The sequence below is a fragment of the Mauremys reevesii genome, linkage group 9, assembly GCF_016161935.1.
Source record: "Mauremys reevesii isolate NIE-2019 linkage group 9, ASM1616193v1, whole genome shotgun sequence".
In the NCBI taxonomy this organism is placed as follows: Eukaryota; Metazoa; Chordata; order Testudines; family Geoemydidae; genus Mauremys; species Mauremys reevesii.
The window spans coordinates 96,557,335-96,629,423 of record NC_052631.1 but is presented as its reverse complement, the minus strand read 5'-3'; the positions used below and the strand labels follow the sequence as shown (position 1 = coordinate 96,629,423).

The following is a 72,089-nucleotide window of genomic DNA, read 5'->3' as shown; positions in this document are numbered from 1 at the left end:
GGTCTGACCCAGTATGGCCATTCTTATTATTTATCTCTTTCCTAATGGTGGCTAACATGCTGTTCGCTTTTTTGACTGCCACTGCACATTGATCAGATGTTTTCAGATCCACAATGACGCCAAGGTCTCTTTCTTGAGTGGTAACAGTTAATTTAGACCCCATCATTTTGTGGGATGTGCATTACTTTGCTTTTATCAACATTGAATTTCATCTGCTGTTTTGTTGCCCAGTCACCCAGTTTTGTGAGATCCCTTTGTAATTCTTCACAGTCAGCTTTGGACTTAACTATTTTGAGTAATTTTATATCATTTTCAAACTTTGCCACCCCACTGTTTCCACTATTTTCCAGATCATTTATCCATATGTTGAACGACACTTGTCCCAGTACAGATCCTTGGGGGACCCTGCTATTTACCTCTCTCCACTGTGAAACTGACCATTTATTCCTATCCCTTGTTTCCTATCTTTTGACCATCCCTCTTATCCAATGACTGCTTACTTTGCTTAAGAGCCTTTAGTTAAGGGACCTTGTCAAAAGCTTTCTGAAAGTCAAAATTGCTATATCCACTGGATCACACTTGTCCACATGCTTGTTGACACCATCAAAGAATTCTAATGGATTGGTGAGGCATGATTTTCCTTTACAAAAGCTGTGCTGACTCTTCTCCAGCATACTGCGTTTATCTATGTGTCTAATAATTCTGTTCTTTACTATAGACTCGATCATTTGTCTGGTACTGAAGTTAGACTTACTGGTCTGTGAGATGTTCAGATACGATGGTAATGGGTGCCAGGTAATTATCTACAATAGATAGATGAGTGTTGTGTAAAGAGCAAAAGAAACCGTAGCAACCATAGCTTGCAAGCTGCTGAGGCACTGAAGTCAAAGATAGCTGTGGATGGTCAGCAATTCTCAAGGATCCCAATTCAATGCAGCAGTTAAACTGGTGCTTAAGTCCCATTACCAGACTTAAGCATGTGCCTAAAGTTAAGCATATGCTTAAGTCATTTGGTCTAGAGGGATGGACTGCTGAATCTAAGGCAGGTTCAGGCCATGTATTACCAACCCAAAGAGCTAATAAATGTAATTACTATCTAAATATTAGGCCTGAGTCTGATCTCAGTGGTGTAAGTTAGGAGTAACTCCAGTGAAATCAATAGAGCTACACAGGTATAATGGAGAGAGGAATCAAGACCTATATTTCACTTGAGTTCCTCCGAACTTACACCACTGAGATCAGAATCAGGCCACTATTTATATAGTAATTACATTTATTCTCAGTCCATTTAACTGAGGTTCCTGTAATGTTTTAAAAATTATATATATATAATATAATTATATATAAATATATAATATATTTAATATATATAATAAATATAATATATATATATATTTCAGTGAACATGCATCAGAAGTAGTTGCACAAACTTCGCTTAGCATTTTTTAAAATTTCTGATCTGCTGTTCTTTGTTGATTAATAGTGCAAGAGTTAAAAAAAAATCTACTGGAAAAGGCATTGGCCTATATGAAACAAGAAAAATATACATAAAATAAAGGCATTTCTGCAGGTTGGAAATCATGTTTATAAAAACATTGCAAATACGTTTCAATTGATAATAGGCGGCAAATGCTGACAATGCGTGGCTAAATACTTCCTGCTCACAGATAGACACACATTTTTCCAGTACAATTGTGGAGTATGAGATGTGGGGGTAGGATTGGGGGAAGGCATGCAATAAACAGTAGATTTTGTTTTTTTAAATAAATTTTAGGAAAATATCTCTAAAAAGGCCAGATTACCAATGTTGGATATTACAATGTATATGATTTTTTTTTTGAAGTACGAAATTGTCAGATAATCTTGTCCTGTTAAAATACTACATTTTAAAATTCACCGTGGAGCTGTCAGGCACCCACAGCCTCTTAGAGCTAGAGCTGGTACTGAGCTTGTGCTCCTTGTCAAAATTTAATGAGAGGACCAGTTCTAAAATAATTGAATTTTCATATCAGAGCGAACCAGGATTACTCAGACAATAAAAATGCTGAGTCCTGTACTGTTACCGGCAAATACCTTTTGCTTTGCTCATGAAATCAGTATGTAAATGTTCAGGGTTTGTATTTAAGGCATCTTATGCATTTAGAGTTGTAGTACTAGCAATAATTTCAAATGGTGCCCTTGATAAGTAGCTAGGGTTTTTTTTTTTTTTGTAATTTGTTTGGCGAATCAGGATAAGCGTTTGGTTGATATTTTATATAAATGTTAATGCAATTGCAGTTAAATTATGTTTCTTAACTTTTGGCTTTTCAAAAGTAGAATTTGAAGGAGGCCACTCCATCAGATTGTCTCGCTTTCATGAAATACTTAAATGTGCACAACCTCAACTGTGTTACAACTTGAAAAAGTAGAACAGTTCAGAAAGTTAGTGCCTGCTATAGGAGACGAAGCTGTGTGGATTGGTAAGGCATGCAGAATACAATGCTGTATGTGTTCCTGGACTTGCTGGCTGAGAAGTCAGAGACAAAGGCTTTCCCCTGGACTCACAACAAGATTTAAAAATAAAACACAAATTAAAAATCAGGAATATTTAAATTAATGCTGTTAATATAAATATATAATGCCGAGATAATACAATGATTGGCGCTTTAGAAATGCCTCTTAGAACATGTTAAACGGGTTTTGGGAAAGCAGTTAGACTGAACACTAATGTGGTGGTTTTTATGTTTTTCCAATCAGTATTAAGTAATGTTGGGGATGAAATTAAAGGACTGGGGGGTATCAAAGGTGAAAAGCCATGTCACTACAGCCTTTGTGGCTGCGCGATACATAAGAATTTTGCATGGTCTTTTGCAAAGTTCTGCTGCATTTTAGTCATGTGGCAAATGTGCACTTGATTAACTCTATAATTCACAAGGGAGAGCCACTTAGCAAATCCGGGTGTGTAAACTGTCTCTTTAATCCATTATCCTTCCAGAATGTATGGTAGCACTCTTTCCTCTGAGCCAGAAGGTCATGGCTTCACGTTCCTCATTAAGACGCTGGCTCGTGCCCTGTGCTGATACTGTGGTATTATATTAGAATGTACTGTATTGTGCTGCTAGGGAAACTGACCTTTAAATATATATCTATATATTTACCTATATCTAGTGATTTACGGTGAACATTAAATTTACTAACTCACAGCACTGGAGAACGAAGACCTCCATTTATCCACAGAGGAGGGAGTCTCACAAACCTGTTTGGGAAGAACCTCCTCTGTTAGAAAGAGGATAATTTAGACTCCATGCCCATTCTGTTCTTCTCCCTTGGTGGAAATAGTTAACAAGAATCTCTGTTGGTACTAACGGTAGTGGTAGATTTCATGGTGTAGGGTCGAACTCGGAAAATGTACTTCTTTCACTCAAAAAGAACGAGGAGTCCTTGTGGCACCTTAGAGACTAACAAATTTATTTGAGCATAAGCTTTCGTGGGCTAAAACCCACTTCATCGAATGCATGCAGTGGAAAATACAGTAGGAAGATATATATACACAGAGGACATGAAAAAATGGGTGTTGCCATACTAACATACTAACCTACCTTAACTGATTACTCTTGTTATAGTTACTATGGCAACACCCATTTTTTTCATGTCCTCTATGTATATATATCTTCCTACTGTATTTTCCACTGCATGCATCTGATGAAGTGTGTTTTAGCCCACGAAAGCTTATGCTCAAATAAATTTGTTAGTCTCTAAGGTGCCACAAGCACTCCTCGTTCTTTTTGCTGTTACAGAATAACACGGCTACCACTCTGAAATCTTTCACTCAGGGTTTGATCCAAACACCACTGAGGTAAACGTGAGTGTTTCTATTGATTTGAATGGACATTGGATAAAGGGCCGTAGATTGTAAAAACTTTTAGTCACTATCAACACTTAGGCCAGATGTGAACTAATCCACTGATCACCATGTACTTCAATAGATACTACCCTTTGATGTTCTCTTGTGTGGTTGTCCAGAAGTTAAATATACCATGAAATTTTCCAAAAAAGGATATTGGATTAACATCATGGAATCATGGCCAAAGTTTTTCTCTCAGTATAACATGTTCTAATGATCTAGACAATGTGAACTGTTGTTTATTGCACTACGTAGTCCATGCCTGCCAACACAATGTTACCATTATCCACATATTGTTTTGTAAAATGCTTTGGGATAATAGAAGTGTCGCAGAAGCTACAAAAAACCTACTAGACATGAGAAAACTTAGAAAATGTATTAAGACCAGCAGACCTTGGCTTTGAGTTCAGTTTTAGAGCCAGATTCCAACTTCTAATGCATGTTGAGCTGGAAAAAAAAATGTTGTTGAGTATAAAATGTAAAGCTACAATGAAACAAAAGTAGTACATAGCTGTCACTCATGAAGAGTAGTGCAACATCCTTCCTCACATGAGTCTTTCCATTAATTACAGGGTAAGCAGGCCTGGGTCAGCTTGCTCAGGTTTACAGACCCTCTAAACACAATTTTTCTACTGCCTGTACTCATGGCTTAAGTTGTCATTTTAGTTATGGATTTGAAGCAGGTTTATCAGGTTTGTGTCTGATAGTTTAAGGCTGGTAGCAGTACTGGAAGAGAAGAAAGGGATGTGAATAGGTGATGGAATTTTCAGTATCATAAAATCTGTTGCAGATCCTCTGTCCTTATCTTTAAGTCTGCAAACTCACCTTCTCCATATTGTGTTTAAAATGGGGATTAGATGTTTTTATTTAAATGCATCACTAAAAACTGGGTAGGAAAGAAGCTGCACAATATGAATTTTACCTTGATACATCGCAGAATGAAAGGTCGGCAATGAGACTATGATGGCTCCACCTGTTTAGTTTCTTGCTGGAAGGACAGTTGATGCATTGTGGCTTTTCTTGCAGGGATCCCATTGGTTCTGGTCTGTGTTTGTTTTCTGGTCTATGTCCGAAGCCTTTTCAAAACCCATACCTCTGATAAAATATGTTTTAAATAATTTAAAAAGAGAAGAGGCAGAGGACAGAGAGGTGATTGAGATTGATTAGAATGTCTTTGTTGTGAGTTTGTTGTTTTTACTTTCTTTTACTTTTTCAAAGCAGCTTCAAAATCAGAGATAATTATAAATTATAAATCCTGAGAATGACTGATAAATTTAATTTATTTTTTTTTTCATTTGTTGTGTGGTAATTGTTTGCTTGCTTTGCATGACCCATGAAAAAAAAAAAAACCTCTTGCCTCCTATGGGTGCTTGTACTCAAAGGATAGATAGCTTATTCCATGCTAAGGTATTTATGAATAGATCATTTTATTTTTGATGTGCACCATGATACAACAATCATTTTACTTTTTTCCAATTAGCTGCTTAGTTTCAGGCAGTGCAGTCTTGTGCTTAGAAAAGAGGCCTAGGAATCAGAAGCAAAAGCTAAAAAGAAACAATAGTAGCAAATCTAAGCTTGGTTAGTGGTGTTCGGGGACAGCTAACGAAGAAAATAAAATGAGCCAGTTATTTAGCTGGTGTAAAAGTCACTACAGCTCCGTGGACATTTTATTTTAGATTAAACAAAATGTTCACCTGGACCCCAAATTAATTTTTTTCAACTTTTCAAATCACCAGACATTTAAAAAAAGAATTGTTTTCAGATCGAACCGAATCACATTTTTTTTGGGTGATGTTTCAGAATTACCAGCAAACTGGACAAATCAATTATTTGTACAACTCCAGTTATTACTAATAAAGTACTTACCTCTGTGTAACCACATGCACTGTCTATGCTCATTATTCTTGCCAGCATCACAACATGAGACTATTTGACCATATTTCTTCATACCAGGTCTGTCATTACAGTAATTCTCCTCATTTAGGAAAGAATTTCCCTACTATATATATATTAGCAAAATAGCTACAGTTTTCCATTTGGTTTCTCCTAAAATCTCCCCATGTCTAATGTACATTAATACATTTTAAAAGTGTGTCCCTTTTTTCCTTCTCATATACTTATGGCTAGATTTCACATATTGACAGGTGCTGTAGCAGAGAGCTGAATGATGACTGAGGATAGCATGTGCACCCCAGAGAGCAATGGGTAGTGGACAGGACACCTGGAATTGGAAGACAATAGCTGGGTGCCAAGCACTGCCCTGACAAAAGGCTTTGGAGGTAATATACCGCACATACACCACGTTACATTAAAATCCTGCCCCAATTTTAAAAGTCTGTGCAAAAGGGGAATTGTATAAAATGTGTGCAAGGGCCTTGTACTTGCAAGCTGGCATTTCTCCCCACAAATGGGCATTGGCACATGAAAATCAGGTAACTTCCCATTCAAACAGGTAGCTGCATGTCGTGTGACCAGACAGCAATTGTGAAAAATCGGGACAGAGGGTGGGGGATAATAGGAGCCTAAATAAGAAAAAGCCCCAAATATCGGGTCCGTCCCTATAAAATCGGGACATCTGGTCACCCTAGCTGCATGTGCAGTTGTATTGAATCTGGGCGCTTTAGACTACATATACAATCACTTGGTAAGTCACAAACACAGAGGCCTTGGGGATCCAGGACTGGAAATGCTGGTTCCTTCAGCTTCAATACCAAAAGGTATCTATAACTTGAGCTAAAGGAGGAGAGTTTTTTTAGCCATAAGTATCAGGTCTCTCAGCATCTCTGCAGGTCAGTCAATAGAGAAGTCAATGATCACATACTAAACTTGTACATTACAGTTTCCCCATCAACATATGCAAATGATCATTTATTTGTGAAAATATAGGGTTTTGCTGGTGCAGTGATCATGGGCATGCATTTTGCAAAACCTGTTTGTGGTCTGGGTTTTTGTGAGTGTGGCCATACTGTGGTCAAGTGCCTTTGTTTACTAAGAAAAAAGATCAACTTATTTCAAAGAAGTTAGATTCTTTTGCGATGGTTCCGAGAAACTGTTTGTTTCAGCCACAATCTATGGCTCAGTACTACTGATTTTGATTACTAATGATTTGTCATTTTGCCTCCCATCCTCATTTTGCATTTACATTGGATTACTAAATTTACCTTCCTTTAAAAGCAATTCTGTAATGTATCATTTATATGTAAACTTACGACCTTTCCTTGTTTGCAATAAAGGGGTGCCCATTTGTATGTATCAGCTGAAATATGCTTTTTTGTCCCATTACTAAAAAAGGTAAAGAGTCACTAATATCGTCTTTTAGCCTTAAAAGACTTTAATACCCCGTTCCTTATCTTAGATCAACTTTATTATAAAACTATAATTATATAAAAAATGTAATGATCATAATGTCAGCCACATTTAACCTTCTTTGATCTCCCATGATTCTTTGCACTACGGGCTCAAGGAAAGGCCCGAGCTGACTGCTTGATAACTGAATGAGTGATTATCCTCCTTGTTAATGGACAATGATATAGAAAACTCTTCCATATGTACGGAATATTAATGAGGAGCTGCACAAGCTGAGATAAGACTATAAGATGCTGCAAGCAATCACCTATAAGAACACTATGAAAAATATTCATCATCAGGGACATTGCTAGAGTCAGGGTCTGTGTGTGAGAGAGGTGAGAAGGGGGGCAGCCCTCTAGCCAGCTAATTGACAGTATAATTTAGACAGGAATGTTTTCCACTAGCGTTCCTAAGATTGAGTTTTATTGGTTCTGCGCGTACAGCAGCAACATTTGGGCACATGACAGTGTGAACAACCTAAATCACAAGGAGTTTGCCCTCACCTGCTAACGCCGTCACTGCCAAGACAGAATCCAATCCATTTTGTAAAGAACAGTTATTGAGCATGGGTTGGGTTCCATCAGCTTGGGAGGCTGCTTGTGTTATCAGGGCACCTGAGATGCTCCTATTATGAACTGTGGCTGGAGGCAGGGCATTCTCAGCACGGAGATTTTGCCTGTGGGACTTGCTTTCCTCCTTCCCTTTTAGTGGCAGATTCTGGTCCCACACCCCTGCAAGCCTGGTAATAAATCCATGTACTGAGGGTAAGATTACAGTTCCTTGATACCTCACATGCAAAGCCGCAGCTAGAACCCTGGTTCTGTAGCTTCAAAACCCCAGGCCTCTACCTCTCCTTTTACAGATCAGCTCCTTTAGCTGAAGTTCTCTTCTCCCCTCTTTTGACCAGCAAAAGTCCCTCCTGCAAGGGGAGTGCTTGGCAACTCAGGAACCCTCGTAAACCAAACACATGCCCATAGCAACAGATTTATACAGCTCTCCTTCAGCTACAGCATGGTGTTAGAAACACTAGCCACAAGCCCAGCTCTGTAAAACCACCTCTCCTCTACTACGACCCGCAGATACGAACTGCAGATCGGCTTTTCTGCAAACCGTAACTTCACATGCCTCCTGTATTAACCAGGAAGCTGCTAATTTACAGTGAACCTGGTGCATTTGCAAAGCACCAGTTAATGGTACAATGGGATTTTCCCACCCCCTGCCAGCCCAAGCACCAACACCTAATAATTGACGACATGCATTAAGAGCTTCAGCCGTCACACTTGTCAAGCGAGAGGTCACACAACTTACCACTACAAAAATTAATGGGGACAGCTTGTGAGTTGTCAGTAGACATCAGGCACAATGATTTTTTTCTTCACTTTTTGCTATTTACTCATTTAGGCAGTTGTAATAGATTTACAAATCCTTGCCAGGTAAATATCAGAAACCAAACAATAATCATGACAACAGGGAGCTTTTGATTGAAAAGACATTATATAGGATGGAATATAATCATCAGCTCTCTCTGTTTGTCAGAGTGTTACCAGACCACTGAGCGAGCATCCTTTATGACATGCCATTTCTAGTGATTGTATTACACTGAGTGAAATCTCTGATTACTCATGATTAACAGACCAGTCATGTCTATAAAATGTTAATATTCCAAAAAATTGTACAGGTGTGTTTGTTTTCTTGCAGATGGATGTACTTTGTCTGTGTATGGAATAAATGGTAACCAAATATCTAAGTATCTATTTGGACGCTGTTTCTTTTCTGGGTTTGTAATGTGGGGTGTGTTAATTTTTCCATAAACACCTCCTCTTTGTGGACTGCCCCCCACTCTTTTTTTGAACCATTCCTCTGCAGCTGGACTATTTTGCTTTTTCCAAGGGAGGCTATCAGAAGCCCAGCAGGTACTAGCAGATGAGAGATTAATTCTTCATTTCCTTTATCTAGGAAGCTCCCAAAGGATCATTTGGTAATAAATACCCAATTTATGATATTTGATTAAGAATTTCATCCCAATACGCTCTAATGACTGGACACATCCCCTATATTTGCATAAAATCTCCTCTTTCGCCACAGTTTCTCCAGCATTCATCCCCCTTTAGACCCTATATACATTTCAAACCTGATTGGTGTATGGTACCATTGAAAGATCAAGGCACCCTGCTGGTTAACATCACAAAAGGAGGAGTCCATTTGGGACAGCTGTGCATATGTTGCCGTAGCTTATTCATGAACAAGTTGCCCTTGCAATGAGTTTTTTCCCCACCCAACCGCTGCCTTGGAGAATCACATGATGGTGATCTTGAGCAAGAGGTATAAAAGGCAGAACCGCACACAGAGGTATCGAAACCCAGTTTTGAGTCCCTAAGACTCCTTGCGGTGACAGATGACTCCACAGGCCAATGTGGCCTGTCTGCAGAGGCCCCTGCCAATTTGGGGCCCCCAGAAAAATCTCCCCCTGCCATGGTGCTGGGGCTGGAAGAGCTCTTGCTTCTTGCCATGGGAACAGAGCTTCTCCGGTCTCAGGGCCGCAGTGGTAAGGGGGAAAGGGGAGTTGGAAAGGAGCTAGTGGGGGGCGTGGCCACGGGAAAGGGGTGGAATGGAACGGGGCCATGGATGGGGCAATGGCGAAGGGGCAGAACAGAGTGGGGCTGTGGGTGGGGTTGCAGCGGAAGGGGCGGAATAGGGGTGGGATCGCCAGTGGAAGGAGTGGGGTGGGGCCACAGTTCTGGCACTGGGAGCCCCTCACTTGCTCCAGACCAGGGCCCCAGGAGACCATAATCCGTAGCTGCTTCTTGGAGCTGTTAAAATCTTCAAAACTGATGAACTACGGTGAAGTGAGATCTACCAGCCTGTATTTTAACTCTGTCATGGGCACTTGACTTACTGCTATAATCCAATTTACTAGCAAAGCTGCTTCAGTCACAGAACCACTGCATCTAGCAGGAGCTCAGCAAACATATGGCATGACTGGGTGGGTCAACCAGGACCAACTGTGACCTACGTTAATTTGACTTAGAATAAGGGGGAGAGGGTTGGTTGGAAATTTTCCATGGAATCTGCTTTGCAGTGTCTAATTCCCATGGAAAATTTTTCATTTTTCATTGAAAAAAACCCCTACACCTGTCAACTGTTTTTCAGACAAAATCCAAACTATTTTGGTGGAAAACCATTTGTTTCATTTTTGATGAAATTTTCCAGGCCCCCTCCTCCCATTTTCTAACCAGCTTCAGTACGAAGGCAGCATGGCAGTGGGTGGCTTATCAGTTTCTCTTGTAACAGTGACTGAGGCCTCTGGCACACACAAAAGCAATGACTGAGCGAATACAGAAGCTGGGACTGGGCGAGAGGGGCTGGATCACTCAAAATTGCCCTGTTCTGTTCTCTCCCTCTGAAGCACCTGGCACTGGCCACTGTTGGAAGACAGGATATTGGGCTAGATGGACCACTGGTCTGACCCAGCAGTGTGAAAGCAAATTAGATTCCAGATGGGTGCAGCAGTCCACCCCTGCAGATCACAATGCAGGATCAGAGTCCCAGGTAGACTATAGAGAGACAAAGGCTCCTGGCCCTGGACCTCCAAGCCACCAGAGAACATTGGTCCCCATTAATGAAGTCACTGCGGCTTGCATGGGCACAGCAATTCATTATTAGGTGTAGGTTTTTAATAAGCTTGCCCGTCTTGTGGTCCATGAAAAGTAAACACATATAAATTTTTCTCTTCCGGCACTGCCAGCAGGAACAACCTTGAAGTAATTGTTGGGATTGTATATCTATCTCTATTGCATAGAGCTGTATAAATCTTGATTACAGCATGATCTGCATTTTGGATGCAGGAAGGGTGGAGATGGGGTGCAGATCCCTCAGCATAGTGCCTGTGAGCTGTGCAGTTGGAGAGGATCTTGCTGGAGCATTCTCTTAAGCAGCTTTGCACAAGTTCCAAATCCCAGCAGTGCAATCATAGCCACTTCTAGTAGTTTTATGCTACCCTGCACCAGTTTTGTGTGTCTAATGCAGAGAGCATGGCTTTTATTGCCCATCCAAACAATATTTAGCTTTCCTTAAACATGTGAAATCCACTTTATTCTTCCTCCTAGATCTATAGAAATGTAATTTTTGTAAGTTCTAGAAAATTTAGTAGATTTGAAAACTATTTCTGTAAAAATCCTTTATCTGCCTCCCTTCAGAAGTGCAGCAAATCCTAATATGATTTATCAAATGTCCTTGCATCTGAAAGGCATTGTGGCTACTGAAATAATGAACTACTTGAAAGTCACATTTAATTTACTTCCAAAGAAACAAGCTAGCATTGCTCAAGGTTGCTGGGGAAACAGGAAAGCTTCTTTAGATCAGTTTGCGGCAGAGAGGACTTGCTGATATTTTGCAATTTGCACATGCTCCTCATAACTTTAACAATCTCTTATTTTCAGGAGCCTATTCCTGGCTTTGTATTAAATATTCATCCTCACCTCCGCAATATGGCCTTGTTTTCAGCTGAGCATTCAGATTAATAAATCTGGATTTTAAAAAAAATAAGCTTCTTTATCAGATCATGTACATTTTTAATTTATTTCGTGGGGCCCATTTAATCAAGGAATGCATCCAATTTCAGCCCCTGAGAAGCCCATGCTAGGCAATAATAGCTCATTTCTTGGGTGTCCTTGGTACCAAAGCTAGGTATGATTTTTGGTTGAATGAGGCCCTTTTTAATATCTCTTATTAGTCACTTTTAGACTTTCCTGACTTGAAGGAAAGTTTCCATATTTTTCTAAGCTGTAAAATTCAGTCGCCTGCTGCACTTGCTGCTGGGACTAAAAAGAAAAACAATCACATTTGAAAACAACGTGCAAGTTTGGTTGATTCTGTTAACACCTGTATTGGAGGTGAATTGGAAGCCATGTTCCTAGGAATTGCAATATACAAATACAATTTAACATATACCTATTCAGTGCCATCATCACTGCATTCCAAAGTTACTTTGGGGTCACAATGCTGAAAGGGATGTGTGAAAGCTTATACTCTCACTCCCCAGGCTGTGGATACACAGAGGAATTCATCAGTTTCTAGTGTTGGTGATCTGGCATAGTTCATTTGGATTTTAAAATATGTCCTGCTCTGTAGGGCTGGGTTAAGTACGGTACACGGAGCTCAGATTTTACACTGACTCAGAGGTGAAGCTAAGATTTGCTCATGGTGTTTTCTTAATTCGCAGACCTTGGCTCTAACTATTAGCCAAAACAGCCTTCTCTCATAGGACCCGGCTTTAAACAAGGGAGCTATCTGATGAAATCCCATCAGTAATATGAATTGTAGGAGTGGGAGTCTGAAATTATCTATGTAATACTATTATTACTGTATATCACCCACTCATTTGACTGTCAAAATCCTGTTAATCAAGAATTTAATTTTTTTTAAAACCCACAGACTATATGAAGGCATCGGTAGTGTCCAGCTCCACACCGCTACCAATTACTCTCATAGGAATGGAGAGGGATTTACATAGTTCAATGTAGAACATTCACTGTAGTCTCAAGATGTACCCCAGTGATAGCCACAGGACCTTAATAGAGTTACCCTGTCAGCATCAGATGACACAATCAAAGAGCTTATTACTTATAGCGCTAAGCAATACATTGTGGGTCACCCATCAGATAAGAAGATGGCGTGGTTTCTTCCTAGTTCTCCCTATTTTGGCTTCAGATATCATCCCAGTCTCATTGAGTTTTCACAGGGCTGTGTTCACCTCACTGCCCAGCAAACCACGTTGTCTCTCCTTTCATACAATCATGTATTTTAAAGTCTTTCTGTTACTCTCCATCAAGCCTCCAGCGAAACTGTCTTCATATCATTTCATTTGGGATCAGCTGCATTTTTCACATTATGGCTGTAGTCAGGCTTTTGGATTATTTAACTTCACTGGGGCGTTGTGTCTTATCTTGCTCCTCCCTTAGTGCGACCTTCAAGTGAGGTGAACTGGAGATGGAGGAGGAGGAGGGGAACTGGGAAAGGTAATGTAGCAGGGCAAGACTCACCGCCGCGGCACCTCCTGTTGGTCATCCTGGGAATTAGCTCTTCAACCCAGGAGTGCCCTCTGCAGGCCGGTGTCTCACCTTGCCACTGCCTCTGTGTCCCTCCCAGACCCTAGTGCCCATTCTGCCAGGGTTCTGCCCCCTGCAGTACCTCACAGTCCCTCTGGATCTCCCCTCCTCAAGGAACCCCCAACCCCCTATCCCCACCTCACCTTAGAATATGGGCTGTTTTTAACCCCTCCGGGCAGAAGTGGGGTGACCACCCCACTACAGGTAAGGAAACAAAGGAGGAGCCACGGAAAAGAGATAAATATGCAAGGACAAGGGACCCTCTTTGTTATGTGTTTGTACAGCACCTAGCGCTCTGAGGTCCTGGTCCTTGAGTGGGGCACCTAAGTCCTAACATACTACAGATAGTAAATAATAACAAAGGGGAAAAGATGGACATGAGTACACAAAGACAAGGTAACAGACACACCTTGGATAGGAGAAAGGGTTTGTGACGAAATTCATGAACCAGCAGGGGCAGCTGAGCCGCCCACAGGAGCCCTGCATGTGGCCTCTCTGTAGGAAGGGAAGAGGCTTCTGTCTCAGCAGGAAATCTGGTATTGCTGCAGGGCATGTGTGACTCCTCTGCTACTGCTGAAGAAAGATCAAGTTGCAGACAGGCTGCCTCTCCTCCAAAGGCTCTGGTACTCAGGGGTCCTGGAGCATATCACATGCGATGCAGTGATTTTCTGATCACTGTCTTGTAAGTTGAAATGTTTCTGTCCGCCAGCCCAGTGGCAAGAGTGACCCCATGCGACTGAGGGTGATCAGCCACCTAGCATGAACGACTAGTCTCCGTGAGACTTCACGAAGAACCCATGATGTGACTGAATCTCATTTGCCCACACGATATGACAAGCCTGAATATCAATGGCAGCTGAAGGGAACCAAAATCAGTTCAGGAATGATTCACTCACCATAGAAGAAGCTAAATTCATACTATAATTCAGCCAGCTCTGCTCTTTGCATTGTAGCATCCCCATTGTTAAAATCCCAGGAAGAAGGCAGGGGGGTTTGTCAGGCATAAAATTCCTGTATTCTGATGCCTCTTTATTTGGGTTTTGTCTTCACTGCTAAAAAAGGTGTCATTTTTACCTCAGGGTAACTAATGCACGTGAGCTATCCTGAAGTAAAAACAGGGTGGAGGCAAAGCACTTCGGTTTTATCATGAGGTAAACTTGGTGAGGTCAATCCAGGTGGAAGTATGCTACTGGCCTCCTGTACCTCATAGTAAGCTAAAATGCCTTGTCTGAACTGTGTTTTTATCTCAGCATAGCTCATGCTCAGTAGTTACCCAGCCGTAAAAATACATCTTTATTAGCAGTGAAGACAAGGCCTTGGAGTGGAGTGGCTGCCCACGCCTCTGAGACCATTGCTGTCCACATCTGCTTCTCACCTGTTTAATGGCAGCCTAAACAATTTTCTTTCACGCTGGGGAAGAGTGTGGTAGAATAGCTGAGGGTGAGACAGACTCTTGGAGGATGAATGTTAGACTGACTAGTGCAAGCGCTGCAGCATCAGGCATGAGAGATTATTGCCACTGGACATTTCCCCTCTGAACAGCAACTCTAGGGCTGTTATGCAAGTATCTAATTGATGCTTACTTGCTGATAAATACAAAAGAACACACTTGTGTGACACTGCTGTGCTGATCCATCCATTTTAAGTAACAGGGGCCAGCTGCTATACCTGCAATGGATTAGGAAGGGGTGCTTCACAATGACACCACAAAACACTAACGACACATCACATGCAGTCTAATCATGCCAGGTGCTGAGCTCCCTCTCAGAAGGGCTCCCTAGCTCACATTTTGTTCTCTCTCCTGTTTCTATTATTTCCCCTTATTTGTCAGTGCGGCTGAAAGGGGACCGTATTTGCTTCAGTTTCAATGAGTGATTAAACGTGATGCAAATCTTTCAAGTAACCTGATCACATCCTAAAATATCTGCATATAATCTAAGTGGTTCATCTGCCAGAAGCAAGTAATACAGAAACAGTATTGCTTTAGTATGCCTCAGCAAACCGTTTCCTAGAGAAAGTTGTCCTTTCTCATGACTAGAATAACGTCTCCCAAATATCTTTGATGGCTTGCCATCTAGGCTTTGTTTTGGGCAAAGCCTGCAAATGCCTGCTGACGGCTCTTTCTCCCTCAGTGATCTGGACGAAGGAGTTGCTTGATGGTGTGTGGCAGATCATTGTGCATCTGAGATGGAAACTAGGCTGGTGATGGTTTTTGCTGTGCTGTACAACCAGAAGAGAACTGACTGTTAAATAGCATACCTTACACCCATGCCACCTTGACCAGCCATGACAATGCAGCTACACAAACAAGGATAGTCAAGAAGCCGTGCTGGCTTGTGCAAAGGAAAGAAGAAAAATAAAGGAGGAAAAGAAGAAAATAAATTTCATTTTTTTCTTGATTAAAAAGGAAATGACATTTAAACTGCATGAAAAAGGGAAATATTAGTAGGGGAAGAAATGCATTTTTGAAGGAGCTAAGCAAGGATAAGAGATAGTGGAGAATGAAAAAAAAAGCCACAGAAAGTACTTGACAAAGTTTGTTTAATTTAAAATATTGCTAAATCTGTCAATATACAGTGGTGTAGACATTCAGATTAGTGTGTACTTGGGCACTCGAACACAAACATACAATGAAACACTAACAGGGTTAGGGGCTCAGCATCTAAATGCACAAGTGCCATTTGACGCAGGAGTTGCTAGGGAAGGGTCTCTCTCTCTCCCCCTCCCCAATTAATTAAGTGAATTTAGTGCTTGTGAAAAGGTGCCAGATTGACAGCCCTGAGACTCAAGTCCTCTATTCACAGAGCAGCTTCCTCACGCTGCCTCTCAACCCTGACCTGGAGGGATCACCTCTAGTGGTGAGATGGCACTTTGGTTTCCATGCCCATTCATTCTTTGGCCTCTCCGGGGAGGCTGCCAATAAAGGTGCTAATTAGGCTCCATTGTAATGGAGGTTTTTGTGTCGTGAGCACCTGTCCATTAAGGATTGAACTGGGGACACCAACTCGGTTCATGCAGGCCAGGAACAGTCATTGACTGGTAATGATTTTCAGACACTGCTGACCGGAGGCAGTGCTGTTCAGAGGGGGTGTATGTGTGGGTGTTGAAGGGAGACTTGAGATCCCATCAAATTTCAGTCTTACGGAAAATATGAGGCTTGTCCTACTACCATGCTAGGACACTCGGATCTTTGTGGTCTTCTAAGCAGCTGACTCCCATTTTGTGCACTCCTAGCTCCTCTACCCTTGACTTCTGTATGAGGGTAATCAAGCTATACAGAAAGCGGGAACAGAGGACCCCAAGGGAGAACACAAGAAGCACATTAGCCTCCTCAGGAAAGTGACCTCCAATCCCTAGCACCCCACCAAATTAATAGGATGAACTTTTGCCACTGCAGCCAGTGGCCCTGGTTCCCCCTCCAGTGAGAGGGAGTGATGGGAGTGACGTTCCCACTGCAGAGAAGCTTATACTGATCTCTGCAGAAGAGGATTTCACTAGTGAACGAGGAAGCCCAAGTGGCCAGCCAGACTCTTCACTGGTTTTAATGGCCTGCAAGGTTAGTTGGGAGTGGGATGCCAAGACTAAGTACTTAAAAGGTTCTAGGACATGTAGGTACATTTTGAGAGAAGGTACCCTTTCTCCTCCCCATTTAAAATTCCCCATTACTGTCTGTGACTGATGACCTAGAAGTGAAAGTCCGCTAATCTCTGAGCCATCCAGCCCCCTCAAAAGTTCCCCCTTTGATTGACTAAGCATAGGAAAGTGTCAAATAAAAATCCCACCAGAAGTAACTCGAGAGCTAGTTCAAGGTGTCTGTGGTAACTGGTGGTATGTAGAGAGTGCACTTGCTTTTACAATAAAAGGATTTCTAAATGTATGTTTTGTTCCTCAGAAGAGTCTGATTCCATCCCTTTATTGTCTTTTACCATTTTCAAGGTGCAATGGAGAGATATAGCAGTTTAGAGTTTTTGACATCTGTAAAGAGGCTGAAAAACATTATCAAGAAAGAGCCAGTCTCCCCGAACAGTTGAATAGTGCTTGCACTGCTGATAAAGGGTTGGGTGAAAGATGAAATGAAAAAGGTGACTATAGCTGCCTGTAGCAAAACATGCTTTTCTATAGCACTTTTGCCCCTGTCTTATGTGTTTATTCTGAATGCATATTTGGTGCTTTATGCAACTTTACTGCTGAATGGAGCGTTCTACTTAGCATGAACTTTGTGACCGCCTCGTTTTCTGAAAGGATTTCACGGGTTATGCATTAGTCCCATTAACTTTCCACTTAAAAATAATGTAGGAAGTGGCAAGGCTGATAAGGATTGAACAGAGTGAGGCTGAGTTGATAAGATCAGTGTTGGGAATCCCAAATTTTTGCTCAAAGCATGGTACAGAAACAGCTTCATCTAAGTGTCACCTAGGGTCATTGCCTCATCTCAGTGTCACACACCGCACAGGAAAATTTTTAATTTTTTACACAGCTTTCCAAATTGTGCATCTCTTTCTTTTTTCTTTACTCTATTTCCTGTGGTTTTGATACATAATGGTTACATATTCTTTGGAAAGAGATGGCCAAGGTTCCCAAAAGTGACTGATAGTTTGGCATGCCTCAAAATTTGGGGTGCTCACCTTGGCACAGCTTAAAGGGCCCTAATTTTCAAAGGTCAGGTGTTGGCACTTTCTCAAACTCATTTGGGCATGGTTTTGATGTACAGACGCTCCCGGACTTATGCAAGCATTCAGTTCCAGAATGCCTGCGTAACTCAAATTTTGCGTAAGTCGGAAACGTATACCCAACCATTACGCAAAAAAACCAAACCAAACCAAACCAAAAAAGCACTTATTTCTAGCTTACAGAACTTTTTCTGTAAGTGCGGATTTGTGTAAATCGGGTTTGCGTAACCCAGAGGGCGTCCGTATTGGGCTGAGCTGGGCACAGCATTGGGACTCAAGAAACAGTACACGGTTAACTTAGCATGTTCCAGTCTGATGATCATAAACCATCACTGCTGTTGTATACCAGTTGTTCATCCCATTTTCATTGTCTCTTCTAACCCAGTCCCTACGAACCAGCTCTCAGTGGTATTGGAACTTCTAGAAAGTGTACAATTAGCCAAGGGGTGCTTAGTGCGGGGGAAGTCTTTGTTAAGGAGAGGTGGATGCTGAAATATTGCTAAAGCAATCAGTTAAAAAAATATGTAAGGGTGGGATTCTTCAGACGTGCTGCTCAGTGTCAACCTATGTCTGAAGTAATGAGAGTTTTACCACTCACTTCACTGGGAGCAGAGTTGCTTTGAAAAATGCCATGTTAACAGCATAATCAACCTGACTGTCTATCACAAATCCACGCGAACTCTCTGCTCTTGCATATGCTTCTAAGAAGCATTTTGAATACTGGGGTTCTTCAACACCCTAAAACATCCATAATGACTTTGAAGACTAGGACGTGGGTTTTGATCGCCTTCACGCTGGTGCAGGTTGGGCAGAACTGTCATTGAAGTCAGTGAAGCTGCACAGTTGGTGCGAGGGTAGACGCAGTCCCGCAAACCCACTTTTAACTGCCAGTCCCTGAAATCCAGCAGCTCAGACCTTCAAACTAGCATCTGACAGTCAGAGCCAGAAATCCCAGCCTACCAAGAGAAAAACCCAGCTCTCACACTGCTTCAGTGGCAGAGAGGGGCCTTAAAGCAGGTCCAAATATCCCTGGAGAATACTCCCCATGTGACTCTGACTCTCATAGATTCAGGACTGGGTCTATTCCAGCCCCTTTCTCCATCTCCAGGGTAGGGAGTATGCAGGGCAGGGGTCAAGGAGGGGTGTGGTCAGATGCCCCAATTCTCCCATTGAACTCAACAGCAAAGCTCCCATTGCCTTCAATGGTGCAGAACCACACACAAGGAAGCCATTGTAGCCAGCCAGGATGTAAGCGAGAGCACTGGGGCCTTAGTGTCTTTCTGGGATTAAAACTAGATTAGAAGCAGGTCATAGAGTTGGAAGAGCATCCCTCATGCTCTGTCAATGAGTTTGTAGATGGATACATTTGAACACAAAAAGGCACCAAATCCCAGTCCTCTCCTCAGTACCAGTGCACACCCCTAGCAAACACTTAGAAATTGGGCAAGTTTTTCATGCTCAGAATGGCTATGTGCACTAGGTGTTTCATTAAACTGGCATCAACAGGCTTAGGTGCTAAATCTTATTACCAGTACTTTTAAAAATCCTGATCCCTTATCAAGTGAAGAGAAAACAAACGCACTGCTTAGGATCATGGCAGGAGATAATGAGGTGTACATCATTGTAAACGGTCTTCCTACAAAAAGTTGAGTAGTCTGGTGACAATTAACAGCTATAGTGACAATTAAGGGAGGCATTAAAGGATATCAAGCCTGTGAATGCTGACATTGATGTTACTGCGTCAGTTGGAAAAGAAAAACAAACAAACCTTGTAATTAATTGTAATATATAGACAAGGTGATGAGGGCATACACAGAGAGAGAAACCCACAGGCACCCTGGAATGAAAAGCAACATGCAGGACAAATCGGCACTTAAAGAAGTAATTTTCACCACTAAAACTTCTGGGGTGAGGACAAAGAGTATAGCACGAAGCAAGGTCAACAAGGTGAGTAAAAATAAGACTGTTATGTCGCTCCTGAAAGCAGAACAGATCAAAAAATAGGTTAGAGTGGTGGAAAAATGTTATTTGGGTTCTGCAAATTTGTGGGATACACGTATGTCTGAAAGTAATGAGGTGGCAGTTCCACTTTTATGCTAATACCACAGAAAGATGCATTCCATATTATTATTATTATTATTATATTTTAAATGCAGTAGCATCTATATTTCCCAGTCGAGATCAGGATCCTGTTATGCGAGGTGCTATCCAAACAGTAAGAGGTAGCAGTAAGAGGTTGTTCTGAAGCGCTTACAATCGAAATAGACAAAACAGTCAGAAGGCTGGAGGGCACGTGGAGGTGAAATTATTTGCTTAAGGTCACTGGTAGAACTGGGAATAGAACATAGGTTGCCATAGTCCTAGGCTGCTGCCCTATTCACGGAACCAGATTGTCTCTTTATAAAGAAAGCACGGGGGATTTGGACACTGCTTGTTATTTTGAAGTATCAGAGCGTTTGCTGTAATGGAGACCTGAACACTGACTGGGAAATTAATCTTCTAAAGTTCATGGATTCAAGTGCAGTTGGGATCTCGTTTCTTCATCAGTGGTGAAACGGTACAGGAAGAATGATTTGTAAACCCAATCAGTCTGTTTGGACCATCACTGCCTGGTATACAAAAAAAAATGGCCAAGATTTTCAGAAGTGACTAGTGACTTCTGGTGTCCACATAGAGACACCAGTGAGGGGTCTGGTTTAGAAAAAACTGTTGAGGTTGTCTTCTGAAAATCCGCTTGGTGTCTCACATTGGACATCCAAAAATAGAGGAACCTTAAATCACCGCATACTTTTTTTCCAGTGAAAAATAACTTTAATAAAAACATTTTATGAAAAAAATCAGTTTGAATTTAAAAGTTTTGGTTATTTAAAAAAAAAAAAAATCAATGTTAGGTTTTTCCTCTACTCATTTTATTTTCCTTAAAAGGGAGAAAAAATAGGAAGGAAGGGGACCAAAAGTTGTGCCATTTAGTCAAAACCTGAAACAATAAAGAAAAATTTTAAAAAAAATATCATTTTTTCCCCAAAGAAAGCACTGTTTTTATGACTAGCCCCAGAAATCTGCTAGCTGATAGTAGAAAGAAAGAGGTTTTTTTAAATAAAATATTTGTAATTAGGATGACAGAAAGGGCCTCAACTGAGATCTTCTGGGGACAGTGAAAAATTTATGGAAATGAGGCGGCTCTTTACACATATAAATACAACTAATTTACTAAAAATCTTATTAGTGTCATCAAATGGGTTTAAAGTAAATTTTCCTGTTAAAAATCCATCTGACTTTCCTACAGATTCTCCCCAGAATTTGGGAGAAAATATTCCATAGAATGTATCAAAAATTAATGGCGGATGAATCACTTTTCCTTCATCAGTGTTACGGCCAAATCCCAATGCCACAGAAATCAATGACATTGGTACCATTGTTCCCAAAAGGAATTGGGCTGAAATAGAAAATCTTTCTTTTACTTTAAGCACATTACTAAAGTCATGGCTAAAACACAGTCCAGTGTTCTAAGAATGGAAGGTGTCCCATGACTTGGGAAAGTTTGTTGCCACATAAAATATCATTTATAATTCCAATTCCTCTACAAACCTGTACTGGAAACTAAAACTTGTAAGACAAAGTTTCTAAATTAGTGGTGGTGGGGGGGTTAAATTGTTTTTAGTGTCAGCTGAAACGTTACTAAGGGGTACATGCCATGGAAACACACATGGGAAGGTCAAAAGAGACACAGAGAACTCCATCCATTTCAACTTAGCTAGGTCTGACTGCATTTTCCAGATCCACTATCCACACTCTGAAGTCATTTCAAGGCACTGAGAAGGAACACAGGGAAGCAGATGTTTGCAGGGCCAGCATCTTTATTTTCAATAAAATAAATCTTCAATCTACCTGATTTGTAATCAAATATGATCTTGTTGCATTCCAGCACAAATATGACACTTTGACTAATTCGTATTTACAGCCTACAATCTTTGAGCTTCAGCTCTTTATGGTTTGGGGTTTTTCCCCCCGTTTTTTATTGCTCTCCTTGGTTTCTAAACCCTGTGCTGGGATTACCAAAGGAGATAATCAGAGAGGTACAAAACTAATCAGGATAGCAGCAGAACATGCCGGATGAGAAGTATAGCAGGCAGTCGTCTTTAGAATTTAACAAGCTCATGTGATTAGAAGTTATTGTCACACCATGATCTGTTTCTCCGGGAGATCAATACAATGTAGCACTCAGGCTGATTTCTTAACTCAATAATGTATATGCTTAATATTTAGTCTTGAAATTAATTTTGTTCTCCTCAATGCTTGTCGGTGTTTAATTTTCATATGACTGTTTTATTGACCTGAGATATAACAATAAGACTTTAGAAATTTTCAGGTGGCTGTCTTTCATTCCGCTGGTTTACCCATAAATACTGCAGCAAAATGGAAATAAAGAGTCCTCTGAAATATAAACAGCTCCTGTACAATTATTAAAATTTCCGATACACAGTCATCAGGTTAAGCTGCTCCATAATAACTACCACTGTATTCAGCAACTACAAAGGGATGGTATAATTTCTTCTCTGAGGCAAAGACATTCCTGGGTGGAAGTAAATGCAGAAAATTCTCCGCTATAACACTGGGCAAGCATACGAAGAGAATCCTAGCCGAACATTCATTTGAATAGGAAAATTAGTTTCAATAGTTGAAGATATTTATTATTGTTCTCTGCTCGCTCATTTTAGTTGGGAATAGCATTTCGGAGAGGACAATAGGTTCTGAATAATTTATAGGCAACCAGTGTTGAATGGCCAATCCATAGAATAAGTCAGAATGGATAGAGCTGTGAAAAACTTGGGCTGACTAACAAATACCCTTCCCCAGTAGCTTTCTAGAGACTTCATTCTGTACTGCCAGGTGAGTGCAGGGGCCTTCTGACATGGCCTAAACTGAAATCTTTTGGTCATGGCATGTTTGCTTTTCCTAAGAAAATAACATGACCAAGAGCAAGGGAGGTAAGGTGATCTAATGGCTAAGGCACCAGGCTGGCTTCATGATGATGAGGATTCAAACCCTGAGTCTACTACTAGCTCTCTGAATAAGGCAGAAATTTTAACACTGAAGTAATTAACTATCAGAACAATTTACTAAGGGATGTGGTGGATTCTGCATTACTCAAAGTCATTAAATCAAGATCCGACCTTTATGAACATCTAGCCAATATGCTAGAGATCAAGTTCTGGCCTTGACGCAGAAGTGAATGGGCAAAATTCTGTGGTCTGTGTTGTGCGTTAGGTCAGACTAAGGGATCGGAAAGGCCCCTTCTGGCCTTAACATATATGAGTCTATTAAACAGGTCCAGCCAGTCACTTCACTTCTGTGCCCCAGTTCTCCATCAATGGGGGTTGTACTTCCCCACCACACAGGAATGGTGCAAGGATAAATTCATTCATTGGGTAAAGCGCTAGATTCCATGGTCATGAGGCTATCTGAGAAGATGACAGAGCAGAGCTGTGAGACTCTCTGGTGCAACTTTCTGATGAACAGCCATCATAATACTTAAAAAAAAAACCCACAAAGGACATTACCTGCTACTGCAAAAGTCCAACCACACTATGTCCAGTCTCGCTGCTAGCAGGGAATTCTGTCAGCATTTTTAGACACTTTGGCCATTTAAGCAACAAGAAAGGAATGTCTTTTTATTCTGATACAGCAGGTTATTGTACTAAGGCAAAGAGTATGCAAAGTAGGCCTTTGCATCCTGGGAAGCTGGTACTTACAGGGTAATCCAGGGGTCAGCCACAATGCTTCAGCCCCCACCCCTCCAATCATCATAATGGATCTAGATCACCCTTCCCACTGGGAAAAAGAAAAAAAAAGATGGAACCGGGGCAGTAGGAGGAAAATGGAAGTTTCCCTTGTAGGAGTGGCCTCAGGTTGTTTTTTTTTAGTGGACAGGTTTCCTTCTGGGCAAAACAGCTAGAGATCTGATCCTCAAAATCCAGGGTGGTTTGAGCACCAGGTCCTTGAGATCCACACTGATATTGGCTAAGTGGCTGGAGGGCAGGAGAGTGAGCATCAGGCCCTATGTAATGGATACTGCCATTTCTACTGAGTAGGAGCTGGTTTCTGCATAGTAGGCTCCGGACATGGTTAATACACGGTTCTGTCTTGCAGCACAGACAGAAGCAGAATTTTTCAAAGGAGCAAATAAAAGTTTTGGGGAGTTGGGAGCACGTGTCAATACGGGGGGGTGGGGGGAGAGGAGGGATTTTGAAAGGCACAAACAGTAGCCAGGTGCCTGATGTTTGTGCCTTTGAAAATCTCCCTCACACACTCCCAAGCAAAGTCCTGCAAAGTCCAGTTTGAGAACAGAATTAAAACCCGGTTCACTTCTGTGCACAGCAAGACCAACCTTTGCATTGTAATCAGGTTCCTCAATGTGAACGATTTTACCCTGTTATCAGAACTTTAGAGGGAGAAGATTCCCTCTGAGAAGTAAAGATCGAAACCAAAGCAGGACTTGGACAGAAATGGAGACTCTGGTTTACAATGATAAGATTGCACCTTAAGGATAGCAGAAAGAGGAAGGAGAGTTAAATGCTGCTGTTAAATATTTGCTATTCAAGCCCAAAGCCAAAGTGGTTGTCTAGGCTGGAACTATGTAAGAATGCTCTTCGTTTGACTTAATTGCTCAGCTGATTGACAGAAGCAGCCCTGTATTTTTCTGGAGGGAGTGAAGGTAAATGTCAAAGATTGCCTGGTGCTTTGTGAAAAGAGCAGAGCAGAGCGGAGGATCATCCTAAGGTCTTCCTCTCCCAGAAAGTACAGTATGTGATACCTCTCTCAGTGAAACTACTGCATCCAAGTTCAGTGAAATCTTTGCAGCAGACGAACTGGATTCTGGTTTTCTTACAAATCTGAGCCAAGATAATCAACAGCCCTCATGGTCATTTCAGGGAACCCAGCTTCTGCAAGCACTGATTAGCTAATGTTTGTAAAGCACATAGTAAAACCTGTATAAGTGGTTATTAACATCTTCCAGTTATGGGGTTTGCAGTGTACAAAATATAACAGTTTCAGGTGAGTTTCACAGTCAGGCCTTGGGCTTGTTCAAACCAACATGTCAGGCACAGTGAACCCCCAGGGGCATGGAAACCCACATGAACAGAAAACCACAAAAGATTAATGCAAATGTGAAACCTCACAGCTTCACTCAGCTCTCCTTCCAATACCCAGCACTGTGTGGGTGCTAATGATGAGCTGGGTACCTGCTCCACTGGCCCTGGCAAGTACTGTGCTCCTCTTTCCCTCCATCTAAAAGATTTTTTTTTAGCGTTTAACTATTGGAAAGTGGTTTGAGGTCCACTGAGCAAGCAGAGAACCACTAACTCAGTCAAATGCACCAGTATCTAGTTTGCATTGCTCTCCTTTGGCCATTTTCTCAGCCTAAATATAGGAAGCGGTTTATGCAAACCTGGCTCATACCTGAGCTATTTCTTTTGTTGCCAAACTAGAGAACACTCTGTGCTCCTGATTTAAAATGCATGGCTAAAGTTTAAAAACTTGAGTAAGGGGCAATCTTTTGAATAATCCTCCAGGGATTATTGTAATTAAGGGAGTAATCTTTAGCTGCTTCTTAATTTGTCTCCATTTTAAAATGAAGTGCTCTTTCTTGCATGACAAAAGAGAGAAAAAGAGGTGAAAATGACAAAGGCTTAACATTAACTGTTCTTCCTGTCACCTCATGCATCTGAGAAGTACAACAGGTGGAACACTTAAAACCAAAGAGGCCATTAAAAAAAAAAAAGTAAACATTTCAGAAAATCCAATAGGAGAAAACAGTTAATGACAAAAAACATTCGCTGTACATATTGTGCAACAGAGAACTGTAATTGAAAACATACTTGATGTCTCTGATTTTGCAAACCCTGCCCACAGGCCGAATCTACACCAGCCCTTTCCCCCGTGGGTGATTATGGTAAAGATTTTACTACTGTAAAGGTATCAGTGACTACTGACTTTTTAACCTCTGTGTCTAGTGGTGCCTTTTTTTCACTATTACCAGGAAACCCATGGTGAATGAGTGAATTGGAAAAATTAGTGAATACTCGCCTGATAATGCCAAGTGTTTAAATCAGGTGTCAAACAATTAAAAACTATAGAGTAATGGATCACATAATGCACTTTGCTCATTAATGTTACCACTCGGTGTTTAGATTTAATTATTCAGGAGATTTCCTCCTATGCCAGTAACTATCCTGCAGTATATTATGTGAAGAAAATGATGCTTCAGTAAAATGAGATTTTTTGCTCTATTAAAGCTTTGCTGAGAAGTGGGGACAGACCTTGTGTGAATGACAAGGTATGCGGATTAGTGATGTTTTGCTGGAATCTTGTGGGAGTTCCACGGGAATTTCTTGCAGGTAAAGTGGGTATTACTTGATGTCTAGCTTGCCTTTTACCCACTAATACCCCACAAATTAGAGCTGAATCTTCTGCAGGCTCAATGAAGATGATTAATGTTACAAAAAAAACCCTTGGAAAATATGCTAGTTCTCAGAGTGCTTTTCTGCTAAGATAAGTCCTGAGCAGTGGGACAGTTTTTGAATTTCATGACCAATGTGCCATTTTTGGGTGATATCAATCATTGTCTACAACAATGCAAAATCAGAGGGTTGATTGCATCAGAGTAGCTGGGTTCTGTTCGTTAAGACCACCTACAGCACTTATGACTTGTTTTCCAGCTAGCCCTAGATACAAAAATTCTGTTTCATGAAAAATTGTGACGTTTCTGACATTGTTTTCGGTCTGATGCAGAACAAAACTGAGGTGAAAAAAATAAACGAGAAAGAGAAAGAGAGAGCAATATACATGCCCACACCCCAACCCCAGAAAGCTAATAACCCAGTGATTAGGATGCTCACATGGGCTTCGGAAGACCTAGATTCAAGTCCCCTCTCTGAATCGGTGCTAGCCACTGGGGTCTTGACTATTCTGGGATGAGTCTCCCTGCCCCAGGAATTCCAGCACTTGAAAAACCTTCCCAACGAAAGCTTTGTTGAGACAGACCCTTTTCCACAAAAGGTTTAGTTTGACAAATTGGCATTTCCAGTCGTTTAATTGAAAAACTCCTGACCACTTCTGACCAGCAGCCATTTTTTATCAGTCATAGCTATTAATGAAGAGCCATCATTTCCTTGAAACCCCTGAGTAGAAAAATAGGCCCAGGGCAGATAATTAGATGTCAATTTTATACTAAATCAGGGCAGAAGCCTGCCTTTAATCAAACTAGCCTCACAGGGTACGCCTACATTGCAAAAAAACAAATATACAAAAACTCTGGGGCAGTGAGTTTCAGAGCCTGGATCAACTGACTCAGGCTTGCAGGGCTCACGCTATGAGGCTAAATATAGCCATGTAGACATTCCCGGTTGGGCTGAAGCTCAAGCTCTGAGACATCCCCACCAACCAACAGCTGTCGCCCTTAGGAAGTTTTTCCCTTTTCTTAAAATGGGACATTCTGAAGGTGAAAGTATTTGTAAACAAACGCTTCTTTTTACTATGTCAGCAAATGTATTTTGAGTTGGATTAAACAAGACTTGCAAGATTCTTGAGTTAAATTAAGATCCCTGGGCCACAGCTTGAAACATGTGATATGAATTCAGGTTTGGAGCCCCCTGTTGCTCCCAGAAATCCTGCCCTTGGCTGCTCAAGAAGGGAAATGATGCAGGACGCCCTAGAGAGTGTGGACAAGTGAATAGGGCACTGGATTAGGACTCCGAAAACATGGATTCTATTCTTGGCTCTGCCACTGGCCTGCTGGGTGACCTTGGACAACGCACGGCACCTCTCTATGCCTCAGTCCCTATCTCTCAAATGGGGATAATGATACTGACCTCCTTCCATAAAGCGTTTTGAGATCTACTGATGAAAAGAGCTACATGAGAGCAAGGATTACTGTTAAACATTGGAAGAGCGGTGGTGGGTTATCTATCATGGAACTTGAGTTTCTAGTAGCTGTGCCAGGGAAATATTTCAGGGAACACACACAGCCTATCAGAGTGTGATTAGTTGTAAAAGGGGCACAGCTTATGAACAAACGTGTCCTGCTATCACGACAACCCTACGAAGCACTCTACAGCATGATACAAAGGGCCTCTGATAGCTGACTCATCATTTCTTTCTTGTGTCAGAGCCACCAGTAGCTCCCTCCCTGTCCTTACACATGCTGCACGGTAAAGTGTTGGTCAAGATAGGATTTAGCCCATACTGTGTATTGATTTACCTTTAGTAAGACAAGAGAGGATAACAAAGGATGGATCTGCTTGTAATTTCCTCACCAAAGTTCCAATGAAAAGTGAGTGAACAAATGAAAATGTATGTTGATGTTCTCCCTCAATGTTCTTTAAAACAAAGAACAATGGAAGTGTGATAGTTTGTGATTCTATATCCTCATTCTTCCCAGTTGGAATAATGTATACCTTTTTTTTTTTTGAAACATACAAGCATTAAAAAGGATGCAGCCCTGGATTACTTGGCAAGCCTTCAGAGGCAGGTGTTCAACATGCAATTATCTTAAGGACTCCATAAGAATGATTGCTGCACGATACACATTTATCTTTAATCTAATATAGTTTACAGAGTTTTTTCTGACAAATTACACTACGCTTTATGGAAATGTAACATTTTGTATGAATGGCTGGGTGCAGCCATGTTGCATGCTAATGAGCGAAACAAAGTAGCTCCACTCTTATTTGCAACTGGCTCAGACCTTTCCATTAGCAAATTAAAATCTGTTCAAATTTATTTACTAATATATTAGAAGAAGCTTCAGGCTAACCTCCCTGACCTGTATTATATAGCAAACAACTGTAGCAGTGAAAATAATTAATAGAATGTATTGCACCTCCTGTTCGTTTCTCGATTACACCCTGAGGTCAGCTGTATGGTGGGTTTACCATCTGCATTCTGTTACAAGGCCACATTTACTTAAAAATTATCAATTATATTTCAAAATGACTTTCCTTAATTGAACTCTCTTTATTCAAGTGAGCTCTATTTTTAAAAGATTCTGGAAAGCACCTTTGCTCAAAATCCTTTCCTATTTCAACACCCTAAAGTAACTTTCTATATTACTTAGTCGTGACAACTGAGCAAACCCACCAAAGTAACAACATTCTATTTACTTACTGCATATCAAGTGCATGCCTCAGTATTGGGGCCAAATTCTCGCAAAGTTACTCCTGGTGTAACTCCATTGAAATCAAGTCAAGGATAAGTTGAGCCCTTAGAGTTTTCTTTAGCTTCCTTCCAACTTTCAAGAAAGATGGGCCCTGGCCCAGCGAACTTTGAATTTAAGGCCTTGAACTAGCAAATCATTTAAAGATGGGCTTAGACTTCAATCCCTGAGTAGTCCCATTGAAGTCAAGAAGACTCCTCAGGTACTTTAGTGCTTTGCAGGGATTGGGCCCCCAGGCGCCCATCTCTCTGATACACTGTTCCATTCGGGCAGTAAGAAACGTTAGCATAATCATACCATATCTTAGTCACAGTTCCAATGGAGTAATTCTGAAGCAACTCCAGTCAACCAATGCATTTACTCTGGGGCTACAGAGGTGACACTGATCAGAAGCTGGAGTTATGCCAGCACAGACACTTGGCCCATTGCCTTTGTTTGAAAAAAAATCTCGGCTACTAAGGAGGATGAACGCTGCAATAGTTAAGAGTTTGTGTCAGTAGAATAGACAAGACTATACTTTACTGACCCCTACCTTCTGCTTTCAATAATGTCTATGGTTGGGCTTTTCCACCTTTGAGAACAGTTGGTTTTGAGGCCTTAATCTGATGAATTTTTAAAAGGAGAAACTGATTACAATGCATAGTACAACTTAAATAACAGCTGTTGTGATGCGAAACGTGCTCTCCAGCACATGGCTAGTGACAGGCTGGGGTTTGAGCTGTGCTCACAGCTCATTTCAATAACCACCTTTACACAATAAACAAAGATTTATTTCCTTGACTTGCAGATGCGTGCATATGAATCCTTTATGTTTGTCCACTGGTTCCCCCACATTGGTCAGGTGACGTGCTTCAGCTCTGACCTGGAGGGATCACCTTTAAGATAAGATGTGGCTCAGTCATCATCTCTATTCAACCCCTGGCCTTGTAAAACATCAGAAGCTAAAGGGCTCTGCTCAAGAAGCTCTCAGTAGGTGCTGTGCTGGATGTTTTATGTGGTGGACTCCCATCTACCAACAAGGTGCCTGGGACCAGAATCTTTTCAGGTAGGCCACCAGAGAGCTATGAGAGGGTCCTGACTAATGGGTCATTCCCTGCCACAGCAGGATTGATTATTTAATTTAACATATGTTTTTTATGGACTCATCACTCTAATATCTCCCTCTGTGGACACCAATTAAAAGTAATTTAAAAGCAATCATTCTGTCCCTTAAGGACCATGAATACTTCCTAGTTATGAAAGACTCTTATCCCAGCCATTGCCAATCCCCATGAACATCCAGAAAAGGCACTCATCCTATGGGACTGTATGTATTTGGCAGGTAGTTCTGCAGTGAAGTGATTCAAACTATTCCCATCACCCTTACAGGAACCATGATTGTGACTAAAGGTGAAAACCTGGCCCCATTGAAGTCCATGCAGTTTTGTCCTTGACTTCACTGGGGGGCCAGGCTTTCACCCTAACATTTACATTTTCTTTTTCGTGGAGTTGCATTTTTTCCTCATCTATAAAGACAATTTGAACAGGTTTCAGCATTAGCTGAAAGGGGATCAGAGGAAATCTGTGGCTGACAATTATTATCAGCAACAGGTTATTCTCAGCAACTTTTTCCAGGTAGAGCATTAACAAACAAACTATATTCTGTACACTGCAAATTGCCCAACTAAATTGCAACAGGAAAGAAATATTTCATCATATAAACAAAAAGCCAAACAATAAGAAATGTGTTTCTGGTCTAAATCTGCATCCAAATGATATTTTCCACTATTAACAGCAGGAACGATTATAGTGGAAGCTTACATACACACATTGATAGATGAGCTTACATCCCCAACAATGGAAAAATATTGGCTATTTTAAAATGTGTCAAAAAACTTGAAAACAATTATGCCAAAAATTCAAAATTAATTCAATTTTACAGTGTTTGATATGGACCCATTTTCTCTGTGTGTGTGTGTGTGTGTGAGAGAGAGAGAAAGGAAGAGAGAGAGAGAGAGAGAGAGAGAGAGAAATTTGTCATGACATTTTCTAATTGATATTTTATAGCCATTTCATTGAAATACTTTTGAAAGTATTATCAAAATTTTTGTTTACTGAAAATGGTGCTGTATTACTGAAAAACAGACAGTTCAGTAGGTTGAGGTAATGACAATATTTCAATAAAAAAATTGAACTATCAAGAAAATGTGGGAAATTTCACAAAAAAAGGAAAATTCAGTATCACTGACATTTTTGCATGAAAAGTTTCATTTTCAATTATTGTTTTTAACAAAAAAATTGTGTAAAAATTATCAATCTGCTCAAATATTGGGTCAAATTAGTCAATTAGGCTAGCTTTTCGGAGGTGAGTTGGTACATTTAAGCTATATATTCAGATGTGGGGGTATTCTGATTTTGGATGAATCACTGGCATCCTCGTGTGGCCATTTCGTGCTATTGCCTCTAAAAAATAATAATTTGCTGAGATTCATTCAATTGTCAAACAACCATTCCAGGAAGTTTTAGAAAGAAGCTAAAAATGAAACTCAATTTTGATTGATATTTTAATATTATAATTTTCCCCACATTACAAATACTAGCAATCTGACTTTAAAACTATAAAGCACTTCAACTTTAGAGAAAATAGACTTCACTAATCTTTAGAGATTTCACTAATTTAGAGACTTCACTAATCTTCTATTGTAAAATTGTTTGGGTTAGGGGGAATCTTTAGTGACTCCTGAAGTCCAACGGCTCGACTGTCATGAGCTGAGTTGGTCCATGAGTCAGGAAATGGAATGGGGCTACTGAGAAGGTTTGTTTCTATTAAGAAGGTACCTGAAAGTTAGGTAAGTACAGAAGTGAGAAGAAAAGGAGCCGGAAGATGTTGGAGGAAGAGAGAGAAAAGGTGGAAAAAAGGAAAGTGGATAAGTAGAAATGTGTAGAGAGGAGTGTATCGTATGGTATCTTAGTGAAGCTAACAGGAGAAGAATTCACTTTCTTCACAGTAAGTGACCTCCTGTTTCCATAGGATTAGGCCCTGATCCAACAAAATACTTAAGCATGTGGATTCACGTGTTTAAGTGCTTGTCTGGATCAGAGCCTTAGGGCTTGTGTACACTACAAGTGCTCTGCCGGAATATCTATCCCAGTATAGCTATGTTGGCAGCGTAAGCTGATAGAAGTTCTTCTGTTGGTATAGCTAAACCACTTCCCTGAAGGACATGAGCTATATTTACAGAGACACTCTTGTCAGTGTAGCTATGTCGGCTAGGTCTATGTGGGTTTTTTCCATATTCCTAGCTGACGTAGCTATGCGGGCAAAGCTTTGTAGCATTGACTAAGCCTTAGACAGGGAAGGTCTTAAGGCCTTGGCTACACTTGCAAATTTGCAGCGCTGCAGCAGGGTGTGAAAACACACCCTCTCCAGCACTGCAAATTGTGGTGCTGCAAAGCGCCAGTGTGGTCAAAGCCCCAGCGCTGGGAGCGCTCCCAGCGCTGTATGTTATTCCCCACAGGGAGGTGGAGTACGGACAGCGCTGGGAGAGCTCTCTCCCAGCGCTGGCGCTTTGACTACACTTAGCGCTTCAAAGCTCCCTAATGGAGCAGGAGAGTTTAAAGAGGGACATCATTGCTAAGGCCATCTTACTAAAACACAGTGCATCAGGGTTATCACGTACTTAACCTTCAGGTACTCAAGTATGCTGGTAATAATGAACAAACAACAAACAACAACAACAACAACAACGAGCCAAGAATGTGGTCCATAATTATCTCATCTAAGGTTTTGATCCAAAGTCCAATGAATTAATTAGGAGGTCTTTCCATTGACTTCAATGGGCTAGGGATCAGACTGCTATTGCATAAATGTCAGTTACCATTTGCTTATTTATGTGACAACCCTTATCCTTCCAGCATGGTAAAATTGAAGATTTATTTGGTTGCTGTCAATTATTATGACAGAATCTGGACTCATTCAGTTCCAGAAATGAAGTTGTTTGGTTGGGTGGGCTCTCTTAAGAGGGAAGGAAAGGCGGCCTGGTTTGGTGTTGCTGATTTCAGCTTTTGTGCTCCTCTTAGTGGATCTCAGCCCTTGTTTCCCAGAGGACAATAAAAGGCCATTAAGCCACCTTCTTTTCTGGCCTTGATAAATACCACTTTGCGCCACTCACATCCATTCAGAGCTTCTGCAAAGATAGTTTTTCTGGCTCATTGATTTGATCATATGAACCCCCAAATAGACACACTCTGCTTCCATCCATTGGCTCCCCCTGCCAAATACAAATGTCACTTGCAAAGCCCTTCACAACCTAGCCCCACCGCCTAGCCATCATCTCTTATACGTCACTGAACTCTCAAACCACCCCTTTCCCGCCTCACCGGTGCTAATGACGGCAGTGTTCTTTGGCCCCTTGTGGCAATTTTCTAACAAACACAGTTGTATTTTCTCACAGCCTGCCTGTTAGTGTGGGAAGTGTTCCCAGTAACCATCTGCAAAGATAACACATCATTCTAGTGCCAATACATTCTGAAAACTCACCTCTGCCATGACCCCTTGGCTGGGCAGCTGGCTTGCTTTGCAACTGTTTATCATGTTGACCACAGCCATCTCATCTCACTGTTCATCTGTGCCCCCTTCTCTAGCTTAGGGTGACCAGATGTCCCAATTTTATAGGGACTGTCCTGATTTTTGGGTCTTTTTCTTATATAGGCTCCTATTACCCCCACCTCCCGTCCCAACTTTTCACACTTGCTGTCTGGTCACCCTGCTCTAACTGGGGTACTTATATGGCACCCACCTCATTGCCGTATTTAAGAGCCTCACAGTGTTTAATATATTTATCCTTGCAACAACTTGTGGCATTATCCTTGTTTTACAGATGAGAAACTGAGGCACAGAGAGGCTAAGTGACTTGTTCATGGTCATACAAAAAGTCTGTAGTGGAGAAGGGACTTGAACCCAACTCTGCCAGTGTCCTAAGCTAGCACCCAAACCACTGGACCATGATGCCGCTCTGCAAGCTAATCTAAGTACAAGTAATGTCAAAAGACCATCATTTTGTTACATATTTGTCCGCTCTTAGCGCAATGAGGCCCTGATCAGGACCACTAGCTGGTATCAAAATACAAATAATAGATATATATTTTTCCATCTTTTTTTCCCCAATTTATTATGCCATTTGTACCCCACCAGCAGTACAACATTCTCATCAGGGAACAAAAGAAGATGAAAATCATTCCGACTATCCATCCCCTAGGTTTCTGAACCAGACACCAGCCCATTAGCATTCTTGCCTCTGGGTCTTCCTGGTTCAGATGGTGCCATCGATCAGGCCAGTTCCTTCCTCCTACATATTTCTTTTCTCTCTCATTGTTTCCTTTTGCTTTCCAGCTTCCATTTCATTTCACCTGAATCCTGTTGATTAGAGTTCTTCACTTCAGTTTCTTCCGACTTGGTGACTTCTTTCCTTTGGGGTGCTTTAGTTGCAGTTTTGACTTTGTTTTCTTGATTTTTCTCAATTTCTTTTGTTTTTCTTGTCTTTTTGCCACCTTTGGTTTCTTTTCCCTCTTTTCTTTCCCTTCTCCAGGTGGCTTCTCTTTCTCTCCCTGTTTTTCACTCATTTCTTCAGGTGGCTTCTCCTGCTTTTCCTTCATTTCCTTTGCTTTCTTATCCTCCTTTGATACTTTCTTTTTCTTCCTTTTGGGCTTCAAAGCTATAATGTGACAGTTTATTGGTTAAGTTTTGCAGAGATATTTTAAGAAAGAAAAGGACAAGAACAAACCCAACCCAACCCAACTGTGTCCACTGTAATGGCTAGGAAGCCTGGGGTGACTTGGGAAATTGTACCTAGCTAAATTTTTCATGTTCTCAACTATGGTAGCAAGAAAGATGATCTCAAAACTGGGTAAATTGTATATCACAGGCTATTTAACATATGTTACAACTGATATAGGAAAGCAGTTGCCTGCCTGGGAAGTTACTAAAGGTTTAGAACCAGAGTCAGGTGCCCAGTAGGTGCAAGGGGTCCATGCTAGCAGATTACAATACAATATTATGGCCTTTTCTTTTAAATTGCTTCTCCAATTTTTCCCTCATACACAAATCATTGAACAGCTTATCTGAACCCCTGAAAAGGATGGAAATACAATATTAAGCATTAAACTCTGCCCTTAAAGAGCTATTATCACCTTGTTGGGCCAAATCCATCCTTTGGATAAACTGCTCTGATTAAAGGCTTACTTAAGGGATGCGTTTGGCCCATTCTGTTCAGAGACATGTTTCTCTTCCTGATTTTATTATTAAACTAGATCTTTCTTTCTTATTAGTAGTCTTCAGAGTCCTCCCCTACAGTCAGAAGACATTCCACCACAGCAAGAATGGCACTCAAAAGATTGACAGCTCCACCAGTGAAAATCCTACCACATGCAGAGTTTTCCTCCCAAAGTGGAGAAGATTTAAAGCAGGGGTAGGCAACCTATGGCATGTGTGCCAAAGGTGGCACGCGAGCTGATTTTCAGTGGCACTCATACTGCATGGGTCCTGGCCACTGGTCCAGGGGGCTCTGCATTTTAATTTAAATTTAAATGAAGCTTCTTAAACATTTAAAAAACCTTATTTACTTTACATACAACAATAGTATAGTTATATATTATAGACTTATAGAAAGAGACCTTCTAAAAATGTTAAAATGTATTACTGGCATGCGAAACCTTAAATTAGAGTGAATAAATGAAGACTCGGCATACCACTTCCGAAAGGTTGCCAGCCCGATCTAAAGACTCCAGGATGCCATGAGAGACTTCATTATTGGTATCAATTTTACGTGGAAGGAGTGCAGAGACTATGCTGATGGGTGGCTGTGTAAAACCCTCGGACAATAGGTAGCTAGATTAGATATGCCTCCTTGTGGCATCAGTGTCTGTTGATGTGGTGATAAAAATTACGTCACTTAACCATTAAAAATGATGTGAAAGCAAGTGAACGTGTCCTTGTTTTACACCGATCTGGCCTGCTCACCCCAAAGTCAGCAGATGGAGGGTGGGAACGGTCCAAACTCCTGAATCCTAGGGCAAAACATTACGAAGCCATTGAGCCTCCCTGAAATTTGCCAGAAGTTGGTTTAGAATGAAAGTGAAAGTCCAAGCAAAACTGCCAGTTGAGATTCATAATGACTCAACAAGGGACTTAAGCACATGCTAACTCAATGCATGTGAGTAGTCTCATTGGCTTCAATGGGAATATTCATGTGCTTAAAATTAACCACGTGTTTAAGTGCTTTGATAGATCAAGGCCTAAAAGAATGTGATCCCATACCGACAGAGCCCTGGTTATAAATAATGGAAACTCTTCCAGCTTTTAGCTGTAATCAGGGCTGGCTCCAGGTTTTTTGCCACCCCAAGCGCATGCTTGGATTTCTGGTGCCTAGAGCCAACCCTGGTTGTAATCCTGGGACCAGTGAGAGGGCTATCACTACTGTGGTGCCGCTGTACTAACTAGGATAAATCATAAAGGAAGATGCAGCATGAAAAAAACGGTACAGCTCATAGAATATTGGAACTTTCTGGAAGTTTACCAATGGAATGGCTTTCCATAGGTAAGTGCCAACTAGTGAAATCGAAACATTCCATGGGAACGTGGCAATTTCAACCAAATCCTGATGGAAACCAAGCAGGCTTGTCTGGTTTCCTGCCAGCTCCCCTACCCAACTCCTCAGCTGCCTGGGCTTCCAGGTCAGCATGCCAAATGGACTGCCCCGGTGCTCTTCCTACCCATGCTGCCCAGCACCCAAGCTCCCCAAGCACTGGGCAGTTTGAGGAGTCTTAGAAACAGGTCAAAATGAAATCTTGTTTCTACTTTCTCAAAATGAAATTTCAGAACACCTCTTGCATGGGAAGTTTCAAAATTTCGTTTTCCGTTCTGTTTCAAACCAATTAATTCTTTTGGAAAAAAGTCAGAATTTCCACAGAATGGGAATTGCAGCTTCTATCCAGCTCTCGGCAGTACCAATGGCTCAACAAGCTGTGACTTTAGACATCAGCAAGGTTTGCAATGCACGGGAGCCAGTTGAATGGATCAGCTTTTCAATGGATTCCGCAGCTCAGAACAGCCCATCTGTAAAGCAGGATGGGGTCGCTAACTTTGCTTTGGTGAAAAAAAAAAAAAAAAGGGAACCTACTGCTGAATTCGGCACAAAGTCATACCTGAAAAATCAAACCCTTTGAACTTCTCAATTCTTCTTTGCCATGCACTGCCTTCCTCATGCCCCCTCCACTCTTCACCCCCTCGGGCTAGAATCCCAAATGGAATCTGTTTAGAAAGGAGCCTGAAACCAAAAGTCAACGCTTTCTCTTCCTTCGTCCATTTGCTAGCAGGAAAAACAAATGAGCTTCAGCTAATGCAAATCAACAAATAGCACAAATGCTGTATTACAAGGGGGACGTTTTAGGACTGGAGATAATAGAAGCTTTCAGTGATTGACCCCACTGATATGATTTACACTGCAAATTGTAATGGATTAAATGAGGTATTTCTCCTGTGCATATGAACACTAAGGGCCAGATTTCCAGAAGAGCACAGATCCCAGTTAATCATCAAAAGTGAGCAGATTTTCATAAGGAGCTAGCACATTGGGTGCACGTTGGATGCTGGGCCCTTTTGAAAATCTAACCATAAATGTCACAATGGAGTCTGGGGGATACTGAACTATGTTGGAAATTCAGCCATAATTGTTGATGCTGAGCACTTGCAAATCTGGTTTTGCGTGTCAAGCCCCCTGGCTCCAATAGTTACAAGGGAGGGATCTGGAACGAGTAGCAAGAATTTCCAGGTTGGTTCCCTATTCGGCAACGATTATTTACGTCAGATTTTTACTCATGCATATAGTGCAGGATCAACCCCCAACTCTGTAAAAATGTCTGATTTTTTTAAATTAGTGTAAGAAATAAGGTACTTGGAATATTCTCTCTCATGTTCTTGAAGAAGATGGTTGAACTTCCAGTTATTTTATTCTGTTACTTCCAAATGTTTTTACTATTGCTCTACACTTCCAGAAATCTGGTGGCTTTGATAAGGAAGAGCTGTAGTTGTTGGGTGTTTTGTATTTACATCCCTGGATAATTTTTACACTCAGTTTTCCCTAAGGATCATCATTTTCTTTTCTGCATGAAGCCAATTTACCACAGGCCACAAGCTATGATGCAATTGACTTTTAGTCAATTAAATCGGGGGATAATTCGATCAGTTTCTAATTTTACAACATATAAATTCAGGTTGGAATGACACATCTGACAGTAGGAAGATGGAGATTCTTGTACTACCTTGTGTTTAGCACCACCATTGCTTTAAGTATGGGAAAGCAGGGAAACCCTCTATAGTAATTCACGGCCAGATTCTGTTGTTGCTTCCATTAATGTAAATCAGGACCAAGTGAAACTGCTCCTGTATAAAACTGGTTCATGTAGAAGCAGAATCAAGCTCAGTGACTCCCTTTTTTGCTGCTAAAAGAGGCTCAGTTCCAGACACTAATGGAAGAAGTTCACTACTTAATCCTTCAAAATAAAGCTTAAGTGGGATTCCAGTGGTGCACGGACCTTTAGAAAAATACCTTTTCTGATCTACTCTGCTGGGCTCTCTGAGGAGGACAAGAACTGCAGGGAGGGTGGGGAGAGGGACTGCACAATTTATTCATTTTCCTACTTGTTGTTTTTTTAGAGACATGCTTAAAACCATAATCTAGGCAGGCAGCAACATAACTGGGCAAACAAACTTCTGTGGAGCTGCCCTTTGCTGGGTAGGTTTACACTTTGCACCGGAAAACTATGCCCCAAAGAAGGTGGTAGTACAGGGTTATAGTGTTATCCTACCCTGCAATTTTATTGTACTCCCTTCTTAAATGCCTGCCACTTTGTGCATTTCAAAGGCACATCATTTGCTTTTCAAAGTGTCTATAAACCCCGAGGAGCTAACCTGGCTGATGGGCATGCGATTGTATCCAGGGAGGGAGTGGTCTCTGTCAGAGAAAGGGAAATCACCCGCTAACCCTTCCCTAGGTTTATCAGCAGTATTTACAGAAAACCCTTCTCCAGCCCATAACTTTGCCCCCCTTTCTATCTGTTCAGCTTCCCTGCTTGCCCATTTGCTCCCATCCCTCTATGCTGTCATAGGCGCGGGAAGCAGGGGGTGCTGCAGAACCCCCAGGTTTTATGCGGGACCATTGGCCCCACACCTGGGGCTCTATTCCCTGGCTTGGGTCCCGGGGGCTGGCCCTGCACTCCTGGCTCATAGGCCTCTGCTCCCGGGGCCCCGTGCCCAGCCCCTGATCGCAGGGCTCCACTCCCGGGGCCCCGTGCCTGGCCCCCCGATCACAGGGCTCCACTCCTGGGGCCCAGCACCTGGCCCCATGGCCGGGGCTCTGCTCCTGGCCTCACATGAGGGGTTCCAGATGCCGGCCCCTGCCTGGGGCTCTGCTCCTGGCCCCACATCCACCCCCAGCTGTGGTCACAACCTCAGCCCCCTTACCACTGTTCAGGTCCCCCCCCCCCCCGGAGACATAGTCCTGCTCCCAGCCTCAGCTCGGAGTGGGGTGGGGAGACAGACGATGGGACAGGATAAGAGGGCTGGCTTTCAGCACCCCCACTATTAAAATGTTCCAGCACCACTGTATGCTGTCACCCCTGCCTCCCATTATGCACTGCCTGTCTCACAGTGCTAGTTAATTCCAACGTATTATGTTTGCCAATTGTCATAATCACATATGGAGGCCCACGGCCTCAATCCTGCAATCAGATCCACACGAATGGACCCCTGTGCCCGCACAGAGTCTGTGGGAAGTCAGTGGGGCTCCTTCCTGGCATAAGGGTCTGCCTGTTGCAGACTCAGAGTCTGCAACTGTTAATACTGCTTCGAAGCATGTACTATATTTTACCTAAATACTTACAGTATGAAATACCAAAGGACCATGCCACTCAGCAGAGCAAGAATGATGGACACAGAGCCAACAACAACAATCTCAGCTAAGGCTGGCCGGTTTGGGATCACTATTTCACATAAAGAAAATAATAGCATTGATGTACACGATGAGGAAACAAGACAGCAGTTCTTCAGTGATGCCAAGCTGTTTGGTCACATTGCACTTTTTCCTACTGAACACAATATTTATACATATGCCTTTAGAGAAAGAGTATTCCTGAAAGTGATTTGATGTCTGACTCGGTTTGCATTTATAACACTAAAATATTATGGCTTTCATTGCAGTGTTGCTTTGGAGTACTGTGTCCAGTTCTAGGTGCCACATTGCAGGAAAGATGTGGACAAATTGGAGAAAGTCTAAAGGAGAGCAACAAAAAAAGATTAAGGTTCTAGAAAACATGACCCATGAGGAAAGATTGAAAAAAAAATGGGTTTGTTTAATCTGGAGAAGAGAAGGCTGAGAGGGGACATGATAACCGTTTTCAAGTACATAAAAGGTTGTTACAAAGAGGAGGGAGAAAAATTGTTCTTGTTAACCTCTGAGGATAGGACAAGAAGCAATGGGCTTAAATTACAGCCAGGGCAGTTTAGGTTGGACGTTAGGAAAAACTTCCTAACTATCAGCGTGGTTAAGCACAGGAATAAATTGCCTAGGGAGGTTGTGGAATTTCCATAATTGGAGATTTTTAAGAGCAGGTTAGACAATCACCTGTCAGGGATGGTCTAGATAATACTTAGTCCTGCCATGAGTGCAGGGGCCTGGATTAGATGACCCATCAAGGTCACATACAGTTGTAACCCACACACCTCCTAGGTGTGGTGCTCTGTTCCATCTAGTGGCACCAAGACCACTTAGAGATTAATGAGTCTGCTACAGCCTTAGCTAACAGCCATGTGGCTTTTAGCTCTTTCAGTAGAAGCTCATGCACTAAGATCCAGAAATCCCAGGTTCTATCCCAACGACCGGGATCTGTCAGTGTTATACAGTCCAACATTTCTATGACTGACAATCCCTAGCATCAAAAATCATGAGATGGACTTAAAAATATAATGAAATTAAAAAAAACAAAGCTAATGTATCTAGTTCATCCTTTGGTTTTTGATTCTTTGGGATCATGGGTTCATGCTTTTCTCTGCAACTATGGGGGCTAGTAACTTACTTTAAAAAAAATGAAAGCAGAGATTCACGTGACTCCAGGAGCTGGGGTTTTAAGAAAAACACCTGGTTTTATGAGACTTGCAATAAAATTGTAAGAGTTGGCAACACTCTTATAGTATTCCCTTCCTTGGGCTAAGCTGATGGCATTCCTTAAACTTAGCAAGAAAAAAAAAAGTCATAAATAAATCACTTGCATTAAACATAACATATCTTTGGATGTTAGAGGTAATATTGTGTTACAAATACAGTGAGCCATTTGACTGTGACAAAAACCCCCCCCTGAACATTAAAATAAAACCCACTTAACACTTCTGATCTGCAAGGCAGGCATTCAGGGAGACTTCCTACTGTTGCTAGCACCCATTTCATTGTGAAAATTTTAGAAGACCTAGAGAAGGCAAAGCTCCAGGGTCACAAATCTTTTTAACAGCATGTCAATTAAATCTGCTCAGAGCAGCTGTGCTGGTAATGTTGGGGAAATATTCGCAGATAGCCCTAGTGTAGACAAGGCTTTGGATACATAGTCTTTGAATGTGATTGTCAAGCAAAGAGAGAGATATTGGACTCAATTCTTTATTGCATTCTAGCACCTCTGTGTTGATTGGGGCCACAGAAAGTGCAGAGAAAGCAGACAGCTCTGCCTAGCTGAGAATTTCCTCCAGTGTGGGGGAAACGCCACTAGGGTTAAGTCAACGTACCTGGCCACTGTGACAACCAGTCCTGTTGCCCAGGGGACGTGGCGGGGCTGGAGCCAAAGCACTGATGTGCTATGGCAATTCTCAGATGGGGTAATGTCCTTTGGAAACTGTTACCAACTTGCATAAATTAGAACAGCTGCTAGGAGCTCCTAGTCCTCATTGAGGATGGGGCCAATGAAGCTGGTTTGACCTCTGCTCCTGCATTCAGTGGAACTTGGCATGGGAGAGAATATGGGGCATTATTTGCACCACACCAGAGATACAGGTAAGTGTGCTTCATACTTGTCCACTACACGTCAACCCAAATCAAGGTGTCAAACATATTTTGTCTTTAAAGTCAACCCTTCATCTTGACTCCCCCCGGCTTGTCTTTCATTAAACAGCCCTTTAAAGTCTATCCTGATCGCACCAGCATTATTGTTGGTTATTCTGGATGAACACCAATATTGATTCTTTTTGAGCTATGTCTTAGAATATCGATGACTTGTTAAATGGCTCGGCCCATTTAATGTCCAAAACATTCAAGATCACCTAAATATCCCCTCTCTCTTTTTCCACAAAGAGAGGCAGATGCTAATGTTAGCACGACTTTACTGGTCACCCGCCCCCATCAACTAGATGACAACTGCCTCACTTTTCTTATGGATTGCCAGTCCCAGAAAAACTGCGAGCCAGCACTACTGAATGCTTACGCAAAGAAAATAACTTAATCATTTTATGTTAAATGAAGTCAAAATGTGTTAACCTTTATTCCAGTTGATCGATCTCTTGGACAGAGAGCGTGGCTCTAAATTCCAAATGACGCTCGTATCGTGCTGGGTGCCATCAACGCTTGCAAAGTCTATGGTAAAACTCAGTGAGAAAGAGGCGCAACATGGCATAGTTTAGGCATGTCCAATCTGTGGCCCAGAGGCCACTGGTGATGCTCAAGGTTCTAAATTGTGTCACTTGAGACACCAAACATACATCTGATTTTGAACTGATTGTGTTCTCTGAACCACACCCTGGGAGTTTTAGGCTACTGAGCTTCAATATATGCAGCAAGGGCTAGGGGGCCCCCCTTCCCCATTTCCAACTGTTTCCTCAGCAGTCCCAGGAGCAGGCCCAGTGTGAGCTGGGAGCACCTTTAACGGCTGCTGTCCTTTCCCTGTGGCAGCTGCTCAGCATCACGAGGAGACAAAAGAGAGTAGCCGCTCTGGTTGTTCCACTGCCTGCTTCACTGTCAGGGTCTGGGAGCCACAGGGAGAGAGGGACAGGAGCTCAGATGGCTCTGTCTGACCCTTGGGGAGCTCCTAATGAAGGTTGGCTCCAGTTCCTTCCCCAACCACCAAGGAGAACAGAGGAGCCAAGGACCAGTAACCAGTCAGAGCCATGATTCTGTACCCCAGCACAGAGACCATAAGCCAGCTTGCATTGACCACTCCTTTTCCTCTCCTCTAATATGCCCCCTGCCTCAGGAGCTGCAGGTTCGGGGATGCAGGACACTAATATTCTGATTCTGTGGACACTGGGGAAAGTGAATTTTCGATTTATGTGGAAACAAACAACAGTTCCAAATACGAGCTGTTGGCATTTTAGAATTTGTAGCGAAACAACCCCATCCCTACCCCAGATCATTACACACAGAGACTGAAGTAGGCACCACGTTTATCTAGAAGTCCTTGAAAGCGGAATTCAGCTCAAAATGCACTGCAATGTACCTGGGTAGTTTGGAAACAAATCAACAGGGTCAGTTTCCAGAGCAGGTAGGATGGTCTTCTGAAGCTCAGCATAAGGTCTTACAGGAGCTGCAAAATGGTTTTGAAAACTTTGGCCTCATTGGAAATCAAAACCATAGATGATAATGTGATTACCACAGACAATAAAGATTTCTTTTTCATTGAACATTGTAAGCAAAAGTTATGCCCAGTGTTACACCAATGGTGAATTTGGTACTACAAATTAAATCCTGACTACCCTACACTAGCATTTTCCCCCTTAAATTTCCCATTAATGCTACCAACATTGAACTTCACAGGTATTAGCAATAGTGAGAATGTAATTCACACACACGGTCTGTGCTCTTCTTGTGGTGGTTAGACCACATAGGGGTTGATGAGCCTGTTACAGCCTTGGCTAACAGAGCTGGGTGTTTTCGCTCAGACAGACAAGACTCGTGCTTTTAGATCCAGGGATCCCAGGTTCAACCTCACCCATGGACCTGACATAACAAGTGGTGGCTGAACAGAGATTTGAGGTGGGTGGATCTCTGAGGCTTGGGTCAAGCCTCCCTGGGAGGGGAGAGTATGTAACCATACCCACTCAGTGTGGCACTCTAGGTACAGCACTAGTGTAGACGTGCTACTGTTATTTTAACAGCCACATCATCTCACCCAGGTCTAGACAACACAGTCGTTATACACTAGCAGCAGTTGGTGCCTTGGGTACCCTAGAGCTCCCACGGTGAGCACCAGAAGTAGAACTGATGCGGTGAATGTAACAGTGGGAAATGTTAGGAAGCTAAATCAAGTGTAGACAAGACCAAAAGCAGTTTGAGCTCACCTGAATAAACCTCATCAGAATGCAATGGGAATGTCACAGAAAGAGCTGAAAAGGTGAACCAGAAATGCCTTGCGAGTTGGTTCATTGTTCCAGTCCTTCAGCTCTTTTATTGCATGAGGGGAAAGAAAAAGAAGTGGGGATACACCGTGTCTCAGTTGGTAACATTTCTAAAGCCCAGCGTAACTGCTTAGATTCTACCCTGGGACTCCATTAGGTCATGGCATGTAACAATGAAGCCAGAACTCATCCTCTCTCAGCTTCATTCTAGAACAGAGACTGAACCAGTCGGAGGAGGCTGGTTAACTTCAACAGAAAAAATGTAGGTCTATACAAAGAGCTTTCAAGAAGACAAAAATAAACAGCCTGCAAGGTTGCCCTGGTTAGGGATATCATGGCAAGCTTGACCCAAGTTTCAAGCAAACATGGGCCAAAACTTAGTAGTTTTGTCTGAGTGTTGTTTTAAACCCAAAATTCAAAACTCAGGGCATGCCAAGCAAAACAGAAAATGATTGCTGATTCTCCCACTGCCCCTGAATGGGGAACGAAATTTGGGTCAAGCTTGCCATGATATCCCTAACCAGGGCAACCTTGCAGGCTGTTTATTTTTGGAGGCGGGAGAAGTGAAGCAGCAACAGCGTGCTTGGGTAGGAGGCAGAGCAGAGGTGAGCTGGGGCAGGGGGGGTGCCTCAGGGCGGAGGGAGGGAGGGCGCCTCAGGGCGGGGGCTTGGGAACGGGGGAAGGCGCAAGGTGGAAGTTTTGCCTAGGGCGCAAAACATCCTTGCACCAGCCCTGCCGGAATGAGAGCAGCACCAGGCCCAAGAACCGTGTGGATCTTGCTGTTAGTGTACAGACGAGTCTGTATTTCCACTTCACTTACCTCATTGGTTCATTTAAAAAAAAATAGAAGTGTTTGAAATGGGATTGGAGAGGGAGCCTCACACACAACCGTTTCTATGATGACTCTTTCTTGGCGCAAATCCCAGTGGTGTGCTTCAGAGGGTCTTCTGAAAAGTTATTCTGGGTGCATTTCACACAGGCTCAGCATCCCCTTTGGCTCAAATGCAAAAGCTGAACTTGAATGTAACTAGGGTGACCAGATAGCAAGTGTGAAAAATCATGACAGGGAGTGGAGGGTAATTGGCAATTTATAAGACAAAGCCCTAAATATCGGGACTGACCCTACAAAATCAGGACATCCGGTCACCCTAACTGCAACCAATACATTTTGCCTATCTGTGGGATTGAAACTATGAAAACCACTGTCTTTTCTTACATGGTTTCCATCTAAAATATAATTAGGCTTCAGCTGAACCCAAAGCCTATTCTCAGGCTTGGTAAAAAATCTGGGCTGAGTTTTGCCATAAAGAAACCAAATTATTTCAGGACTAGTTACTAAATGTTTGCTATGCTCAAAAATGAAACTATTCAGCCGGCTTGATGCTGCACCTGTGCTCAGTATGTATGTGATCACTACCCTAGACTTCAATAGTCATTGGGCTGCAGTTTAGTCCATAAACTCCAGCATCCTGGCTAATAAATACTACTTGCTATACAAACACTGGTCCAGAGAAGTCAGGCACAACACAGCTATTTTGCCAATATTGAAAGGCAAGGGATTGGGAAAGGAAGTTGGCCCATGATAAAAAACGACATTAAATATGATGATGTTACAATAGAAAAACAACTTGAAACAATATTTTTTTAAAAAAAGGTAAAAATCAAAAGTTAAAGATGAATGATCACGTAGCTTCCCCCGCACTCCAGGACAACAGACAGTAATGCTCCCCATTGGGCCAGGATATTAGATGGCACAGTTTCACATTCCAATATGAATTTTCTTGCTTATATATTTTATTATTACCATGGGAAGCTGAGTCAATAAAAACCCTAGCCAGCTTTTGCCCAGACCCTCAGATAATTGAATTTTTGTGCTTACCGTGGCTGTGTTTGGGCTTCCACCATGTATACTGAATGTGTCCCTTAATGGTCTTTTATAATCTATTGTTTTGTATGTTTCCAATGGCTCGACGGATGCTTGGTGCCTGTGTGACTTTTCAGGGAACCATATGGTGGTCTGAGATCCTCAGCTTTGTATCTGCTGCTATGTGTGTTTAGCGTTACAGCCCCCGAGGCATGGTGGGGGCAAAGGAAAAACATTAAATGAGATTATGTATTGATTGAATATTGCCTTCACTGGGCTAAGAACTTCCAAAAAACATTCCCTCCAACCAAGCAGAATGCAACCTGAGAGGAGCGAATGTCTCTGGTGCAATGTTCCAAGGACAGGACTTGAACTCTCAGGTGGTACTTGGATTCAAGGTCTATATTAGAAGAATAGCTTGTATCGGAATGCAGACCTTATTTACAATTGTATGTTTTAAGTGGGTTCCATCTTGATAAACTTTAAAATAACTTTTCCCTATCGAGATGAAGATTCCAGAAGATAAGCGGTTTGATTTATAGCTCAGTTCCAAAATAGTAAGGTTATTGTCTCAAAGTTATCCGTTAGAGTGAGTTCTGAGTTTAAAGTCCTGAGAGACTTGTCTTCCTGGAGAATAAGAGTTGCCAAACCGCTTCTCCTTAAAAATGTTCTATTAAAGTCTGTATTATAGTATCTCTTGGGGGCATTCAAAGAAAGAGTTAGATACCACATTAGAATTCAATTCTAATGAGGAAGCTTTATAATTGGTTCTGAGGTTGTGGTTCAAACATTAGACAATAATTTGCTTTCAGTATTTAGCTACTTAACCATTCAAATTACAGATCTGATTGACTTTGGGAAAATTCTGGAGTTGGGATTTATAATAAAATGTACAGCCACCTTTTGAGACTTCTGATATTTTTATAATGATTGGGTGTTTTTTGGTATTAATTTGATGATTTAATTCTAATCCAACATTGAGATTCATGAGTTACTTTGACCCTGGTTTGATACTTGTATTGTTTTACTGGCTGAGCTAAGAAAGGCCCTACATTCAACTCAGCCGCATTTCTCTAACACCACCAATGTGGAGACTAAAAATCTGACCAGCTCCCCCAAATTAGTCTTTGGTTCTCATATCTAACATTTTACTGACTCCACCTGGGATCTGGGCTTCAGAGTGCTAGGTGCTGTACAGACAAGTAAGAGACAGTCTCTGCTCAAAGAGTTTATCATCTAAATAGACAACATGGGCACAGAGTGGGAGAAAGGAAACATTATCCCCATTTTACAGAAAGAGGAATGAGGCATGGAGAGATTAAGGGTTTGATCCCATGGGATTTGTTACAAGCTATGTCTGTATATCTGTAAATACTGTAATTAATAAGGTGCCAATAGATTACTCGCAAGAATATGTATGGTTCTTGGGTTTTGTAAGGCTGAAAATTTCTTGTGTTCATGGCAAACAGCTTCCTTTGCTCAGCTCTTTACAGCAGCAATTAAACAGGAATCTTTCCATTGACTTCAATGGGCTTTAAGTGTCTTGCCCAGGGTCACACAGGAAATCTGTAGCAAAGCTGGGGATTGAACCTAGATCTCACATGCCATTCTGCTTTTTATACATGAAACATCAGCTAAAGTACATAACATTTCTACCAACTCCTCCTTCTCACTGCTCCTCCACACCCACCAGTTTGCAATAATGTTCACCTACCACTCCACTGCACTACTATCTTAATTCATAATGGCCTACATCATTGTGAGTGCTTAGACTGTTGGCTCTTCTGGTGCAGGAAATCGGTTATTTGTTAGGCAAAACTCTTTGCTAGTGCTGAGGCTGCTTATAGAGCTATATCGGGGCAGGCAACCTATGGCATGCGTGCCAAAGGCGGCACGCGAGCTGATTTTCAGTGGCACTCACACTGCCCGGGTCCTGGCCACCGGTCCAGGGGGCTCTGTATTTGAATTTAATTTTAAATGAAGCTTCTTAAATGCTTTAAAAACCTTATTTACAACAATAGTGTAGTTATATATTAAAGACTTATAGAAACAGACCTTCTAAAACTGTTAAAATGTATTACTGGCATGCGAAATCTTAAATCAGAGTGAATAAATGAAGACTCGTCACACCGCTTCTGAAAGGTTGCCGACCCCTGAGCTATATGATTGTAATAAGAATGAATCATTTAAAATATTTGGGACTGGTAATTCACATTTTCACCACTAGATGACATATTATGATTGTGTTATTATTATTATTATTTTTGCAGCTTACAACAGTAGTAAGGTTGGTCCATAGGAATAGCAAGATGATACATGCTATTTGAGCTGGAGGGAGCTTACTTTATAAGAATTGTTGGGGAAATGAATTTTATAGGGACAGAAGAGAGACTTGTGAAATAATATGCATAATAATCTTTTCCCTTCTTTAATTTTGGTATGTCTCTCGGACTCACACACCGGCCACCTTCCTTTTTCCACTCTTTATTCCTGCATACATTTTTTTTCTTTAAGGTACAAAATTAAATAAAAAAAAAAGTTACCAATAGCATTTCCCCCATAACCTAAACACAGTCCAAATTAAATAGATGGCACAGTGGACTAAGCAGCAAGTTAAAAATACCTAGACCCAATTATTATTTCTTATTTCTATTAAAGGAGCACCAAAAGAATCCAGCTGAGAATCAGTGTGCCCCACTGCACAATTGATGGTCCAAACACAAAGCACAGTCCTACCTTGGGTTACTCCCAGTCTAAGACGGGTGCAGTTCTCACATCACCAGTATTGCCAGTGGAGAAAGTACTCTCACTTAGGGTGAACAGTGTTCATTTTTGGCTGATCTGGACACACACCAGTTTGGTGTATTAACCCAAAGTTTGTAAAATTCTTTGGCATCCTATGTAAATATGTGGTTGTATAATTAATATATATTAGGTACCTTTATAATTTCTGTAATTCTAGTGTGGGATTTTATTTATTTATTTATTTATTTATTTATTTGGCATATGAGAATAGATTCTACCCTTCTTTAAGGCATACGTAGTGCAAAGTAGTCTTCAAGTCAGCTTAACAGGCTACCAGGGCATTACCCTAAAATGATATTGGTGGGGAAAACAAACAAAGCCAACCATCTGGATAACATAGAAGAAACCAGAAGAAATGTAAAGAATTTGTACACTAAGTGTCAGATTTTCAGCACTCCCAATCAGGGCCAGATGATCAAAAGTGCTCAAGCTTCAATTTAGGCACCAAAATAAGTGACCTACAGCCCAGCACAGAGGGTGCTGAATTCTTGTGAAAAATCTGTCCGAAGTGTCACCACGGGAGTTACTGGGTGTCATGACGAGTACTTTTTAAAATTTGGCCCTGAGCTGCTTCTTCATTCAAAAAGCTTTGAAAAGGGAAAGAAAGGAGATGGAATCCCACCACTGGCCCAAACAGAACATTGTAAATTTTTCCTCTCTAGAAATCATCAGAAGCGAAATGCGTTTTTCTTGCTTGATGGCTTCTTCTGTATATCTATTAAAGAATAAAACCAAAAATAAAATCTTTGGGAGATTAGTTCTTTCATTGGTGAGAGAGACAAGCTTGTCTCTTTCGCAAACAGAATTTGGTCCAGTAAAAGGTATTACCTCACGCACCTTGTCTCTCTAATATCCTGGGACCGACACAGCTACAAGTACACTGCATAGTTCTCTCATGATAGTCTAAAGGCCAGTTTGTGGGAGAACAGAAAAAGACAACTTACTTCCTTTTTCTATTAGCTTGGTAGGTTGAGAATGACTCTGGCTTAGTCTACACCAGCAGTTAACTGGGGGTCCTGGCTTTTTTAGTTTTTAAATAACACTCTAGTTAAAGTTTAAAATGAAACGTTTCAAAATGAAAAGTCAAGATGCTTCAAGTTTTTCCAAAACATTTTCTTCGTTCTTTTTCTTTCAGCAGAAACTATTTGCTGAATTTGATCTGAAACTGTTATTTTTTGGGCAAATAAACTATTTTTTCAAAACAATTTGCCCAGTTCTACACTGGGTCAGATTCTCAGCTGGTGTAAACTAACATAGCTCTATTAACTCAGTGGCCAAGGATCTGGTCCAACATCTGGAAAGCTCCCACTGATTTCAGACTAACCAGGATCTTGCCCACTGTTTCATTTTAGTGTCTTAAGTCATTAGTTAGCTGCTTACAGGAAATAAAGCTGCCAGGTGGATTTGTTTTATTCATTATGGCGAGACAGGATTGGGGGGAAAAATCAGTAAGAGACAGTATCTATTGTACTACAAAAGGAAGTAAAATGATAGAGTTCAAAATATCATTAGCCCTTCCCTTCCCTCCTCTCAGCTTTATCTACGCTATGAAGTGCTGTGTTAATGTACATATGTTCTCAAACATTAATACAGACACGACTATTTTCCAGAGTTTTGAATAAGATGCAGTTGAGCCCAAAGGCTTCTAGGATGACTAATTCAAATGTTTAACAAGAGTAGAATCTAGTTTATGAGGTTATCAGATGGTTAATTTTATTAGGTCAAATCTTGAAGGCCTCAGTGTTTACTCAGTCCTTACTCACGTAATAAGGCCCCAGACTAGTGACTGACAGCAGAAGTTTAGCCCAAGATTTTCATTGAAACACTTGGGAAATCAACTGACCCATCAATCATACCAAATGGAAACATACAAGAATCTTTCCAATGAGAGTAGAACCAGGCCTTTGCAATGTGGGCTTGTATTTAGTATAATTCTTGAGGAGAATGCTCCTGCCTCACTCCCACAGAGTAAATTCATTTCCTTCAATACAAATAGCACTAGGCTCTCTATGAAATGCATTTAAAAGAGATGTAAAGAGAAATCCTTTATGTTAACCATGTTGATGGGCTAAAATGTCAGAGGCTCAAGATTCCCAGCAGCTGCGTGGAAGATGAGGCAAAGACAAGACATATCTGAGGCAACATTAAGCTATTCATCTCAAAGCAGGAGACACTGTTACTGTGACAAAATTCTGTTCTAATGACTCACCGGGTGACTAATACTGTTGTGTGACAGTCGATATCTGTGCTAATGTCTTGCCTTCCAAAGGGCTTGGGAACAGATCCACTGTGTGATTTAGCCAATCAGCCAGTAGCCTAACAAGTATCATTTGTTAAAGCATTCTGTGGTTTTGGGAGGAAGCTGGCTTCTGAGTCAGGGACACACCACATTTTGTTTAACTTTTATCTCAAGGTTAACTGCATATTTGATGCCCCCATCCTGCCAAGGACTGAGCTCCAGCTGACCCTCAACTTCCATGATTTCAGTGGCTTTGAAGATGCCCAGCAACCCATAGGAGTCTGCTCTGACCAACAAGGATTCCTGTTAGCATATGCTAGAGGGTTAGTTCCCCGAGTATCAGGTTTGGAATATCCAGATGACCAGGACATGGTTCCAAGTTGTAGAAGGATCAGCTCAAGGAAGAGGACACCATTCACTGTATTTAGGTTTTTCAGATGAAACTTTAAAAAAGAAGTCATGTCTGCTATCTAGGGATGTGTGAAGATCGCATGGTACTTTTTCCCCTGGCTCTTTGGCATTCTTGAACTAAAGCTTTTCCTTGCTGCTCAGTGTTCTGCTTTGTATGGATTAATTACTGCCTTCTAGCCCAAAGGTGATTGCATTTCAGTGGCATTGTATGTAGAGAGTTTGTCAGGTTCTTTGGGATCACGTGGGATGGAATAAATATAATTGTACCTGATACAGCCACCTGGAAAGATGTTAGGACCTTGTGTCGAGGAGATGAACTACGCCATTGTCCCATCCCAGCACCAGACCTGGTGGGTTCCATTATCTCTGACCCAGGAGTTCAAAAAAAGCAGAATGTCATACTTGGGTACAAAAGAGCTAGAGGAAGGGACAGGAGAACTCTCTAGAAACAGTGGGCTCAGGGAGAGTGCAGGATAAAGTCTCCGGACAAGGTCCTCAGCCCTTCTTAAATCCCCATTATGCCTAAAAGAGGAATATTGGACTGGAGTAGGCCACGCTGGTGCTAGCACATGGGGTGTTACTGGATAGGGTAGGGGTGGGCCTGCAATGCACTCCAATGGTCCTGGCTTATTGAGTGGCCCCTTGGAAACTTTTATCCACACTGCAAGGTAGAGCAACCTCAGGTTGCTCTAACTTGTGCTGGGAGCCTGTTCAGCCTCTGGAAGACCCCAGGGTTGAGCGGGAGGGGGAAGAAGAGGATAAGAAGATGGCACAGAGCCAGCTAAGCTGCTCTCCTCTTCCAGAAGGCTGATTCATGCTTCCCATTGACTTCAAATGGCGTTAGAGTGGGCCTCTGGTGCACAGCATGCTGCATCTGAGGGATCTGGTCTTGTAAGTACAATCATGGTTCAGGGCTTTGTTGCCTACATCAAGGATAAAGGCAAAGCACAGACAGCTTGGACTATATCCCATTGGGTGTGCACTGTGTCTGAAGCAGTTCAGGGCTCCCACTCATTAATCAAAGATTTTACTGATCCTCCCCTAGTGGGAAGGTTGCGTGGCCAATGACCCTGAGAGGCTGCCCGTGGGAGCTTTAACTGCAGGTAGGGACACTCAAGCCAGACTGCTCAAAGGGCAGAGACCGTGGGCCCTCCAGAGCGAGGGAGCTGAGCTGTACACCAACAACTTCTCATAAAGAACTCAACGAGGGAGCCATTCTGGCACACAGTTTGATAGACAGGGATGGCAGAGCTTTGTTGGTGCCCTTAGGAATGTCTGATGGAGCAGGGAAAACTCAGACTGTATATACACAAATACATATTTCAGTTTTAAGATCTGCAATAGCTAACACTCAACCATTTATACTCTGCAACTGTGGGAGTTCTCCACACGGAGTTATTGGGTTTCTATAGCTGAATCAACTATGCAGTTCAAAACTTAATTGAAAGTATTACCTTTAAAATGATCAAATAAAATCAAATGATATTTTGTATCAAATGCGGTCTTCATATGAAGCAAAAATCAATAGGAAAGAAAAGCCTGAATCTCTAATTGCAGAAATATCAATAAACTACTGGAGCACAGCTGTTTCTGAATTATAAAAGCAGGTTTATAGCAGGAATGGAATTATTTATCAAGCAAGTTGCATGCAAGATGTGATTGAGGCTGAGAGACCATATATTTAAAACTTTGCAAAGTGATGCTAATGTTAATAGTGTCTGATCACAGCAGGTGAAGGTACTTTTGGAAGTGATTGAATTACTTTCTTTTCAAAGACAACTCATGGAAATTTTCTCGTACGGCTTGGTTGTACAAGTTTCTTAACCGCTCTTTCTTATCTCATAATAAAGGCATCAGGGTTTAAAGTGGTTAAAAAACCCAGCTAAATATTGATGATGAATGGCTGGGCATGTGGGGGTGTACAAGCTTGGCACAAAGAACAAATATAAGCATGGACATGTGTTTCCAATAGTACATCATAATGTTAGAGTCCATGACTAGAACTGCTTACTCATCTATTCAACAATATAAGTAACAAAACCCTAGACAGAGTGCCACCCTCGAAACCTCTTTTCAAGGGAGAGCTGATAGCATACAGCATTCTTCACTCATCTGGTCCTAAACCCTTGTTGCCATAAACAATTAAGTAGCTTGTAGAGAAGGCTGCATTTCTAGTCATGGGTGCCATGGTTCGTATGTCTATGAAAAAATATCTACATATTTTAGTAAAAAGCAGGAAAATCTCACGCAATTATGAAGTAAGCACCCGGAGAAGGAAGATTTCCTTGCCTCATTTGATGAGAAGTTTAAAGAATGAAGACTGATGAGTAATGTTTTTCACCACCAAGGACAGTAGGGTGGAATGTAGGGAAGAAAGGTTGCATTTGAGTTACGGCCTGGAAAGATGAACTCTGCAGGAAAAAACAAAACAGAATAGTGCACCCACGACATCCATCTTATTTGAGGAAGAGGGGTGTCCGGCGCTGAACAAACTTACAACACAAAGTCAAGCAGCACTAGCAAAGAGCTTTCACTGGCAAAAAGAAAGGGGTGACAGAAGAGGCAAAGTTTGAAGGATTCATCAAAGGCTATGGTGTTGCACACGGAATCTAACAGGCTGATAGTTGCTTCTCTTATTAGAAGCAAGGAGACATGTTTTCCACATTGCTCATTGTTGAGTATGTTCTTGCACAGACTGCATTGTGAGAATAATAGCTGATGCAACATAGATATACAATAGGACTCTGTTCCGATGGCTCTGGATCAGCTCCTAGAAGGTGATGAACAACCTCAATTCCTATTGATTTCAATGGTTGCTTCAGATCAGTCTCTTCTGGTCCTTCCTAGATCACAGATTAGGCACCACCCACAAAATTCAAATAAAACCCAGATAAAGATTGTGTTGAAAGAGTGTAACCCTTGAAAGGGATTACAATCATAAAAACTGTCAATTTAGGAATTAGGGCATTAGCCAGAGTGTCCCACTCAAATTGCAACACATTTCTAAAATTCCCACTCCCAGTTTCAATTAGATATGGTATTCTTTATTTTTCTGTCTCAGCTGCCGGGAAATTTTGTTGTGCACCACTAACGAGCTATCACAGAACCCACAGCCGGCTGTGTCAGTGCAATGATTCTGTGCAAAGTTTGTAAATCACTTCATGATCAGGTCCTCGGAGGATAAAAGGCAATATAGAAAAGTAAGCTCATCATCACAGGGCCCTGTCCTTTGCCAAGTAGAACACAAGGACCTCCCACTGCAGTTGCATTATGTGGGGCAGAATTAGACCCATTATTTATTATTATTGATTTAGCCATTTAGGTTAACTTAAAACATTTGGGAAAAAAGGTTAATTGGATTTCTTTTGTGCTAATACAAATCCCTATAGCAAATCCTGAGTCTAACCTGAATTCTCAACCAAAAAGTTATACTCCTGTTTTGTTTTGATATTTAACACATACAAGTTATACGGAAAAATAAATTATTTAAAATAGTTCAGTCCTCTATCCAACTAGTTATTTATAAAAATTGTATTACATATTTTTTACACTGAAAACAAGTCTGTACTCCCATAGATTTCTCAATTATTAAACTCATGTTATTAAAATGGAAGTAACCAATACTTATGTATTATATATATTTATAGCGTAATTAGATACCAAGTGTTTCATAATTAGAGATATTTAATCTCAAATGCAAAATATAATATTCTCTTGAGACCATCAACTTCAAAATTTGTTTACAACTATTAAATGGAATTTAAAAATTCTAGCTCCAAACCCCCAAGAAACCACCTCACTTTTTATTTAAATTAAATTTTCATGGCTTTAAAATCCAATTTAAATATTCATGACAAGTACGCTTCTTATTTGGAGAGAAATGCATGCATTAGAAAGCAAACTGATTACACTCAATGTAGTTTTAATGGAAACAGGTAAACACTTGATTAGTGGCCAGTAAGAATGTGTTTTCATTTACATTAAAACCAGCTCTTCTCTTTGAACTCAAGGTCTAGCTCACTTAGTTTTCTGTTCCTTGACATAAATAATTTCAGTATTGTTATTCCGTTCCTAATGACTTTCAGCAGACTCTTATCACATATTCCCACACAGGATTTGTAACTTTTAAAAAAAAGTTTCTTTTAAAAAAAAAAGTTAAATGCAAAATAGCCAGGCAGAGACATTTTTTTGCCAGATAGTATTTCATTTTTAAATACTTGCAACTTTAATGTTCAGTAACTGATGATGCGGTTCTTGCTTCCCATATACCTTTATTTACAGCTATTGGAAAGTATCAGAAGGGTAGCCATGTTAGTCTGGATCCACTACATGTATCCGATGAAGTGGGTATTTGCCCACGAAAGCTCATGCTCCAATATGTCTGTTAGTCTATAAGGTGCCACAGGACTCTTTGCAGCTATTGGAAAGAGTCTAGTGTAGCTGTGACAGGACATGTCCCCATCCTGATCCAGAAGAAAACTAATGAGCTCCTCTGGGCTCAACTAGTGCTAAATAGGCCCACCTACCAAACCTGCTCTACTGGGAAAAAAACAACCTTAAATGGGAGACTAGGTCCTAGGAAGGGGCAGTAACCAGGAAGAAAGCTGCTGTGACTCAGAGTTAGCTGACTCTGACCACAGGGTTGCCGGGGGGAAGAAAGCATGTGAAATTCTACCACCCACAAGGGCTCACCAGAACAGACACAAGCCAGTCACTGCAGGTAGGTGTTGAAAATAAATCGTGACCCAGGGTTTAGCCATACCTAATTACTATAAACAAGCCAGTTATCTATAGATTCTCTTAAAGGAGAACTCAGAGACTGTACATCTTATTAACTGGAAAGTCTTATACCTGTGAATCCTGACATACTGGAGTAAGTTTCTCAAAGGGGAAAAGGACTTTGGAAGGGGAAGACACCTGAGTGATTTACCCAGCCTCCTCACCGCAAAGCGGGCAGGTTACTAATCCGAGTGAAAGTGGATCCTGAGCTGCAGCCTAGATCCCCTGCCGGGCCAGCCAGCACAGGTTTAAAGCACCACAAAACTTGGGTGAGAGGGCTTTGTGTGTGGACAGGAGCAGGGGATTGGGGCAACACCCAAGTAAGAGCCCAGGGCTAACTTTGCAATGAAGACATACCCTCGTAGGCTGCTCTTAACAACTGCTGCTGCAGAAAGAACATCGGGGGTGGCCTTTTTGTAACATTTGGAGGGAAGTAAATAAGCACAGCCAACTTCTGCTCCGTGTTCCCATTAATCAGCATGGATTTTTCTGAGCACAGTGCCAGACACAGTTTGGGCCACAGTTACGGTTGTCAACTTTCTAATCACACAAAACCGAAACCCTTCCCCCACCCCTTCCCCAAGACCCCACCCCTGTCCCGCCCTTCTCAGAGGGCCCTGCCCCTGCATACTCACTCCATCCCCCCCCTCTGTTGCTCGCTCTCCCCCACCCTCACTCACTTTCACTGGGCTGGGGCAGGGGGTTGGGGTGCAGGAGGAGGTGAGGGCTCCGGCTGGGGGTGTGGGCTCTGGGATGGGCCTGGGGATGAGGGTGCAGGAGGGGATCAGGGCTGGCATAGGGGTCTGGGGTGTTGGAGAGGGGGTGGGCTCAGGGTGAGAGAGAGGGTGCAGGGTGGGACAGCAGGTTGGAGTGTGGGAACCTGATGTGAAAATGCTGCAACTGTTGAATAAGAAATCATGTTCTGACAATGAACATGTAACTGGCAGGAAGATACCACTGTATAGCACTAAGAGACCTTGAGCATCACTAACATATCTTGAACACCTGTATATACTTGAGCAGACTTCCACTATGTATGAGGATGTAGGTGTGTGTGTGTGTCGGGGGTGGGGGAAAGGATAGAAATGCTGAAGTTTAAGTACAGTGAAATCTAAATCATTTTCCAAATGATGATTTTTGTCCATGATTTCCCCCAACTTTGTTAAATACAATCCAAGGCTTCCCTAAACAAAATCTGTGTGCCGGTCCCTCAACACGTCTGTACTTTAGGAAACTGAAAAATTCCTCAGTTAACTGAATGTTCCTAGTCCATGCACATCCTAGGATTTCAGACACTGAAATGGTCATTGGAAGTCACGCCAGTTTACAAGAGATCTACTCTCTGGAAATGGATAGATTTATTCTTTAATTTTATCTATAATTAGAAACACCATTACTTTTGTCTTTCCATAATAGCGCACATACTTTCCTGCTAATGGAAAATAATAAAGTCAATTATTGGCAATTAACAGTCATCTAATGATAGTTACTAAAGTCTCCATTTTATTTAAAAAATGAATGTAAATTTATATAGCTAATTATTTTTAAGGATTTATAATCACTATGGAATCCAGGTGCCTAACTGGCATGCTGTTTCATAAAAGACTAACAAACTCCAGCAGGTTTTAGTATGAGAAGAATGATCAGGTTCACTGAATTCTGTGGTTGTTAAAATGAGCTCCCCTGGCACGATGTCACAGCCAACTGGGATGGCATTCCAGAGCCAGAGAAATGATTAGATCTATATGCACAGGTATATGGAGCTTCCTAGAGAGAAAATTAAATCAAGATCTTGTAATATTCAGCTAGTGCCTTATTAATCTCTAGCACATTTTCTTCAAGTTTAAATGGAAACTTTTATTTGTTACTTTTTGCAAACTTCTGGGACTTAATTAATTTAAAAATGCAAGCTTTGACTGAGAGAATCAGCCAGTGCATAGCAGGAGACCAGGAAGGCCTCCAGGCATTTATCTAAAGTCAACATCACTTCAGTTTTTTAAAGAAAGACTAGGGTTGAGTTAAAACAGAGGATCTAGGGGGTTCAGTGTCCCTCAGAGACATCATTTCCATTGGACCAGGCACATGTAGTTTTCATACCAACACTGAGCAAAGAGGGCAGATGAGGTTGCAAGGCGACAAGTAGTTTTCAATGATATGTATAGATTTCACAACCAATCATTCCAAGGTAACTTCCAAAACTTTACCATGCAAAGCAAAGAGGAGAGCCCCAAACAACCTGTTTTCACTTTGGGCAGGACATCCTATGTACCGGTCAAGAGACAGAGCTAGAATGAGGAGCTGGATCAGCACTTCGGAGAAAATCCTGTTGTGCTTTGGGAGAGCATGCAAGGCTATGAAAGCAGGGAGGGGGCCTGGCAGGAGATACCAGTATGTGAGGAGTCCAAATTCCCCTATTCTCCATAGAGCAGAGGTCCATGTTGGCTCACTGTGCTGAAATACGCACCTGGGAATTCTGAGAACATGTGTGGGTACTTTTTGTGGGCACTGTTTCTGGGCAGTGACAATGAGGCGGTATCTGATAGATTAGTCAGTTGGAGTTCTGCATAGATAATGGTATCACTAGATTGAAGTACTACATTTGGAAAGAAGAACTAAATCAGAAGTGTGAGGTCTGAAAGAGATGTACTGGCATCCTTTGTGTCAGTGATTCAGCAAATAGCTTCTTTTATTTGACACCGACCCATATAACTTACAGCTGTTCTTTTTACAATCACATAAGTATTGGCAAAAAGTGATGGGGTTTTTTTTACAACATCTGTTTAATTTGTGGGCTTAGTTGCAAGTTAACTGGGAACTCTGTCCACATGCAAGTTCACAACACTTTAAATCTTTTGTTTTTGGATATGAAGCAAGTTTCCTATATAAAAAGACCTCTGCAAAATTGTGGAACACATCCATAAATAGGCCATCCTAAAAAGCTATTAAGCTAGAATTTTTTAAAATGGTTCTTCAGTTACTTTAAGACAAATTAAATTTCAGGTATGTTATTAAAATATCAATCCCCCCCCCCCACCTGCCTAATGTACTTGGATTAAATATTGAAGTTTGGCAGTGCTTTTACCTAGCACATTAATACATTTCATTTCACATTTATACTAAAATTTACTTTCAATAAAATTCCTTTAAACACCTACATCTCCCCAACTTTGGAAACTGAGTAGGCACCATAATTGGCTCTCTCAGGACATTGTCAGACATGACTAACATTTCTGCAGGTACAGCTCTGCACGCTTTTCTGCAATGGGAATTGTAAAGGAAAACAGAACGTTGTAGATACAAACCAGATGGGAACGATAAGCACACAACTTAATCAGTACTTTTTTTTTTTTTTTTTTACAATGCATGAAACAAAACAACTCTTGTTAATGGGACGGGATGTGTCTTTCCGAAGCCAAGTGAAGAGTTATAGTTTGTACATGATGGGCAGACACAGTCACCAGGTCCATAGACAAGCACATGCCAGGAAATAATGAGCCTGTTTCTCACTCACACAGGTGTAAGTCAGGAGTAACTGCCTTGTGCTACAGCTGTGTAATGCTTACAGCGAGCACTACATCAGGCCTGATGTCTCTTCCACTCTCCGGGCACACAGCCACTCTCAGGGTGCAGTATACAAGCAAGCTAAGACAACACTGGGCCACCTGTCTTCACCTGCACACATCACAGAGCGCTAGTGTAACCCATGCCTGCTCGGTGTGATGCTCTGTCCCCATCTAGTGGCACCTAGCCCAGCTAGACATTGAGGAGTCTGCTGCAGCTTTAGCTAAGGGTACGTCTACACTACCCGCCTGGATCGGCAGGTAGCGATCGATCTATCATGTGTCGTGTAGATGCGATAAATCAACCCCCAATCGCTCTCCCATCGACTGCTGAACTCCAGCTGTGCGAGAGGCGGAAACAAAGTCGACGGGGAAGCCACGACCATCGATCCAGCGCCACGAGGATGAGAAGTAAGTGATTCAAAGTCAATCTAAGATGCTTCAACTTTAGCTACGCTATTCTCATACCTGAAGTTGTGTATCTTAGGCTTGGTCTACACTTGGTCGAACTAAGGTACGCAAGTTCAGCTACGCGAATAGCTGAACCTTAGTTCGAAGTACTCACCCATCCAGACGCCGCGGGATTGAAGTCCGCAGCTCCCCCATCAACTCTGCCATCGCCGTTCGCGGTGGTAGAGTTCCGGAGCGCGTTCGGAGTTCGATATATCGCGTCTAGATTAGACGCGATATATCGAACTCCAAGAAGTCGAACGCTAGCCGCCGACCCGGACGGTAAGTATAGATGTACCCTTAGATCGATCCACCCTCCCTCCCCCAGTGTAGACCAGGCCTAAGAGCCATGTGGCTTTTAGCTCATGCAGTAGAGTCTTATATACTAAGCTTCAGAAATCACAGACAACTGGGGTATGTTGGCGTTAGGTTAGGGTTATGGGACAGAAGATAGTTGCCCCAGCTGGTGTTGGTGCAGACAGACAGACAGAAAGTGCACAGATAACTTTGTCATAGCCTCGCTCCAATGCCTGTGATACACCCCACTGAGTGTCTCCTTTGCAGCTGCAGGTCCAGCACACAAGCCACAGAATGCGGAGCTCTCTAGTTGGGTACACACAAGAATACAACAAAGCTGCCTCAGGCAGCTTTTTCTTTCTGCACTTCTAGTGCCTTTTGGGAATTCAGGTTGGCTGAGCAAGCACATATTCACACCTGTGTTGCAAACTTTCATTGTCCATACTCTGTTCTTGGATGCACACCCAGCTGTCAGTGATGAATAATGGACAATATAAAGTAGTGAAGAATTAAAAATTATTTCATATAATTTAAATCAGGGTTCTCACATTTTTTCCTCATAGTGTGGACTGCATCTTAAGACAGAGATGACCTCACAGACCACCTTCCCTCCTATTTGAATAACATTCCTCTGGCTGCAATAGCAATTGCTTACAGAGAGAAAGAATAATATATTAGGAAAGTATCCAATGTATTTTTTTAGCTTGCTTTAAGGCTATTTAGCAACTAGAAGCAAGGAGAACCATCACCACATGACTAATCTGCCTTCCATGGCCCTCCATGAACCTTTGACTGTCCACAGTCTATAGTTTGGGAATCATGAACTTAAATAATGATTTGTGTTTACTGAGGCATATCTTAACAGATGTGAAGTCAACAGGCTTACTGCAATAAATATCTGAAATGAAACTTGCCAGTGTAGGGTTAAATGTAAGGGACATTCACAATGCATGAATGAGCTAGGCTTAATGAGTCAGTTTAACAATCACTTAATGACCACATCAATTATTGTGTCAAGTTGGAGTGCCTTCCAAATGTAACATGGCACACTTTTCATTAAGCCAGAATATCCTACAAGGTGTAGCACCTGGCTGGGACCATATATGCTGACTTTTGAGTGACATGTTTTTACACTGGGACTTTTAATGACTTTGTAGGGCCAGATGCAGTTGGGAACAGTGTCTAGAAGCAGCACAGAGAGATTCAGTTTGACTTGAGATCTTGAACACAGGTGTTTTTTTTCTGAAGGCCTCTATTACGCCTACACGTGTGTAAGCTTTGCTGTGGGTTTTGCCATTTTTATGAATCTTTGCAATAGATTGCAACAGAGCAATAACAGAAACCCTGAGCCTATTCTGAATTTTAGAATATAGGGAAGACTCTCTTACATATGTGTAAGATGCTCCCCCGAACAAGAAAAGAGCACAGTCCAGAAATCTTAACCCTTGTCTTTTTGGAAGCTGCAACAATGCTTTCTTTATACAAATAAATAATAAATTCCTTCTGGTGCATGGCCGTAAGTCAGTTGTGTCAATTGTACCTTCAACTTGGAGTGGGGGTGGGGAAGAAAGCAAGAATATTTATGCAACAGATATAACACAAAGCAATCCTAAAATTTCCCTACCACCTTTCACAAAATGAAGCCCCCTATACAATCAGCTTAAAGTTAATAACTAGCATGGAAAAAAAAGAGAGAGAGAGCCTATATATTCATTTCCCCAACACATTTTTTAAAACAGGAACTTTTAAGCTTCAGATCCTAAGCGGTGGGAATATCTAGAGCTTTTGGATGTCAAGGAGTTTTATAGCTATGGGGTGAAGCCAGTTGTCTGTGTGGATACAGAGCTTGATACATGACAGCTCTGGAGCACTGCACACATATGCACAAAGTAAAAAAAAACATAAGCAGGACTCAGCGCACAAAAGGACGTGAGCCCAATCTGACTAGTAACTTCTGATTTCTTGTTGGAAGAAGTGAGGCCTAACTGAAAATGCATAGCTAGGTGGTTTACTACATGCTGAGAATTGCGAGTATCCAGCATTCCCATTTTCCACCTATGCCACAACTCCGTTTTCCCTGCGCTCTGTAAAGCAAGGGAGTGGGGGAGTAAAGTCCCTGAGACTTATTGCCACCCTCTGCAGAGAACGACACCCAATGCTGAACCTTACGCCCATAGGGCATGATTCCTTGATTGCTCTAGACAGTGGGAGTCTTTCCATTGACTTCAAGAGGGGCTGGTTCAAACCTACACAGTCTTTAGTCATACCTGCAGTAGAGCAAAAGATTCTTGCACTCCTTGCGAAACAGAGCACAAGGATCTGGAGCATCAAGGCCACAGGAATGAGCGATACTCAGGGATGGGCAGAAGTGCTGCATCCACAAACGGAGACAGCAAAATGCATTAGTCATAGCTCAGGAAAGCAGGGCTGGCTTTAGGCCGATTCCCCCGAATCGGGCCCTGCGCCTAAGAGGGCCCCGCACCCAAGTGGACCCTGTGCCCTAAAGAGTGCCTAGCTTAGGCGCCTTTTTAATTTTTACTCACCTGGAGGTGCTCTGGGTCTTTGGCAGCACTTTGGTGGCGGGTCCTGCACTCGCTCCAGGTCTTCGACGGCATTTTGGCAGCAGGTCCTTCAGCGCCACCGAAGAATCAAAGTGAGTGAAGGCCCCGCCGAAGTGCCGCCGAAGACCCTTAGCGCCACCAGGTGAGTCATCTATGCCAGGGCCCCGTCGAAACTATTCAAATTAGGCCCCACATTTCCTAAAGCCGGCCCTGCAGGAAAGGTCTGAGCAATTTTGGATTCAATACTCCGTGCCACCTGATGTTAGCGTTAAGTGTTTGCCAAGTGGGTGTATTACAAAGAGATACTCTGGCAGCAGAATTTGAGATCTTCTGCAGAAACTGTAAAAACTTGTCAGGGCAATGGAGGGCAATGAGAAGAGAGTTGTAATAATTAATCCTAGAAGTTAACAGTGCCTCAAGGCTTTGGAACTCTCTTGCCTTGTGATATGAGATCAGCTCCCTTTGTCCCCAAGTTAGACTAGATTAAAGACTTAAATGTTCTCTGAAGCGTTTAAGTTGGTTGAAAAAGAATGTCAGTGTGTAATTATGGCGTCTTGATTGTACAGTGCCTTGAGAGGCTCATCCTGAAAGGTGCTATAAATACACACTTTACAATACTGTATTATCATAGCTTGCATGGCCACTGTGTCCATAGCACATTGGATTGTGATTTTAACCGGTCTCACGCAATGTTTGAATGACAAACCTCCAAGGAAAACCCAGCTCACTTTTTAGGTTAATACTGAACCAGTGCCCAAGCATCTGTTGCTTAGCCATATTTTGGTGGTGGAGGCGGTATCTTCTATCAGACCACCTTCTACTGGTAAAAGATACAAGCTGTCAGTCTACATAGAACTCTTCTTCAGGTCTGTATAGCTCAAAAGCTTGTACTTTTCACCAACAGAAGTTGGTCCAATATAAGATATTCCCACACCTACCTTGTCTCTCTTATATCCTGTGACAAACAAACACTGCAAACATATATTTTGCAGATGACAGAATCATAGAAATGTAGGGCTGGAAGGGACCTGGAAAGGTCAACAAGACCAGTCATGTTTGGGGCTTGGGCAGTCATACCTAGTGGTTAGAGCAGGGGTCAGCATCAGGAATGAGTAACCTGAGTCAAGGGGAGTCAAATCAAGGACCAGAGTTGGAGTTAGAGTCAGAGACCAAGGGCAGGGATCAGGAACAAGGCAGGAACTAGTCAATAAAGGCAGGAATCAGGAGCAAGGCAGGAAAGCTGGGCTCAGGAGTCAGGTGAGAAGGCAGGGGCCAATGTAGCATTCAGCCAGGAATTCATCAAGTTGCACAGCCAACTTCCTGTGACTCCTTCTGCCTTAAATTGCACAGCCAGACCAATCAGTGCGATCTAGAAGGAATGTTTTATATTCAGGAAACTCATGAGTGGCCACTCTGTATCAGTTGTATTTTAATCCAGGCCTAATGTAGGGATTCCATGTGACATACTATCCCTAGCCAACTGTAAGCTAATAGTTGGTGCAAAGGTTTGCTGGACAAAAAGCCGAATTCTAATAAACTGCAGCTGGTTGCGGGGGGTTGGGGAAAGACCATAAGAAATATGGAAGGAATGGAAATATATGGTACTATCATAGCCAGAGTGCGGCAAAAATATTAGTCACGCAAAAATATCAGCTATTGGAGCAGATGATAAAGAAGAGGTTTTATATATTGAAACACCAGCTGATGTGGCCATTTTCCTAGGAGTGCCAAGACTGACTGGATGATCTGAGGGCCCTCTCTAGGCATCCTATGATTGAGATACATGATTTGATTCTCCTCTCCTCTACAGACCTCCAGGAAGTAATGCCTGAAGGACACTGGAGCAAGAGGAGAATCAGGCCCAGAGTTTCCAACTGATCAAAAATAAATTTAAGTCTCAGTTTTGAAAATTTGCAGGACTGATTCAGAGCTGCTGGTGGTCACTGCCCTGGGCAGTTGCAGGAAAGAATGCACATGAAGGTTTCTCCAAGCACCTGCACACTCAGAAGCCTTTATGTTTAAAATGAACTCCTGCAGATGCTAGGCTATCCACCCCCAACGCTGCACATAAACATGACTACAGACAAGAATATGAATTCATTCAGAGCTAGAATGACATGTAGATCCTAACTGGAGACCAGGGGTGGCCTGTGACTTCTTTGACAGGTGAGGAACAAATTACAAAATAATTACTTCTATCCCTACCCGCTATATAATTTAATAGCTATTAACAGCTTTCCTCGCTAAGAGTGAAATCACAGCAGGTGGACCTGGGAGCTGGAGCTACCAATGCTGTGCCACTGCTACTGGGGCCGGTGCTGGGGGTGGAGCACAGGAGAGGCCAAAGGCTCCTCACACACACATACTCCAGGTCCACCATGTGGCAAGAGGGCTGGGGAGGTGCAAGATGTAGCCCCCATTCCCATGCAAATCCTTGTCATTGTGGCAGCTGGGCCACACCTGAGTCATATTGGGACGTCAGAGGCTGCAGTGCCTGGAGCAGGGAGGTGAACCCAGCCAGCCCTGTGGGACAGGAGCTACCATGTAACCCTTTGAAATATTCTGGTCATCCAATTTTGGGTCCCAACCTATGGGTTGAGAAACCCTGCTTCTTTGGGACTAGCTGTCTGAAAGAGATGGATGAAATCTCTACAATGAAGGAACTATTGCTCTGGTATGCACCTCAACAGTTGCCAAGGGGAAAAACTTGACCAGTGTTGTGATCCAGAACTCTGGTGTAGCACAGATTTGATCGCAGGATTGCAACCCAATTACCCAGCCAGAAAAAAAAGTCACCTGGATTCCCCAGAAAACAAAACCATAAAACAAAACAAAAACAAAACAAGAGTTATTTTTTTTACTTCACAAGCGAAAATAAAGGGATTCTGATACCCAACATCTATTTTCTTTTTTTGCTGTCAACACACAAAGAGCTAATGGTACGGCTGATGCAGTATAATTGATTAGAGAAACGTTTCCTGTTTTTTAAACTTTGCCATATAGAGATAAATACTGAAATAAGGTAAGTTAGAGCTGCAGTGTATGAATGGCTCCACTAAATAAAGAACCTATGAGCTCTTAGACAATTGTCTATTAGATTATATACTAAAAAATGAAATGTTTTTGAGAGATGTGCCAGATATATCTATAAAACGGCAGTTAACTGAAGAAGAGCAGAAAAATGATTTGGTATATTCTGTAAACGTGCTTCCCTTGGCTTGAGGAAAATGAGATGGAAAATATTTTCAAGGTATTAAAGTGTCTTGTGAAAAAATTTTGATTTTGCATTTTTTTATTTTTAGAACTGAGATCATGTAAAGTGCCTGAAATAGACACAAACAGTTATCAGTTCTGACTAGGATTTTCAGAAGAGACTCGGGAATCAGGCACTCATTTCCAAAAGCCCGAGCCTATATCATATCACATTGAAAAAAGTTTATAGAAGGCACTTGTTTTGCTCAGCCATCCTTTTCAAAAGCTCACTCACATGGGGCCTGATCTGACTCCAGGTAATGTCAATTGGGAGAACTCCCATTGACTTCAATGGGAGCAGAGTGATGCTCACAACAGAACACTCCTTTTGAAATTAAAGCTTTTTGGATATAAACAACATTATTCTGACATATTGTAGCCATGCTGCTGAACATGTTTTGGGACATGAATGATATTCAAGTCCTTTGCCCAACATCAGGGGGAGTAAATTATTGCCTATCCCAATCTACTAGTGCTTGGTCAAGCAGATAAAGGAGATTCTCCAATAATTCAGAGAGGACTATGCAGAAACAATGTAAGCGGAAGCTTTCATTAAACCATCAATGGTTTTGCTGTAGTAAGGTGGGACAGACCCTCTGCAGGAATTATGCCAACCGTGGTTGCTCTCCACCCCACATGGAGTTTTTAAGCCACTGCATCTGCACAGTGACGGAACTTGTGCCGTTCTGTCAGCCCCAAGTGTTAATAGCACATTCCAGATAGTGTACTGCTAGTGGGTAACTACCAGAGCAGTGCAGAGGATGGACGTTCCATTTCAAGAAGGATTTTGAAATTTGGCTTTGTTCTGAATCAGAATGAAAACCAAAAGTTTTGAAATTCTCTGCAAAGGAAAATTCTGAATAAAACTATCAAATACCTGATTCAAAATGAAATAAAAACATTTCATTCCAAAAAATGTCAAAATCGAACATTTAGATGCTGCCAGTATATTTTCCTCCTTGGTTTTCTTCTGAAAAAAAAAAAAAGTTTCCAGTGAAGTGAACTCAGTTTCACCATTTTGATTTTGACAGAACTGCAGATTCTGACAGACTATGGTTCCACTGAAGTTTCTTCAGCCAGCTCTAATTACATTTCTTGCAGGTGAAATCCAGGTGAACTTTGGCAGCATGAGATCCTCTGGTCCAGTCAGATACGCTTGATGCAGAACCAGATTAGGGGGAAAACGTGGCTATATATTACCCCAAACATGGAGTTGTTGGCAGCTTTCCAAAGGATGTTTGACTGGCCAGGGATTTTCAGACACCTCCCCAATGACAAGATAACAATGAAGGGGTGGTTTAGAATCAACAGAAGTGGCTGAATGCCAGTCGATCCTCCGAACCAGGGAAATACTCATCTGTGCTGCTCAGGCAGCTTTATGCAGGGCCCGCTAGAGGCTTCAGGGGGCCTGGGGCAGGGCCGGGTCTTCGGTGGCAATTCAGCGGTGGGTCCCTCTTGGAGGGAAGAGCCCGCCGCCAAATTGCTCCCGAAGAATGAAACGGCAGCAGTAGAGCAGCCTAAGTGCTACCGATTGCGGCTTCCCCCCCGCCGCTTGCGGAGCTTGTACTCACCAGGCGGCGCTCTGAGGCTTTGGCAGCACTTCAGCGGCGGGTCCTTCACTCGCTCCGAGTCTTCCGCTGCACTGAAGGGCCTGCCGCCGAAGACCCGGAGTGAGTGAAGGGCCCGCGGCCGAAGTGCCGCCAAAAACCCGGAGCGGCTCACGGGCCCCCTGTGGGGCCCGGAGCAAATTGCCCCACTTGCCCCCCGCCGGGCGGCCCTGGCTTTATGGCTCCTCTTTGTAGCCAGAGTAGCCAAAAAGGGCTGTGTTGAAGGCCAGAATCTGACCCTTAGTCTTATTTACAAATGCAAAGTTAGGTTTACAATAATCCCCCCCATGTATTACAGCCTAGTGACAGCATCTGTTTCCAACAACAAATAGGTTGATTTCTACTAGTGTGTAATAACACCTCAGCATGAACAATGAACATGCCTCATTACTGCTGGTTAAGAAACTTGGTATGCCTTTACCCAAAACTAGCATAACAGTTTAATTATTTCACTTATTATTCAACATCTTAATTTGGTTAATGTAGTCAGAAGTTTTAAACTAAGATCACATTATGCTGCAGTCAAGCCAATTGCAAATGTATAAGAATATATACCTGAGGGGTACTTGCATGGCTTTTTGCATGTTTTTCAAGGAGTGTTAAATTATTTTTTAAATATGTGTTTAACTATGTAAATTTGACAAAGCAGTTTAACGGATTGCAAATTGTTTAGTGTGTGTTTGTTACTGATCATCATCAGTTATTTCTGAAGTAAGGATCCAGCCATGCAACCTTTACTGAGTAGTCTTAATTGACTGATATCAATGGGAGAACTTGCATGAGTGAAGATTTTCAGGATTGCACTTACATGTTGCCTCATGCTGATATAAAACCATAACTCACATTGGCCACAAGATGACACTTTAGGACTACTGATAGACTATCACCTCAGCAAAGGAAAAGGATTTTGACAATGGAATGAACTGGGCCAATTATTAAGTATACAGCAAGAGGGAAATTGGTCTCAGTCTTTTCTGAAGGGGATTGATTGCTTGGCTAACAGGCAGGCAGCCAAGTGGTTTATTGACCCATGAGAAGAGCAGTGGGTCTCAGCAAGTTTTTATTGCCACGTCTAGCTTCCTGTCATCAAAGACATAAAACAATTGTTTTTCATCTCCCTAAACACAAAACAAAAAGGAAGTTTTTGCACGACTTAAAACGGTTTGCATTTTGAAAAAGAAACCTAATATATAGACATCACTTAGCACTTGAAAGAGTGATTAAGTACGTGCTGGTGTGCAGGGCTGGAAATAACCGTACATTGAATGAGCAAAAAATCAATGGCACTTGTTTAGGTAACTGTCCTCTAACATGATGTTATAGTTGAAGGCAACCAGTTCAAAGAATATATTTTTGCACTGTGCTTAATGCATAGCTCAGTGAAATTCTCTGCACAATCCATATTAGGTTCTATTAACAGCCCTTCCTAACAAGGACCCCTTATTTCTGATATTCTCATTTTGTGCTGGGTACTTCATTTACCAAATGCTCCACAAAGCTGAGGGTTCTTGGTAATAATATTAGACCCAACTCTAACAAACAAGCACACCTCTAACCTGCCCCCACCCCCCAAAAAAAAGTGTGAGCAGAAATATATATACATTTCCTTTCACTTGGATTGTTTTTGTTCTGTGCTGGTACAGTGCCTCGCATAATGTGGTCTAGTCCACGAGTGAGGATCCCAGATGCTACTGCAGTGAAATTAATTAATTAATTAAAGAAATTCCCTTCTGATCTCCATCCTCCATGGTGGTTGTTCTTTAAATGCCTTCTCAAACTTCACATCAAGGAGGCCGATATTTAGCATTTTATACATTTAAATATAATTAAAAGACAAAGTAGAATCATAAAAATATTCTTGACCTTTTGAAGAGGAGTCCATTAGCCTCCTACTGCCATTATGCAGTGTTGCCCATTGGACAGAGAAGTGGACTGGGACTCAAGAGTCCAAGGTTCTATTTCCAACTCTGCCACTGGCCTGCTGCGTGACCTTGGGCAAGTCGCTTCCCCTCTCTGTGCCTCGGTTTCCCCATCTGTAAAATGGGGATAAAGATCCTGACTTCCTTAATAAAATGCTTTAAGATGTGTTGATGAAACACTACTATGCAAGACCTAGGTATTCTTCTTCCCATCTTTCCCCTCCTGCACACACATCTCATTCAATTTGTTCTTAGTTTCGGTGGTAATATCTTGGGGCAGGGACTCTATCTGCATCGGTGTGATAATTTTTACCATACAGGTGTATAAAAAGTTAAGTATTAATAATGATCATTATCACAATGACGATGATAATAATATGCCAGTTTGATTTAAATGCTGCTTTTTGGACTGTGGATGTTTATACTGCTGGTGGCCACGGTGGAGGATTGTACTGCTAAGATCTTCAAGGAGGGGGATCCGCTCTATTCAAGAGTCTGTTCCCATTCTCTCTCCCAAACAGGGACAGCTGATCTAACTTGGAGTCATCGTCCACTTCTTCTCGGGACACCACGAAATCCCCTCTCCACTAGAGGGAGATCAGTGCAGGGGGCTTCATTGAGTGGGGGCGGGGCCAGGGCCAGGGATAAACATCGCTTCCCTTTGATGACAAACTTTCTCAGGAAAGGTTACATTACAGCCTAGAGTTGTATTGCCCTTACTATAAAGCCACCTCTCTCATACAAGAGGGGCATGGGGAGGGGACTGCAGAGGTGGCTTTATAGTAAAGCCAGAGCTGCTGAGAAGGCACAAAGCTTAGAATGGGTTCATCAAGAACTAGATAAGTTCATGGAGGATAGGTCCATCAATTGCTATTAGCCAAGACAGTCAGGGATGCAACCCCATGCTCTGGGTGGCCCCAGACTCTGACTGCCAGAAGCTGGGAGGGGACGACAGGGGAGGGATCACTCAATGATTGCCCTGTTCTGTTCATTCCCTCTGAAGCACTTGGCATTGGCCACCGTCAGAGACAGGATCCTGGGCTAGATGGACCACTGGTCTGACTCAGTATGGCTGTTGTTATGATAGGGCTTGCCAGAGTTTGGGGATGGATTCCATGGGCCTGTTCTGTGGGAGAGGCGGAGAAAATCCCCACCCTGACACGATTCCATGAGAGGATCCTGGCAGATGTCCTTCCCTCCCCCCCTGTGGGTTTTTCCTCAGCTGGGGGCAACATGTCCATGGAAACACTCATAGCATTTTCAATGTTGCCAACTCTCATAATTTTTGTCATGAGTCTCATGAGATTGAGTGGCTTTCTCAATGCCCCAGCTCCTGCCGTCAAGTGATTCCTTAAGAATCTCAGCATTCATTTAACAAACTCTAAATTTCTAGTATCATGGGGTGCCATATTAGTCTGTATCCACAAAGAACAACGAGTCCAGTGGCACCTTAAAGACTAACAGATTTATTTGGGCATAAGCTCAAACCTAAAACCATAAAAAAACCTCACTTCAGCCATGCATCTGAAGAAGTGAGGTTTTTTACCCACAAAAGCTTATGCCCAAATAAATCAGTTAGTCTTCAAGGTGCCACCAGACTCCTCATTGTTTTTCTAAATTTCTAGCCTTCTTGCTGCGGAGAAAAGCTTGACAACCTGACCTGGGGGTACCCATCAGATTCAGAAACCAGAAAGCAATAAGAATCTGAAAGTTATATCC

General features: G+C 42.0%; 1 protein-coding gene across 2 annotated transcripts; it reads right to left on the bottom strand.

The window, feature by feature from the left end:
- Window positions 1–34,355: 34,355 nt before the first annotated feature.
- On the bottom strand, window positions 34,356–44,754 carry LOC120372146 (nucleolar protein 58-like). Of its 2 annotated transcripts, XM_039488957.1 has the most exons (7): window positions 44,570–44,754; window positions 43,729–43,815; window positions 42,774–42,869; window positions 40,140–40,239; window positions 37,405–37,568; window positions 36,221–36,267; window positions 34,779–34,916 (listed from the first exon to the last, which is right to left on the bottom strand). In XM_039488957.1, the coding sequence occupies exons 1-7, from the start codon at window positions 44,652–44,654 to the stop codon at window positions 34,911–34,913; spliced, it is 585 nt and encodes a 194-aa protein (XP_039344891.1). In that variant the 5' UTR covers window positions 44,655–44,754; the 3' UTR covers window positions 34,779–34,910. The 2 variants fall into 2 exon arrangements, with proteins under 2 accessions (XP_039344890.1, XP_039344891.1); XM_039488956.1 differs by lacking the exon at window positions 36,221–36,267 and having other exon boundaries at window positions 34,356–34,916.
- Window positions 44,755–72,089: the final 27,335 nt, after the last annotated feature.

What these genes read in the sequence shown, in the direction of transcription:
- LOC120372146 (XM_039488956.1), bottom strand. Translation starts at nt 44,654, where the DNA reads ATGAACCAACTCGCAAGGCATTTCTGGTTCACCTTTTCAGCTCTTTCT. An exon ending in TTCTGATGAGGTTTATTCAG is followed by an intron (nt 43,816 to 44,569) that starts GTGAGCTCAAAC and finishes ACCATTTTGCAG; the next exon opens with CTCCTGTAAGACCTTATGCT. An exon ending in TTTGTTTCCAAACTACCCAG is followed by an intron (nt 42,870 to 43,728) that starts GTACATTGCAGT and finishes GTTTTACCATAG; the next exon opens with ACTTTGCAAGCGTTGATGGC.